This window comes from Antechinus flavipes, chromosome 4, assembly GCF_016432865.1.
Source record: "Antechinus flavipes isolate AdamAnt ecotype Samford, QLD, Australia chromosome 4, AdamAnt_v2, whole genome shotgun sequence".
NCBI lineage: Eukaryota > Metazoa > Chordata > Mammalia > Dasyuromorphia > Dasyuridae > Antechinus > Antechinus flavipes.
This window is the reverse complement of record NC_067401.1, coordinates 424,022,931-424,095,019: the sequence shown is the minus strand read 5'-3', so window position 1 is coordinate 424,095,019 and position 72,089 is coordinate 424,022,931. Positions and strand designations below refer to the sequence as shown.

The 72,089-nt window shown below is 38.9% G+C and overlaps 3 protein-coding genes and 1 long non-coding RNA gene across 7 annotated transcripts in view; 3 read left to right on the top strand and 1 right to left on the bottom strand.

The window, feature by feature from the left end:
- The window catches only part of DNM3 (dynamin 3), a 581,691-nt gene extending 569,047 nt beyond the window's left edge, over positions 1-12,644 (top strand). For 2 of the 3 annotated variants that reach the window (XM_051998948.1, XM_051998947.1), the window contains one exon: positions 936-4,386. In XM_051998948.1, the coding sequence (XP_051854908.1) occupies positions 936-1,005 (70 nt within the window). In that variant the 3' untranslated portion in view covers positions 1,006-4,386. Of the gene's footprint in view, positions 1-935; positions 4,387-12,033 lie in introns of those variants that run through there. The other variant, XM_051998949.1, reaches the window with a different exon arrangement.
- Positions 12,645-14,770: 2,126 nt separating this feature from the next.
- LOC127562902 (uncharacterized) lies at positions 14,771-24,286 on the top strand. The gene is made up of 3 exons (XR_007953839.1): positions 14,771-14,974; positions 21,422-21,559; positions 24,208-24,286. It is a non-coding gene; the product is annotated as an uncharacterized LOC127562902 (long non-coding RNA).
- A 2,982-nt stretch (positions 24,287-27,268) lies between these two features.
- PIGC (phosphatidylinositol glycan anchor biosynthesis class C) lies at positions 27,269-33,124 on the bottom strand. The gene is made up of 2 exons (XM_051998950.1): positions 33,026-33,124; positions 27,269-29,423 (listed from the first exon to the last, which is right to left on the bottom strand). The coding sequence occupies exon 2, from the start codon at positions 29,296-29,298 to the stop codon at positions 28,420-28,422; it is 879 nt and encodes a 292-aa protein (XP_051854910.1). The 5' UTR covers positions 29,299-29,423; positions 33,026-33,124; the 3' UTR covers positions 27,269-28,419.
- Positions 33,125-42,381: 9,257 nt separating this feature from the next.
- LOC127562899 (uncharacterized) lies at positions 42,382-71,120 on the top strand. Of its 2 annotated transcripts, XM_051998944.1 has the most exons (8): positions 42,382-42,508; positions 49,967-50,078; positions 52,992-53,079; positions 55,163-55,270; positions 60,227-60,346; positions 61,536-61,648; positions 66,029-66,087; positions 70,727-71,120. In XM_051998944.1, exons 2-8 carry the CDS (start codon positions 50,059-50,061, stop codon positions 70,915-70,917), a joined length of 699 nt encoding a protein of 232 aa, XP_051854904.1. In that variant the 5' UTR covers positions 42,382-42,508; positions 49,967-50,058; the 3' UTR covers positions 70,918-71,120. The 2 variants fall into 2 exon arrangements, with proteins under 2 accessions (XP_051854904.1, XP_051854906.1); XM_051998946.1 differs by lacking the exon at positions 55,163-55,270.
- Positions 71,121-72,089: the final 969 nt, after the last annotated feature.

The following is a 72,089-nucleotide window of genomic DNA, read 5'->3' as shown; positions in this document are numbered from 1 at the left end:
AAGTGGCAGTTCTTATTAAAACTAAAATTAACATATAATTTGTTAAATTTGTGTCAGTTACAAAATATCAATAGTGGTCTAGATAACATGCACATAATAAAGAGTAAGCTTAAACCCATTTCCAGTAAAGATGAAAGGGAAGGGGAAGGGAATGAGAATTTGTCTGCTATATGCCAGGCAATGTTCACAGTATTTGTACAAATATTATAATTGAGAATGTCCTGTTTTAAAAAATGATTCATGGGACCAGGGAAGGCATTATCACAATAGTCTGGAATAGCCAATCATGTTGAACTTCTTAGGTTTAGTAACACCCCAAAATATGCACCTCACTGATCTAATAGCCTCTTCTATTGGAAACTCTGCTAAAAACAAAGAATATCCAAGATAAAGGGCAAAGACTCCATGTACTTTATCCACAGGAGAAATTCTTAGGTCTTCACTCCAAGACCATTTGTTTCTTACTTTAGGTTATTCTAAAAAAAAAAAAAAAAAAAAAAAAACCTTGGTTATTTAGTTTTCCATCCCAGCTAGAAGAACCAACTTAAAAGGAGTAAGAAAGTAGAGCTGACAATTAAGGAGGAAACAAATAAAACCAAGATTTTTTTTTAATATACTCTAGGAAGGAAGTATAATGTACCAAAGAGAGATAATTATCAAAAAAAATTAAAAGCATGTCCATTGTGATGGGAAAAAGTGTAAAGTTTCAGTTATATTTTGGAAGATGCCTGCATGTGAAAGTTCTCATTCCTTTCAAGTGCTGGATAAATGAGATGCTGATATATTTTACATATAATGAACTGAAACTTTTCCCACGTAGCATTTATGAAAATATGCATGCTTATGTTTTCACTTTCTCATTGTTCCAGAAAAATTACAATTTCATGCTAGATGTTTCTACTTGTCTCTTTACCTTTGTTTTTCTCTCTTTGTAGCCGGAGACCACCTCCATCACCAACTCGTCCCACTATAATTCGTCCATTAGAATCTTCCCTCTTAGACTAAGTGAAATTTCTGGCATGGCAACTAATTGCTAATGAATTATATGAAACCAACTAACTTGATAACTGTTGCAATAAATCATGAGTAGTCGCATGTGTGGACATCTGTAGGCAAGTAACCAGTTTTACTAATACTTTCATCATTCATTCTCCATTGCCTGTGGCATTTCCAATCTTTGGGGAAGGTCCATAATGCTTCAACCCATGAAAATGACTGACCTTATAGAATCTTCACATGGGCAGGGTTTGGGGTGCATTCCTATATAAAGAAACAAGAACTTTGAGAATATATATTTTACCTGCTTATGACTGAACTTGATCTTTCCAAATTTAAGACCAACTTGCTTTAATGATGTTTTTCCATTAAGGAACATTCCTGTGTAATAAAGAATAGTAATATTATGCAACACATACTTCTTTCCATAAATTCTAATTAGGGTGAGAGGAATTCAGTTGTCTGTTATTAAAGCTGCTGCCTGCTCTGTAATTACATACTCAGATTCCTTTACCCTCTCCTTCCTTTCACAGTCCTGCTGAGAAGTGGTTTCATTATGATTTCTTAGGAGTCAAAGCTTTCAAAATTTATAAGGTGCTTTGCTAAAGAAAACTCACTGCATTGCATAATATAAAGACCTTTTCCTTCTACTGATTTGTTTTGCTTCATGTACAACTGTGAATCAAAGCTTGTTCTTCATTAATCAGTCAGTGGGCATAGAGGATTAATTTCAGAATTTAAAAGTGAAGCAAAACACCACATCTGTCATAGTGTCTGAGAAACAGTCTTTCTTCTTTCACATAAGTATTAATATCCACATACCAGTGATGGCTGCCATGATTTGAAGTAAGGCAGGAATGAAACTAATACAAAATGAATCTGAATCCTTGAGATCAAGTCCTCTTGCTGCTGTGAAATGAGTGGACTGACCAACTGCATACTTTAAAGACAGTTTTGTGATGTCAATTCATTCCCATTGACTCCATTTTCTGATTATTATCTTGAATGTTTTGGTGGAAGCAAGCATTCCCCATTAATTTGTAATTCCCTTAATTAAGCATTTGCTTTATCCATTTTCCCTAGTGGAGTGTTAATTTTTGGTTTTTTATTCATACCATTCTTAATAAAGTTTGGAGCTTATTAAAGGTAGCCACCTGTTAAAGGATGGGTTATGCAACTGAGAACCTGTCAACATAGGTGTGCAGTGGTGTGAAGAAGAAACTAACACTTTTAAAATCACCTAGCTCCTAGACCCAATTTAAGGTCACTCAGTACCCTGAGGCTTCAGAAGAAAGATTCAGAACATTCAGATATGAAACAAAAGTTAGTCTTAAAGAACAGGGGACAATCTTTTTTTCCCTTTCTAAGGTACTTGGCAATTTGTTTTTTTCAAGGGCAGATAAGCCGATCAATTAATAGTTCAATCCTTAGCACTGAGTGTTGTGCTGCTGAGGACTATGTGAAGTGATATGAGAAAAACCTCTACAAACTAAAGTGAATTTCATCAACTATTCTCAGACAACAGACCAAATATTCATATAATAATTGTGTCACATAATGCTATCTCATAGTATACATAAGTAAATCAGATTTTTTCCTACTAAAATCCTTTGCTTTGACAGCAGTTCATATGATTTGTTTGTTAGTTTAACTTTAATTTCCTGTCGTTTATACCCAAAGCAGGCAGCTGTAGAGTATAAGATTAAAAAAAATTAATCAATGGGTAACCATTTCAAAAAGAGGATTTACTAAGTTCAGTGACTGAATAAGGTGTTTTCCTTATTAAACTTTATAAATGTTCAACATTAATTTGGACAAATAAATATTATAGGTAGTAATCAACGAATGAAGTTGCATTTGGTAACAAGGACATGTCATCTTTATAGTTTCCAAATATTTAGGTTTGGTTTATAGGTCAAAGTAGGGGGAAAAAAAACCTATTCCTTAGCTATACTATTCTCCCATTTCTTGTTTTCTCATTGTTGAAAAAAAAAAGTCTCCCTTTGTAAATGGAATAGATGTTCAGTGTCCATATTCTCTTTTTAAAAAAATATGTCTTAGGAAAGTGGAAACTATTAAATAACTTATCAGAGTTAGGGGATACAAGAAGACATTTTCATATGAATCTCCATTTTAGGATTTCCTTTTGTCCTTCACTTTCATTATCTTAAACAGGCAAAAAGGCAACCAGCTGTCTAATACTCTTCCCACTTCAGGGGTTTGGCTTAGTACAAAATGTGGTTTTACATTTTGCTGTATTTAAAAAAAAATTTCCTTCAAGTTAAAGGAAAATATTGTGGATAACCACTGGTGCATTTTAAAATTGTCTCAAACCATGTCAAAGAAAATTGCATATTTTTTTCAAGTTTCTTTCCACTGATCTTATGCAGTCATAAACAATACATTTGTCATCTTTGGCTTTCACTCCCAGATTATACCCCCGCAGTTAAACTTTTGGCTATAACTGCCCCCCTTTTGGGGGTACTGTTTTTTGTGTTTTCCCCACTTCTAAGATGTTTCTAATAGACTCTAGCCACCCTGAGGACTTGGACAGTCATGTGTGCTATATGAATTGTTTTTTAGTATTGTTCCCATTTCCCAAAGAGCTCATGTTTTCCAAAAGAGAGAAGCTGATGTAAGGGAAATCTGAACTTCTGAAGAATTTTTGCTTTGGGGCACACCCTGCACATATGGCCTTAAGAAAGGAGTATACCTGAATGTGTGGTACAAATGTTTACCATGCTGGCTCTAGCCTCCTATGGAACTTTCTTTTAAGCTAGCTGCTCAACCTCTGTAACTCCTACAACCACAGCTCTATCATATCTGGCACAGGAGAGCAAGCATACATGTAGACACGATGGCTTGAAGTAGTTTTATTTCCACAAACAAGATAAATACTGCATGTATACTGACATGTTTCAATAACAGCTAAATAAGATGTGGACAGAATGTTGAAATAGACTTCACTTTCAACAAGTATATTTCACTTCCAAAAACCGGTAGCAAACATTTAACTCCTCAACATTGCTTTGAGCCATGCTTCATTAGGTAGATGGGCAGCAGGATCTGCTTATTAGCCAATTTCCTATTTGTTGGGATGGAAACTAAGTCTAACCCAAACCTTAGAATGAACAGTTTCCTGAGCTATTTAGGTAGATTAAGCCTTCTAAACTTAAAGAATAAAAATAGTCAAGTAGACTTCTGTGTAGACTGTAGCCATAACTCTCAAATATGAAAAAGGGACCTAATACCAGTATGTTATAAATGTTGATGTTTGATGTGTACAAACCTATTTTTATGCATGTGTCACTCTGTATACAGTAAATAATGAATCATGTTTATGTAAGTACATGTGTTTTGTGGAAGTTCATAAAACATTTGATAAAATGTTTCAAGCATGGTTATGATTTATAGATGTATAGTGTGCATATATGTGTGTGTGTGTGTGTGTGTACATGTATGGATGACCATATCTATATGTCCAACATAGGTGTTCATAAAAATATTGAAAAAAAAACCCTTTGTTAATGTAAAAGATAGCTATGAAGGACCTATGGAAACATATGGCAATTATCTAACAGAAAACCATCTCTCATACAATATTTGAGTCTTGATCCAAATTGTATTCATTTGAGAAGAGACACACAAACTCCGAGAATGACCTTGGTATTCTGTGCCCAAATGAGTTAGCATAACATTCACAAACATTTAATCTAGAATTCAGAGTTGTGCTATCTGGACATTTTTTTATTCAAACAGATGGACATGATGTGCAAGATTTGGAAACTCACATTTTAAAGTTTCTTATCAGGAATCCAGGCTGCTCTCTGGGTCACTGAAACTGATCCTAAAAAGTTGATGGACATACTTGTTTTCTCTATGCCATATGTTTCCAAGAATAAAATGGAGAAAGGTGACAAAATAAAGAAAATTCAGGCTTTTCAAAATAAATTTGATGGAAACCTGAAGGAAAAAATCCTTTTCAAATTTATTAACCAACTATTATTACATTTGGCATTTAATATTAATTGTTTGAAAATCATCCAAAAATTTCCTTAGTGTTGTGCAAAGTGTCCAAGCACCACATTTTGAAATAATAGAACTCAGTAGAAGAAAATAATTTAAGATCCCCCTATGAAGTTAGAGCAGAAGAAGCATCCCTGCTATGAGTAGTATTTTAAATGATCCTAGAGAAAAGAATACTAGCTCATTCAACCATAGAGAATCTAACTTTTTACCCACAAATAAGCCTTTCTTGTTATATGGCTACTAAATCAATTTTGTCACCCTGGCTGGTTAATTTGTTGTAAAGTATGTGGTGCTCTATATGCAAACCTTTAACATTATTTTGGTGTATATCTTGTATTGTGTAATTATATATTTGTATATATGTAAGTGTATGTGTAGAAAGAGAGAGGAAAGAGAGAGAGAGAGAGAGAGGGAGAGAGAGAGAGAGAGAGAGAGAGAGAGAGAGAGAGAGAGAGAGAGAAACAGACAGAGAAATGGAAGAAGTGAAGTGAAAGATTTTTTTGTTTGTCTTATTATCTTCATACTGGTGTATTGGTGAGACTTCTCACCTCTCTGGTCTAGTGTTTTACATAAGGCTCAACTGTTTGATTATTATTGTTATTATTATTGATTTGTTATTGGTTTAAAAGTTAAGTTTAGGAATACTTACATCTTGCTCTCTGTGTAATATAATAGGATAGACTCTTGTCATAAATGAATATTATTCTGCCTGTCTTTCCTCTTACTTTGTCTGCAGGCGATCTGATAAGAATGGCTCCTCCCATCCAGAAAGTCTACCACTGTTACTTGATTTTTGACTTACTGTTAACAGCCTGTGTTTTATTTGTGTTGTCTCTGTTTCTTTTCTCTCTCCTTTTCAGAACCATCTAAACATTTTTTATAAAGAACAGTGTTCAGATATTAGCAAAATTTGGTTTTCTCTGTTGATTCTCTAATTATTAATCTGAGCCAGAATAGGTCCCACTGACCTGCCAGGAAGGTTAGTGATTTCCTAGCATTGATACCCGAACCTGGAAATGGACGGGTTATTTGCAGCAAGTTCCTAAAGCCTGTTGTGTCATTTTTTGAAGGTCATATGCACTTGTGAAAATTGTGAAGTTGTATTTCTGAACCTGAAATAAATTACAACATTTGAAGGACTGCTCTTCTTCATTCTTTTCTTAATGCCATGGTAAATTGTGTCTTTGCATTTTGATGAAAGCCAAAGATTCCTAGGAATGTTTTTTTTTTCCTTTTTTCTTTTTGTTCAAAGAACCCAGGCTCCAGCTAAATCAGCCAAAAAAAAAGTCAAAGGGGTTAACACCAAAATGTTATAGCATAATCACAGATTTTGGCACAGATTCTAAAGGAGCTAGGTAAAATGAATCAGAGGTAAGAAACTGAGAAAGATTGCTCCATTGCTTTAGGAGTTTTTTTAAATTGCTGCTCTATGCTAAATATATATATATGTGTATATTTAGAATATATATATGCAGGTATCTATGTGCATATATATATGTGTTTGTGTGTGTGTGTAAATATATATATGTATGTGTGTGTGTGTAGACACATAACTAGAGACTCTAATGCAATATCTATCAAGAAATAAGATAAAATAAAAAAGGATATTTTATCCTTATATGTCTTGGAAACAAACAAAAAAGATTCACAAGAAACAATATTAGTAGGTGAAAGTATGTGTTCCAATTGGACCAAAAAAAAATATGTTTCGCATAGAAAATCACTGAGCTTCTCACCTAAGAGACGGCCTCAATATATTTATGTATGTGGATTCTCTACAATCTCTATGTGGTAAAATACTTCTATTTTGTTCCAACAACATTCAAGGAATAAATGAGATGGAATGCTCACACTCCACCTCTAGGAATTCTTCAGTCTAATGGAAGGATCCACACAGCTTTTTATATCAAGGTCATAGTTTTAAAAGTTGGAAGAGTCTTTAGAGATCACCAACAACTCATTTCAGTATTTCAGGAAACAGAGTCCCAGAGACTTTAAGTGATGCAACTGTGATTGTAAAGATATTAAGCAGCAAATCTAGGTTACTATGTCCCCCTGATTCTCTATTTAGAATTGTTTCCTTTGACTGCACTGCCTCTTCTACAACTCATTTTTCTGTCCTGAAAAGCATTAAGTGTCAAATGTAGTTTGTTCTTAGGATTCTTAGCCTAAGTTTACTTCTTCCATTCTTATGTTGGGCATGCAAAAATAGACTATAAGGAGCTAGAAGAATATTCTTCTACAGAATTTCCTAGTGATGGAGTTGGGGGAGACGAGGATCAGGTAGATTATTGTGTTAATTCCTCATGCATTCATATAAACGCTGAACTTTATGTGAACATAGAGATGTTAATGCCACATGAGGAGGTATTTATAGAGAGATTCATCCTAAATATCTCACCTTTTTGTACTCTTTAAATGAATTTTATTGGTGTGCTCAAGAGAGCTTCCACTGTAGTAAACTACATTAAATCAAGTTATAGTTGCCATTTAGGAAGTTTATCTCTTTGTATTTGGAAAATTATTTTATCTGAAAATGGTTGGCATGGGAACACCTGTTTCATTTTAATCATCCAAGGTTTGTTTTTCTCCTTTAGTGGACATTTAAAGCCCATCTATTTTGAGAAATTGACCTCACATGCTATATTTAAAAGGGATGCTTGATCTCTTTCCCAGCACCACAACATGTTTCTTGTCTTATAACTCTTAAGGCCATTTCAGAGAATTCCTTCACAGTATCACCCAAATAGTTCAAGATATGCACAGAGAGCTCAGCCACAGATAATGACTATTTCACTGGTTCATGGAAAAATACATAAGAGCTCAAGGCCAATCTTTAATGGAATTCTGGATTGGATGTGAACAAGATATAGTCAGATAATAAAATCTCATACTTCAAAGGGAACTTGAGATCAACTTTCTAGTCTAACCTCCATCTCCTGATGGTCACTGGGTTCTTGCTTAAAGATCAGTGAATGGAGAAACTACTATCTCCCAAGGTATTCCATTATACTTTTAAATTATGAAGAATTTAAATTATGAAAAATTATTAGGAACTTTTTTCTTTCCCTAAATTCATCTCTTTGCATTGTTTTTCCATTTCTTCCAGTTCTGCCCACTCGGGTCAAATAGAACAAGTAAAACCCCTCCTTCATGTTATAATCCTCCATATCTTTGAAGAGGGATGGCAGCTTCCTAGCAAATCTTCTCCAGATTAATCCTCTAACCATTAATCTACATTTATATTCAGTCCTTTTCCACTTACAGATAGGCATAATCATTGGCATAATCAGGTTCCTGGAAAATTTGGATGAAGAAATATGGAGATGCAGAGAACTGTCCATCAAAGTCAGGTGGCAACATATTCATGCAGGAAAACCATTGACAAGATGTACCATTTGGGACTGGTGGCAACTCTGATGGGCAGATATACTGGACAATGAATAGTATATGGAGGAATGAGACATGAAAAGATAGTTCATCCCTACTGAATACACTCTGGCCTGGCAACCTCTAGGGAGCAAAATGGGGAAGGCAGAAGACACAAGGAAGGAATAAAGGAGAAATATAATGTAATCTTTCCCGATTGGATCCATTCAACTGGGCAATTCCCGAAAGATGAAGTTGAAGGCAGAGGCATGGAGAGGATGCTGCCAGTTAAAAGTGAAGAGGGGCAGGTATTTTAGTAGCACTAGGCAACCTCCAAATGTGCAGTCCTACTGGACAATCCAAGAGAGGAGATAGGGATATAGGAATTAGGCTTGATAGTGAGACAGTGGGATGGAAGATGGTCCCCAAGAAAAAAGAACTTTCATGATATAGTTACATTTGACATTAGGGGAATCTACAAGATCAGGATGCATTGAAGAACCCCATAGGGAAATGGAAGGTAGCGACATGGTAATTAAAACAGAAACAGAACCAGAGCTCTCTTAGTCCAAGGAAGAAACGTACCTGCAGTTTTGTTTTTTTATCTTGTGGGAAAATCCCAGTTATCCCACCCTAGTTTTTGGTTTTCAGCATCCAAAAACAACTAAACACATTGAAGATTCTGGGAAATGAATGGCAAAACAAACAAACAAACAAAACTGAAGGGAGCCGTGACAACTCTATCAACACCATAGTGTTTTCTTTGGTAATCAGAGAGGATGGCAAGAAATCAAAATGCAGAAAAAGTAAGGAGTCATTAGGAAATCCTTACTCAAAATGAATCTTTCCTCAAAATCAATTTTCATTTGATGCTTTACACACACACATTCTTGCCTCTCCATCATTGACATCTAAAGCTTCTAGTTCTGTTTATAGGTTAATTTATTCGACCAATCCCAAGCATTATAGTGCTTTGGTATGTGCTAGCAAATGTTCCTTTGACATAACAGCCCTGTTGCTCAATATAATGCTTCACCTCTCCACCATACTGAGACAATTGATTTGTTCACCAGACCCATTAAAACTCAAAAATAGTTTCTACTTCCTGTTTTGGTAATAAATCTGGCTGATTCCAAGATGAATTTAATTATACATCCTTCATCAAAACACCAGGGATACCCATTACAGGAATCTCTGAAACTAAAGACTAACAGATCCCTTATAATAGAAAGGCTTTTACTTTCTATTGTAACAATATCAAGCTTTTGATCTTGTAAATAAGTAGGAGGGTTCCTAAATGCTTGGTCTTTCACTACTTAATATGTTATTAATGACTAGAATAAAGGTGTGGATGCTATACTTAACAAATCTGAAGATGATACAAAACTGGGAGGAATGGTCAACATGCTAGCTTAAACTATATAAAGAAAGGCATAGTGTCCAGATCTAAGGAGGTCAAACAACATTTGTTCAATGCTGGATCCAACATTTTAGGGAATATATAGATAAATTCATATCTAGAGAAGTATTTTCAGGCTAATGAAGAGCTTGGAAATCATATCATAAGAAGATAAGTTGAAGGAACTGGGAATGTTTAGCCTGAAGGAAAAAAGGCTTTGGTGAAATATCATCATCATCATCCTCGCCACCTCCATGATACCTGTCTTCAAGTATCTGAAGGTTTGTCCCATACTTGTTTTTCTTGTGCCCAGAAACCAGAACTAGAAGCAATGAGTTGATGTTGCAAACTCTCTAGGAAGACATCAGAGAATAGTGGTTTCTTCTCTCAAGTAAGAGAGTGTTATGTTATAGAAAGTACTTTTGTTATATATATACAGAGAGAGAGAGAGTTCATAAATGATCTAATTATTGAGCTTTACCTATGAGCCTCTCACAGAAGAAAGTTAGTCCCTTCCCTGAAGTGTTTGTGCAAAAGTAAGCTGAACAAACCAAAAGTGAATGGGTACCCAAGCTGGCATCAAAAAGAAGACCTACAATACATATTATATTGAAGAACTACAGGATCACAGAAAAGGTGTAAGTAGGAATTTTGCTTTTGATGGAATGTTAGGTTTTTAGATTCAAGGAAAACACTATGATATATCCCAGCCCTTCATATATGTAAACCATGCATCTTGTTTATGAAATCCAATGAGAAATTCATTGCCAGTAAGCCAGAATGAGAAAATAGATGAAAATTTAGAAATTCTTTAGTCAAACAACAGAAAGAGTTCTTTGGCCATTTAATCTATCTATCAAAGGAAGGCTTATACTAGATTATCTAGATTAAGCAATATATCTTCAGATATGCCTAGAAAATATCAGAGGCAAGAGCTAGAATGAGTGACTCTTGACCTTTACCCAATGCATATCAAGATTCCAGATCTCTGTGGAGAGACAAAAAGAACCTTTTTTTTTAATCACAGCAGATTAAAAACTTCAGCTGAAGCCCCAGATCTGACCTAGACTCCCCAGGAACCAAATTCAAACCTTTCCAAGTCATCCTTATCCCAGAAGGAATCACAAAAGTTCCCATTTTCCCAACATTCTACCTTGAGATAGATCAATCATAAAGATTTTTCTCAACCTTTTTAGGATCTTCCAATTCAATTTTTGTTCATTTCTTCTAGCAGAATCACGAAACACTGGAACTGGAAAAATCCTTAGAAACTTTTTACTCCAACCTCCTCATTAAACAAATGAGGAGTCCCAGAAGCCAACATCATACATTTAATAAGTAATGACTCTTATTTGAATCCAGCTTTTCAGAATCTAAGTCTATAATGCTTCCTACTACACCAAATATAATACCAAAACTCCATCCCCACCTTCCCCTCTGTTTCATCCAAAGAATAATTGAATATATTCTATAGCATTAGGGTTTTTTTCCCCTTTATTTTATGAGTAGTCACTGCATTTTTAAGACCCCTGGAAATATCCCAGGGACCCCATGATCTAATCATAAAGATTTCTAGTGCTATCTAGAATTCCTCTGAAATGTGATTATGGGTTTCATTCTCTCACTCTTTGATACCCCCATGAAAATTCTCACTGTAGTGATTTCCATGGTATGAAAGTAATCCTAGACTTTTAAAAGCTCTCTTAGCAAGAGACAAACTTAAGAAGCTGGAGAGGCTTTGACTCTGGGCTAGATGGAGGATAATCTAAAGACCAGTCAAGCTAAGTGTACAGAGGCTCAACATTACCAAGAAGGCCACCAGATAAAAGATATCTGGGGCCAAATCAACTCATGTGATCATCTATTAAGATGTAAAAGAATTGTGATCTTTGCACTAGTGGGACTATGCATACATGTAAAATTTCAGGTTTCTTTGAAGTTGAAATATGGATGTGGATTACTGAACCTCTGTATAATGTAGGTTCTACATAGCTAGTCCAGCTGATGGCCAACAAAACCTACGTTGAAACCATTATTAACTCTTGCCATGCCTTATTATTCCTTTTCCCACCCCCACCTCCATTCCCACTCCTGTTTGTGCCTGGCTTGAATGTGACTAACTTTGTGGGATATTTTTTTTTGCATGTTACCATTCAAATATTTTAGTATTTAAACCCTGTTTTCTCCCTCCTCGTCTGTGTTTTTCTTTTTTTCTTGTCATTTTGTTTATTTTCCTTCAGGCGGCCCCCTCCTGCAGTTCCAGGACGACCATCCTAACACACTCACCATTCATCTCCTTTTATATCCAACAGCATTTATATCATGGTATTGAAAACAGCTTTCATTGGCATTGTATGCTGCATGTACAGAAAAAAAAATTTATTTTTGATCACTGTCTACAATAAAACACCAAAAGTTTATTCTATATAAAGAAATTAAATGTGTCTTTTGTTTCCTTTGCTAAGTGGAGAAGTTTAAATGGAAAGTATGATTTATTGAAATGCTAACTAATTAAGAGGAAGAATGAACAGAAATGATCTGAATAAGTTTAATAAGTGTGGGGATATAAAAGGGAATACAGAACATGATTGATGAACTAAAGTGTGCTGATGTAAGACATTCTGGCAGGGGGAAAAGATCTCTTAAAGTGAGATCCAGTAAAAAACAAAAAGATTAAATAAAAATTGTCGAGAAGAATCACAACAGTCTGGATTATTTTAATCAGGCCTCTGGAAATCCCATAAATAAGAACTATTATGTCTACCTTTTCCTAAACTCTCACAGTAGGAGATAAAATATATGAGATCATGAAAGAAACAGGAAGTGTGAATCACAAAGTCTTCCAAACTCCAATTTGCAATTGCAAAACAAAGAAATGTTATCCAGAGTCTAAGCTAGAACAAACTAAGGGATACTGTCACTTTGAGAAAAGACATGATCTTTGTTGAGTGACAATAATATTTTAGAAAAAAGAGAATTTAGGACATAGATTTCAAAAGAGAGAAAATAATTTTGAATTTTTTTCTTAACTTTTAAAAAAATAACTATTTGGAAAACTGAATTGGAAATGATGTCACTCTTAATGGAATATAGGAGATCATACCATATATAAGATGAATTTTCCATGATTCACAATGGTTTGATATAATTTACAGCTTTGTTTTGTGAAACTTTATAAGATCTAAATTAGAATCAAAGAAACTACCCTTTATCTGCAGGACTGAGCACCTTCATTGAAGGGTCCCAACTTTAAAAATCGCTCTGATCATATTCATCCTACAGATGCCGCTCCATGAGGAAGGCTTTAATATACTAGCTATGAAATCAAAAAGTTCTCAATCCCTGAATAACTCTGGGTAAGTGGAGCATACAAACTTTAATACTGTAGCCCTAGAAGCATCAGCATGATAAAATAGATTGGAAGTCAGAGGGTGTTGATCCAAATCCTAGCCTAACTTTGCTACCTGTGACTCTGGGCAAGACACTTGAACCTCCTGGATGTCAGTTTCTTCATTTGCAAATTATGGAATTGCTTATTTAGGTCTTTGTGGCCCTTCCAGTCTAAATCTATGATCCTATGATCTTACAAGACAAACATGTGAAGCTTACTCTTAGATGTACAAGTATTTTGTTGTTGTTGAAGTAGCATCTGATTGTGATCTCATTTAGAGTTATCTTGACAAAGATACTAAAGTTCTTGGCTGTTTCCTTTTCTAGCTCATTTCACAGATAAGGAAACTGAGGTAAATCAAGGTTAAGTGATTTGCCCAGGGTCACACAGTTTGTAAGTATTTGAATACAGATTTGAACTCTGGTCTACATGCTTCAGGGCCTGGTGTTCTATCTACCATACCACCTAGCTTCCAGTTATATTTTCTTTTCCTACGTAAAACTATCTTTGAATGTACTCCAATCAGAAGCTGCAAAGCCTTTTTTTTTCCCCTTTATAGCTAGAAATTCTATATGAAATATTAGAATAATTCCCTCTTTCTATTGATAAAAATTATTTTCTAATACTTCATATTTTTTTGATTACTAGGAAAAGTAGAAGCACAAGAAAAGGAAGGTCAGTCCAAACTTATTCTAACCTGGAGATGACTAAATTGATGCAACATCTAGGACAGATTATACTCCTGCCCTTCCCTTCGCCCTGAATCCAACTTCTTAAAAGTTATATCTGCTTGTTATATCTATAAGCAATATTATTATATGCCATTCCCATATCATCATGTCATTCCTAAGTTAGTTACATCCCTTCCATTAAAATATAAAAACATAAATGTGAATTTCTTCTGGTCTGTTCTTTTCAAAAATATTCATTTGGAAATCACCCCAAATGTTTTAAACACATTTTTTCCTATTCTGCTCAACCCAGAACTATGAAGGTAAAACATTCAGGATTATTTTAAAGTTACTGGCCTGATGAGCAATACGATAGGAGCATCCAGAGCATAAGAGATGCCTCTGCCCTGCTGCAGCCTTCAGTCTTCTTGTATGAAGGAATGGTCCCCTTAATATTTCTGAAAAGAAAGAGGTAAGAAGTAATGGAGAGGAAGGAGTGAGGAGAGAAAGCTGCTAATAATATAAACCACAGCAAGGTGGCAAGCATTATATTTTAATGCTGTTTCTCTGTTTTATTGTATTCTCCCAAAAAAAGATGGAACACAAAGCTCTACAGGATCTGAGGAAGCTGAAGTGCCTTCCAGGTAATCATGGTCCATGGTGATCAGAGAAATTCAACTACTCTTTCTCTTCTAAAAATTCATGATAATAATTCTAGGATCGTTTCAAGAAAAACTATTACAAAAAGCTACAACAGATGCTTGAATTCTAGAATAGTATCAACCAGTTAAATCACATATAATAGTACAATCCACTATTCCAGAACTCAGTAGTTTTAACATGTAAGAAAGAAAGGAATAGAATTTATTTTTCAACCAATCAGAAGCCCATATTATTCTTTTCCCAATAGAAGAATGATGCATGGTCCCAAATACTCCAAAGACTAAATTAGAATTTTGATCCTGTCATTGGGTACTATAGCAAAACTACTTCTAATTTGAAAGCTATTCTACAATGTCCTAAAATATTGTAGTAAAGAAAAAAAAATGCACCTAGTAATTTCCAAAACCAGGTAACCAAGGATCATCAATATAAGAGATGGGCAACAAAAATCCAAAGGTAAGATAATCTTTCCATTGACCATCTTCCTCGTGCCAGATTTAGTAACAGAAGAAAGTGTTTATGCTTTCTGAATCATATTTGCATTGATAGATCTTTCACCTGATATCTTGGAAACCCACAGGAAAATATAAGTAATACTGGTAGGAAGAGCCTAAGTTACCCCATCCTCCTATTCCCTTTTTGGACATCCAGGACACTTTTAAGCAGATCTGGCTTCATGAGTGCTTAACTGCCTAGCTAGAAATCATAGTATGTATTATTTGTAGCAGTTCTCACTTATCTTTTAAGGTTTACAGAGCCTGAATTTTCTCCTAATAATTCTCTGAAGCTCTTTATATTGTCCTTATTTCAAGGATGAGGACACTGAGACTCAGAGAAATTAAGTGATAAACCCAGGATCACACAGCTTTATTTATATACTGGATCTTATTCTCTTTTTTCCTTCACAACTGGGGAAACTTGATACTTGCTAGCCTCCCTGTTTTCACTTTGGTCAACATGAAATACCATACAAATCCTCAAGAAATATGTACTTGGTGGTGGGTTTGACTTGGTTGTTGTTTTTTAATTGTAATTGCCCAACTGTTCAGATGGATCCCATTTTCTGTGCTTCTGAAATAAACCTTTTCCAAAGGTGAATCCAGTTTGAAGTCCTAGGCAAGGACTCCATCCATCCTTCTATATTTGCATCAGCATCCACATACAGCATCTAATGTGGAACGCCAGGATGCCTAAGTCCCTCTCTTTTCATTTGCAGCATTACAATTCACTCCTGCATTGCTCTACTTGTCAGTATGCTGAAAGGGCAGGCCAAGGAGCTAGCTTATAGGGACAGAGTCAGCACTCTGAGCTGCCACCAGGATAACCACATTTGTGTCAAATAGAGCTCTTCAACAAATATTATCAGTCCTTGTGTCCTCCTTTTGCATTTGCAAGGAACTACCATCTATTAACCACACATCCTCAAAACACAAAATTAGATGAACTTCTAGAGAAATTATGACAGAGGCCCCACCCACTCAAAAGGTTAACTTATTGAACAATAGCTACTTATTAGACACCTCTAAGGCTCAGAGGTGGTTTATGGAGCCTCTCAATTTACTGCCAATTTGTCACAGTATATAGAAGCATCTAGTAGATAGATAGGCCAGGAGTCATGAAGACTAGAGTTCAAATCTAGCCTTGGATTAGCTGTGTGACCCTAAGCAAGTCACTTAAACTCTGTTTGCTTCAGTTTCCTCAAAAGTAAAATGAAAGTAATAATGGCACCTATCTCCCAGAATTGTGGAGATGATCAAATTAGAGAATATGTGTGTAGCACAATTTAGCCTAGCACATAGTAGGCAATTAATGTTTTTTCTTTCCTTCCTTGAGGATCAGTTTGTACCCTCATAGCTCCGCTCTAAGTAGATAAAATTTAAATGGCAATGGAGAAAGTATAAATAGATTAAGGAGAAATCACTTGCCAATTTCCTCTTTCCCCCACTCTTTGCCAAAGAGCCTTCTGCTGCATAGACAACTGTCAGCCTTGTATTGCACAAAGTTTACAAAAGAGCAAAGGATCCTTTGTGAATAGTTTGCTTAGAAGCCTCAAATTCTAAGTTATATCACTAACTCATTCACAGCAAAACTTTTGTCACAGAAGAGTCAGAGCTAGAAGATGACTTAGCAGTTCTCTCAGTTCAGAGGTACCAGACACACTGCCCTTTGCATTATGGCCTACAATACTGAGTGGGGCTGAACTAGATTTAAAATGTAATTGGGAAATATTTAACAAAATAAATAAAAATATAATATAATATAGATGATATTAGTATGTGTCAATATGAACTTCCCAGAAACTCTTATTTCTATCTGAGTTTTCAATCACCACTAAGAATCCAAATCTGTTCTGCAGCTCCCACCCTCCTACATGCTCCTTCTAAATTAGCAGAGGCTCAGAGTTGATCTCCCTTCTGATGCCATCTTCAGTCCTCTTTCCACTAAAACTACATGATCTGTTTTTTTGTGTATGGCATGAAGATAAAATAGAGGAAAGGTTCTAGGGGCCCATTCAGTCTGAATATTGCTTAAGCGGGGGAAAGAGGGACAGAGCCCAAAATGAGAAGTCATCCTCTGAAGCTCCCCTCTAGGAGCCAATCAAATAGAACAAAAGTAACACATCTGTATTCAATTTGTAGGTGGCCTATCGCTTTATCTTCCCCTATGATTTACTCCTTTCAAACCAATTTTTCATCCTCACCATGACCACCATCCACCCCAGCTTTCCACACCCTTTCAGACCATCATCTCTGGCTACATTGTCCTGCCTTCCCAAACTACACTATTCCCAACTTTCAAATATCTTGCTCCTTTTTCCTATTGACAGTTTTCCTGCCAAACTCCAGAACTGGATTACTCCTCTATCATTTATCTCTCCCATTCCTACTCATGTCCAGCTGAAGGGTGCTGGAGGAAGTCACAAGACCCTACTGACTGCATCTACTACAAATCTATATTACCTAATCCTAACTGAGACCTCTCAGCAGCAAGGGAATCTTTTTATTCCTCCCAAGTGGATTTATTCTCCAAATGATACAATAGCTGTTCCAAATTTCTTTCTTCAAATCCCTTGCTCATACAAACAAAGGACTTTACCTCAGACTTTACAGAGAATCAAGGCCATCTACCATGAGTGCTCTCTTCAGCACTTCTTTTCTTGCAGTTCTTAGATGTTTCCTACCCTCCTTTTTTCTTCTTTTCTTTTTTTCCAGTCCCCTTCTTGTCTTGTTCACGTCTTCTCCCCATTTTCTCTAGCAAACTGTTCCAACAATCCCTCCTCCTCTTTCTAATCTTTACTCTCAATCGACATGCTCCTTCCGCCATGCTGACAAACATGCCCAAATTGCCCCATCATTAAAAAAAAAAAAAAAAAAAAGCCTTCACTTGGTCCTATATTTCTCTTTCCTTTTTGAGTGAAAATCTTTGAGGAAACTATTCACTCATTCTCTCCATACCTTTCTTCACATTCATCTAAACCCTTGGCATTCTGGTTTCTGACCTCATTACTTTTCTGAAACAACTCTCTCCAAAGTTACCAGTGGTATCTTAATTGCCAAATCAAACGGTCTTTTCTAAAACTCACTAGTTTTTACTTCTCTGAAGCTTTTTACGCTACTGACAGCTCTCTCCTTCTGGAAGCTGTCTACTTTCCAGTTTCATGACACTCCTTTTAGTACCCTTCACCCCCACCTGCCTGATGACTACTCCTCAGTTTCCTTTGCTGAATGAACACACTAACTAGAGATGTGCTCCAAGGCTGTTTACTGATCTCTGATTGCTTTTCTTTCTATATCCTCTCTCTCATTAGTTGAGATCAATTCCCACGGATTCGATGACCTCTTTGCAGATTAATCTCAGACCTATATAGCTAGCCTGAGTCTTTCTCTTGAGCTCTAGCCTCACATTACTATCTGCTTACTGGACATTTCAAATTGGGAATCTCAACATGTCCAAAACAAAATTATTTTCCTCCAAAAATTTTCCCTCTTCTAACCTTCCCTATTCCCCCCAAGTCAGTACCATAGTTGCTGACTTGAAATAAAAGATTCCAGACTCTAAGGTCATCCCTAACAGTTCATTCTCTCCCCTCCCACACATATAATCAGACGTTTGTCATTTCTATTTCTATAACTTTTCTATATTCTTCCTTTAATCACTCTCCCACTGCTGTCCCTACTCAACACACAGCAACAGCAATAGTCTAGTTGTATTGCATTAATTAATCTACTTTTCTCTGGTCTCTACCCACTCTGATCCATCCTCCAAAAACTGCCAAACTATTTTTTCCAAGACACAGGTCTGACTGTATTGCCCTGGTCTTGTTTCCCATTTAGTAAATTCCAGTGTCTCCATACTGTTATTACCATGAGGGCCATATATCAATGCTGGTTTGGGGCATTTAATGTTGTTTACAACCTGATCCCATCTCACCTTTCCAACCTTTGTCATTCCTTTCCTTATATCTTATGGTCCAGCTATACTAGCTTTCTTGCCATTCCTTGTAAATTACTCTATTTCCCATATCTATATTTGTACTGAATGACTCCCATGCTTAGAATGTCCTCCTTTCTTGCATTTCTTTGAATTTCTTTTCTTCAAGACTCAGCTCAGATACTCCTTAAATCTCACAATGAGTGCTTTCCTTTTTCTAAACTTCAGCTATCTTCCCATCCAAGAGTACCTTTCTCTGCTTTGTATGTATTTTGTATCTATCTATCTATCATCTCTCTATCTATCCAACTATTTATCTACATGCTCTCTCTCCTAGAATATAAGCATCTTGAAGGCATGGACTGTTTCACTTTTGTCTCTGCATCCCCAGAATCTAGAACAATACTTGGCACATAGTAGGGATTTGATAAATAATTATTATTTATTTGTTTGATTGATTAGATGTTGGAGCAATGCTATCCTTTCCTGTCCCACCTCCTCATAATGTTGTCCAAATGTTATTATTCTCTAAACCAGTATTGTGGGCCAAGAATCATAGGGCCATTCTGTCCAGAAATGGAGAAAGACTTAGGCTAGTCTGTCTCATTTGGGATGAGGGTTAGCAACTTCCAAGTCTTGTCTTAAGCTTCCTCCCTTAGGCATTTCCCAAAGGCCAGTGAGAATTCATTGGTACCAGGATATTTTGAGGAATTATCTTCCCCCCACAAGTCTGTAATTTCTGAAATTCCTGATGGAATTAGAAAAAAACATGAGTTGAGGATCCCTATGGCTAGCCTGGCCCAGGGCACCAAGAGTGGGTTAGACAGCTGAGTAGTTGGTACTCACTGGCAATTTTTCTAAAACCATGCTGCTTCTAATTTCATGTCTCAGGAATACTATAAAATTGTCTTTATTCAGCTTTAGAAAGCACTTAGACAATCAAAGCATTTTTTGAGCACCTGTACGTGTTAAGCACTATCCTAAGGGCCAGGGTTAAAAGACAAGACCCATAGGGAAAGTAGTCTTGAGAACAGAAACTTTTAATACTGCCACAATTGGGGGAATCATTTGGGTAATAATTTAGCAAAAGGTTCTGAAAAGGAATGGTCAGATAGGAAGGAGAAGAATTGAGAAGAGCAGTGTTACACACAAACACACATACACACACACACACACACACACAAGAGACAGAGAGACAGAGACAGAGAGACACAGAGAGAGAGAGAGACAAAGACAGAGAGAGAGAGAGAAAGGGGGGAGGAAGAGGGAGAGACAGAGAGAGAAAGAGAGGGGGGAAGAAGAAGGGAGAGGGAGACAAAAACAGAGGTGGGGGGAGAAAGAGACAGAGACAGACAGATATTTAGATTGAGATTTCAGGAGGAAAAGGCACTGTGGTGAGTGAGATAGCAAATCAATTTGTTGTTCAATCATCTCTTCGTGTCCAACTATTTGTGACCACATGGACCATACAATCCATGTGGTTTTCTTGACAAAGATACTGAAGTGCTTTGCCATTTTTTATCCAGTGGATTAAGACAAACAGGTTAAGTAACTTACCCAGGGTCACACAGCTAGTATTTCAGGCTGCATCTGAACTTGATTCTTCCTGAGTCCAGACCTGGTGCTCTATCCACAGAGACACCTACCTGGCTCCTCTCTGATTAGGGAAATGTACAAATTGCTTTGCTCTAGGTGAGGGCCCAGTTGAAATTTTACAAATAAGAACTTATAAGAGACCCAGTCATCATAGTTTCATGACTTCACCCAGCTTAGATCAATACCACTTGAATAAGAATAAAGGCAGTAAATGGTGGGTTTAATCCTAGGCTAAGGTTTTAAAAGGGCAGATCATTGAGGGGACAAAGAGATAAGTGTCTTGGGAGAAGGGAACAGTGTAAAGTTGAACTGGTTCTCCAAGAAGTCAAAATGGGGAAGGGAAGAAAGTCTGTCCTCTACAGGGTCATCCCTAGCTTTGGAAATAGCTGAGGTTTGGTAAGATTGAAGGTCAAGAAAGGCTAAGTATGAGGGAGAGATGGGATGACAAGAGACTAGGATAAGATAATGGAATTTCAGAGTTACTGAATATGAATGTTGAACTCGTGTGGATGATGACAAGAAAGGATGCGATCACCTCTGGGTGTATCTGTGGTGGCATGGAGAAATAATTCATAGGAAATTAATAAATTGAACAACTGGGAGGTTAGGATTTTTGAAGGAATATTAATCTAGATGTTGAAGTCCTCTAGTTTGAGGAGAGAAAGGGGAGAGAAAGACTTTGATGAGGCATTGAACTCACTGAAGAATGAAGAAGAACATCCTAGAGGTCTGTAGACAACCACCACCAGGATTTCAATTAACTGATAAGAGGTGGATTGCAAAGGAGGTTACTGAGGCTACTGAGTGATGGGGATAAGGAGAGAACCTAGAAGTGCCAATGGAGAATTAAGAGACTCTAACCTCTTTCTTCACCAGTGAACCAAGAGAAATGAGTGAAAGTTCAGCCAGTGCTACAAAGGGTGGCCAGGCAGGATGGCCATTTATCAAGAGAGTCAGATCTTACTATGAGCCAGAAAATGGAAGGAGTGACAAAGGAAAAGATTTAAGATGAAAGTAAGTTTTTTGCTTATGAAACAGACATTCCAGAGGGCACAGTGGAAGGAGTGGGTAGTTTTGAGTTGGGATTTTAGGGGAGAGAATGAGGGAGATAAATATAAATAATCAGTCAGGGCAGTATGGAAAATGGGGTTTGAACAATGGCAAATAGAGGTTCAGAATCACTATCATGGGGTGACTATGGTGAAATGGAAGTACATTCATAACTGAAGAATGAGTTACCAAAAATTAGCATTTGTCACATTCTTAAGATGGAATTGCCCCAGGCATCAAACATCTGTGAGTGTGTGTGTGTGTGTGTGTGTGTGTGCGCGTGTGTGTGTGTGTGTGTGTATGTGTGTGTGTAGAAAATGGGATGAGGAAGAGAACTGCATGGATGGAAAGGCAGGTCCTGTGGAGCTGCTAGTGGCTGCAGATAGAAGGACCTAATCAAGCAGGCCCTGAGGAAGTGTTCAAAAGCTTTGAGGCTGCTCTTCTAACTTCTTTCCAACTGTCACAATAGTCAAGCTGGCCGTAGTTAGATCCTAGTCCCTCCTATCCCCTTTTAGCTGTGAGATGTCACCATTTTGCCTTCACTCTGGTTAAAGCAATAATGATGGATATTATTTAAATAGGTATCTTCCCTATTTAAGGTCAAATTTTGAGCCTCAAATCTGAGTGTTTAGCTGCTTCAGCTTAAATTAAAGCTCAGGAAGTGGTTTCTAATCAGACAGCTATCTCCTCAATTTCCTATCTAAGAGGATCATATCTAAAACTAGACATACACACAAAAAAAAAGATGCTTTAAGGGATAACAAAAAAAAAAAAAACAACCTGCTTAGAAATCTTCCCAGCATCCTCATATATGAAATCCCCATTGTTTTTACTACTAAAAATATTATATCTCCAGAAAAGGCCTGTTAAAATGCATCTGTTACCAGAAGGTAACACATTATCCTATTACCACAGTACCTATTACGTATGACTTAAAAAGAAAGTGGTATGGTCATAATAAGGGGAAGAGGTAACAAATAGACCAAGAGGTGGACTAGTATCCATTATCTATTAAAATAATGAGAGGTAAGCCTCACAAGGAATTTATGGGACACAGATTAGAATCAGGACAAAAAGTCTGAGAAGTGCTGCTGTCAAAATGACTTTCCTAAGTGCAGATCTGACCATGGAACCCTTTCCCCTAGCTGCCAACCCAAACTCCATAGGCCCTGTATCACCCCAGGATCAAATATAAAATCCTCTTTGGGGCATTCAAAGCCCTCCACAACCAGGGCCTTCCTTCTTACACTTCATTCTACACTATTACTTGACAATCTCATAACACTGACTTCCTTGCTACTCCCTGCATGCAATGACTAGACATCTTCCATGGCTGCCCTTCATGCCTGTAGAGCTCTTCCTCTTCATTTCTCTCCCCTGGCTTCCCCAACTAAAATCAGTCCTTCTACAAGAAGCCTTTCCTGGTCCTCTGATGTCATCTCCAATTTATCCTGCATACATCTTGCAAATACCTAATTTTCTTGTTGTCTCCCCAATAGACTATGAGCATATTTGAGAACCTTTCTTTGTATCCTAGACCTTAACACAATATCTGACATATAGTGATTAAAAATTAATTATTGAGGTGGTACTCACACCATTAAGATCCAAAACAGAGTGAATCTTATAAAGATAGTAACTTCCACTTTTCTCACTCAGATTTACAACAACCCAGTAAAATAGCTACAACTAGTATTTGAATGTTCATTGTAAAGATGAGAATCCTGAGGTTCAAATAGATTGACTTTGGAAATAGTTGGTAGTACAATGTCCAGAAGTCCAGAGTCCAGAAGATCTGAATTCAAAGTCCACTTCAAACATTTACTACATGACTCTGGCCAACTCATTTAACCTGTTTACCTTAACTTCCTCAACTGTAAGATGGGGATCATAATAGCATCTATTTCACAGAATTGTGAAGGTCAAATGAAATATTTCTATAAAGCACTTAGCACAGTGCCTGGCACCTAGTAGGAAGCTATACAAACGGTTTATTCTCTTCCCCTTTCCTCTGGCCTTACAGTGTTAAGAGTATGAACTCAGGTCTCTCCTATTCCAAGTTACTTTTCATATAAAATAATGCTCTGAGGAAGTAGGATACAAGATAGCAATGAATTGTTGACACAGAAGAATTAGGGAACGGAATCACCAGTTTGAGAGAAGCAGTGGAGGGGCTGTGTGGCTAAGGGGCTAACTACAAACTAGGGATACTTTATCATGTATATAAGGGAGGGGAGGTGTTACTGAAAGGTGGGAAAATAAAACTGTCAACCAGTAAACATTTATTAAGCATCTACTATATGCCAGATACTGTGTTAAGCACTAGAGATAAAAAAAAAAAAAGGCAAAAGGAGCTCATGATACTTCAAACCAATTTAATAATTCGTCTGTTTCCTGATCACAGACATAGTCATACCTGCATTAGCATAAAAGGAAGACCCTGTCATGGAAGGAGATCATTTCTATAAAAGCCCAGTGAATCAGCTATTTCTGCTACTGAGTTATAAAGGATTCACTGGCAATATTAGATTTTTAACTGATTGAAACTTAGAAAACAGGTGAAAGTCTTTCGGGAGGAAAGTAGTTAGATATTATATACTCTCTCAAAAAAGGAAAGAGAGGAATGAAGGAAGAGAAAAGAAGAATGGAAAGAAGGAAGGAAGGAAGGAAGGAAGGAAGGAAGGAAGGAAGGAAGGAGGGAGGGAGGGAAAGAGAAAAGAAGAAAGAGAAAAGAAGAAAGAAAAAAGAAAAAAGAAAAAAAAAAAAGAAAGAGAAAAGAAACAAATGTTCTTCAAGATGTCCACAAGATGGCACTGCTGCTTGGACCTGCATCAACATTTACTGAGCTAGACATTTAATATAAATAAATATGACTAGCCCCCTCTGCTGGCAAAAAGTGGAATCTTTTGTCTGAATTCTTTGCTCAGGTATGCTATGGGTCTTTAATACTTTTCATTAGCTTAAATAGTGTACTTAATCACTCAATTAAAAAGCTAGGGTAGCCCTACACATTTCCAGAAAGACAACTTCACTTGAATACAAATAAGAAGTCAAGGACAATAAGGTTGCTACATAGTGACCTTTTTTATAAGGTTACTGAGCATTTCAGTTAATGTTGAAAGAAGCATTATTGATCTAAAGTTAACCTAAATATTCTTGGCTTCTTCCTTGCATTCATTCTAAATATCTGAGCTGTTAAACCAGATCTCTTTTCTTACTTCAGTGTTACTCATATACTTGGGTCTCCTGGTCTCAAGTCTCTGCTATTACCAGACCATCCTCTGCTCAGCTGCCAAAGAGATGTTCCTAAAGTGCAAGTCTGACCGCGTCACATTTTTCCCTCAATAAGCTCAAGGAGCTCCCTTTTATCTCCAAGACCAAATGCAAACTCCTTTGCTAGGTATTAAAGTCTGGCCCCTTTCTAACCTTCCAAGCAGACTTACATTTTACCCCTCTTTGGGTACTGACACTGGCTTTCCTGTTGTTCCTCCCATAATATACTCCCCCATTCTCTGCCTTTTCACTGACTATCCCCCATGCTTGGAATATTCTCCATCCTGGCTTCCCTAGCTTTCTTCAAGAATTGACACAAATTCTACCTTCTACAAGATGTTTTCCTAGTCCTCTTACAACACTATCCTCTCTGAGGTTCTGACTTTAGTAGCCATAAAAGTGTTATTCATAAATTTGCCTCATTTGTAATTTATTTGTATTTATTATTTATTGTATTTCTCGTGGAATAATAAATCTATATTCTCATTTCCTATGGTTTAAAGGACAAACTGCTTGGATTTCCCACTCAAGCTGCAAAGGTGCACCTTTATTGTACTACTTCAAGATTGCTAATCTTGCTAGTCAAGTTCTAAGACCATTTAAACCTTATTCATACCGATTACAATTTTTAAATTTTTTAACTATATTCCTTTTTAGCTCTCACCTTAGATAAATGGATAGATTAAAACTACACAAATATATATGTGTGTATATGTATACATATATATTTAAATTTACTTTAAACGCCTATGGAATTTCCTATTTTCTCCATCCATTTGATCATCCTAATAGACATTGATTATTCTTAGTCAAGTGTAAGAATCAAAGCTACATAAAATAGTTCAAATGTGGCTGCATCAGAGTTTATACTGGTATTTATTACATACTTTCTAGAAAGTTGCCAGTTGTGTTTCCCAAACCTTTCCTCATTATAGCTCATACTGTTTTGTGTACTTTGGATTCAGGAATACAAGAAGGCACTTTCCTTATGGACAAAATCAGTAATGACTTGGGTATACTTCCTCTTGATCAGGGCTAATAGATCAGAATATTTCATTTTATACTCTCAAATTAATCTTTTTTTTTTTCCTTTTTATTTGCTACCTGAAGCCCAGGGCCACTTAGCTTAAAAGGTTATTTTCCACAAAACAAAATTATCTGGATGGATCATAGAGTATATATGAAATACTATGAGGCTAGCAACATAGATTGAAGACTATATTACACAAACCTTCAAATGTCAGAGTAAAGGGTTTGGAATTGTCTGCATTGACAAAAAGAATTTGAAGGCTTTTTTCAGTAGAGGATAGATACAAAGCTTTGCTTTCTTATGTGGCCCATGGCGGGGGGAAGATTTGTTCAATTATTCTACAGTACTTTCTTAGATAGTAAAAACTCTATGTGTTCTAACCATCAAAGTACCATCGAAGTACTCATTTGTCTGAGATAAAAAATTTAAAAGAACGCCAAGGGACTAAATGGCTTAAGACACTGGTCCAACATCCTAATCAAAAACACTTTATCTGAAACGTCTTTCCAAAGAAAAGTAACCCAGGCTCCACAAAGCAATGGAATTTCATTCATCCTATATGAACACCAACTTCAAATGAAAATCCTCCCTTGTCCCCTTCTACTGATGTTATTTGAACATGAATATCTATAAAGTCTGTGCAATAAGTTGGTGCTAAGTTACCCCAATTTTAAAAGACTTCATAGGTTGAGATTTAAGTAATCTAATTCTATGACCTTGTTGAAGCTCTAAACAGGTAAATAATATCATAGTATTATTGACCTGTTTAGAACTTCAATAAGGTCATAGAATGATAATTTTTAAAAAAACTAATATAATCTTCAGCTGCCTTCAAAGACAAAGGAGACAATGCCATCAGTCTTGGTCAGAGCATGATTTGGATACTGTGTTCTGGGCACCCATTTTTAATACTGAAGAGTATTCAGAAGAGAATGAACAGGGTAGTAGCAGGCCAAAAGAGCATGTTATAAGGAATTGTCTTTCTAATATTTAAACAGCTGCCACATGGAAGAGTAGACTTATTCTACTTGAACAGAAGTGGATCAAAATGAGGAGAGATGAATGTTGTAAAGAGGCAAATTCAAGTGTAAGGTCAGAGAAAATTTAAAAGTTGAAAGGATTGCCTTGTAAAATAGCAATGTGTTCCTGCTCATTGGAAATCTTTAGACAATGATTAACCTCGTGCACAAGAATATTTTAGGGGTAATTCCTTTTTTAACTATAAACTGCACTAGATATCCTCTGAGATCCCTTTCAACCCTGAGATTCTAAAATTTTATAAGGACAGAAATTAACTTTAAAAGATTTCAGTGAATGATATCCCCAGAAAATTACAGGAACACAGGCCCAGAGTTAATGAAAACCTGGTGTATTTTTACTAGTCATCTTTTTCTTTTTTATTTATTCATTGCTTTAATGAACATCGATTCCTCTCCCAAGTGCAAAGCTCAGTAGTAGTTGCTGAGAGAGATACAAAGTTTAGAAAAGATCCGATCCTTGCCCCCATAGAGCCCCCATAGCCTGGTAGGGGGCTATCTAACCATACTATGCACTAGTGTACCATCAATGCTACTCTTAAGTACTCCTAGGAAGAAGGTTATTAGCAAAGGCAGACATCAGAGAAGTCTTCATGGAATAAACACATAGTATTGGGGTTGGAGATCATGCAATGGGGTAGGATCCATTCATCAGAGGAAGAGAGTAGCTTTCCAAGCAGAGGGTACCTCTAGCAATGGAGATGGAGAACAGAGAAGGGGAAGCTATAGAACTCTCCTATCTACTTCCAGGGGCAGTTTCTTGAGTAGTCCAGTTTAGCACAAAACAGATCAAAGGAGTATGAGTTATAACTGTAAAGATAGAATGTGAAAGGAGGTGAAGGAATTTGAACTTTATTCAACAGGCAATCATGACCCATGCTAAAAAGTCTGGATGAGTAAGCCTTGTCCATATTCTATGTCCTTGTAGCTAGATGGAGCCATTAGAGCACTGGGAGTCAATAAGATCCAGGTTCAAATCCAACTCTTGACAGTTACTGTGTGACCCCATGCAAGGTATTTAACTGCTGCCTACCTCAGTTTCCTTAAGAGCATCCACCTCCCAGGGTTGTTGTGATGATCAAATGACTTAATTATAAAGAGCTTAGCACATGTATGGCACTAGGAAGCACTTATAAATGCTTATTCCCTTGCTCCCTCTTAGAAGAAAGTCAAATGAAAGAACTCAGACTTTAAGCTTCAGTTTTTATATAAGACTACACTACGCCATTGGCCATAGCAAATCTCAAATCCAGTGTCAGTATCATTGCCAGACCTCTGAAGATCATAGTCCATTCTGTAAGATGGAGAAGTATAAATCATCAGCAACTACCATTACTTCATTCTTCTAATGCTGTTCTTTCAGACATCTCCCAACCTGCTGCTTTTGAGAGACCTTCTTCCCCTTGTGGCTGCTTTTTTGAGGGGTGGGGTCTGGTCTTTCAGTCTTTAGTACCAGAATGTGGGAACTCTCCACCTGCCCCAAGCTAGGTGAGGAACCTGGACAGGTCTTCCTTGATTTCAGCTTCATCCCAAGGTCCATGAATGTTCTCTTTGAAAAGCTGCAAGCGGATGAGATAATAAGGACAGAGACAAGAAATGGAAACTAGTAGCAGGGCAAAGAGTATGGCCCCCACACTACTAATGGTCAACAGCCCCGCCAGGGCAGAGAAAGCAAAGAGCAGCGTGACCCCCACATAGCTGCATGGGGTACAGGCCTTCAGTTTCTTCTGTAGCATTGGCCACAGGGCAAAGATCTGGATGGCGAATGTCACCATGATGAAGGCATGGAGGGATCGAGGCAGGCGGGAGGCCAGGCAGACAGAGGCAAAGATGGCCATGTTGAGGGAGAGGGTGCTAGACACAATCGCAGCATTGGCCCCGTAGTCAAAGAAGATAAGGTGACCCAAGAGCATGAAAACAGACATAGCATAGATGGTGTCAGTGCTGACGGATTCTGTCAGCGTCTTCAACACTGGGGAGAAGCCATAGGTGAATGTGATAAAGAGCAGGGCACTCTTCAGGTCAGCCCACCGCGTGCGCCCGCTCTTCTTCCGCCCAGCCCCGCCATCAATGAGGTCAAACAACACGTAGCCAATCAGGGAGGAAGCCAAGCCGGTTCCAAAGAGCCATTGGGGCGCTAAAAGACCCTCATCCATATACCACCAGATGACCACAAAGACACAGACACTGCACAGCTGCTGGATCACCACCCCGGACTCAAAGACCACGGACCAGTACTGGTATTTCCGGGTGGAGATGTTTTTGCGCAGCTCTTCCAGGAACCGCCGGTCCACGTAGTTATCAGGGAAAGGCTGCCGCTCATACAGCACCTTCTGCCACCCCACGACTCTGGTGTTGGCCATTGGTTGTGAACACAGCCTCTTATCATCCGAGCACAGACTGGATTTAACTCTCACCCATAAGCCCTGGTGGGGCTGGCTCTTCAGGAGGATGGAAGATGGGCCCTCTCTGGATTTTCCATACTCTTCTGCACCAGATGATTTTCCCATCGATTGATCCATTAGATGAACAAGGTTGACCAAATTCCAGGAGGGAGAGGGAATAGAAAGGAGGCAGGGAGGGAGGAGGAGAAGGATGGAGATGGAGAGAGGGAAAGAGAAAGAGAGACAGAGAAAGGAGAGAGAGAGATGACAAAGAGGGAGAGAGAAGAGAAGGGAAGTTGGAGGGAGAAAATGGAGGAAGGGAGAAAGACAGAGGGAATGGAGGGGAAGAAAGAGAGAGAGAATATCAATTAATCTTTGGAAATGAATTCCTTGTAGGTCAACCAAAAAGAATTAAACATCCCCATTCAAATCTACTTAGACCATAAATATTAAAATGAGGTAGGTGTGATGACAACTTCAAAAACTTCACAAATACATGTCTTTTTTCTAACTACAGTATTTTGAATGGCAAGATGTCTGTCTCTAAGGATAATAGAATGATGTTGGTACAATGAGGAGAAAGTGGGAGGGAACATTTATTAAGTGCCTACCCTGTGCCAGTCACTGGGCCAAGCTTTTTACAAATATTGTTTCCTGTGACTTGGAATCACTGGACCTGAATGTAACTCCCATCTCAGCCCCCTAAGATCTGTGTGACTTGAGGCATGTGATTTCATTGCTTTGATATTGTTCGTATGAGGAGATTGGACTGGTTGACCTCTGAAATCCTTTCCAGCTCTAAATCTATGATCCTAATATACAAGACCTACAGAGTCAAACTGCTCTGCACCAAAACTCTAGCTCAGGGCCCACTCAAGCTGCCAAACTTCCCAACCAGATTAAAATGGAATTAGGAAATGTTTAACAAAATAAATAAAACACCATACAATAATGTTAATTTGTGGTTTTCTAAGTCAGTAGAGGTTTCTATTTGGGTTTGACACTATGCTCTAAGCCACATGGAACATTATAGGACCCCAAATAAGTGTGACAAACACTAGGAAACTGCAGGAATACAAACCATAGCTAAAAAAAAAAAAAAATCCTTGCTAAATAAAGTACCATTATTGTTTTTCCCTAGGTCCTTTTCCTTTTAAACTAATATTAACTCCTCCTCACCTACTGTATGTTAGGTGCTAGGAAAGAAACCAAATTTTGATAAGGATTATGAAACATGCAGAGTTAAGACATTTTGCTTAGAACAGTCAAATATTCTATCAACTGAGCCCCTTTTATCCCCCCTTTTCTGTTTAAACAGCTATGACCTTTTTATATCTGCAAACTCCTCTAAAGATGCATTAGTCCTATTTAACAGACGGAGACACTAAGGATCTAAAATTTGCCCAGTTTCTTATCCAAATTGGAATGATATCTTAAAATTGCTAACTGCTCATAACCTGGGAAATATGTATCCCCTCTGTTGAGGCAGAATCTTTGATATCGTTGATGGCAGCAGAGACCTGCAGGCAGATTTCTTTATGCTGTAGCAGGGGCTCAGGACTACCATACAATGGAAGAGAAGGGGGCATCATTACCCAGTGTTCCATACTTAGTCAGCACTGCTATATACCACTATAGCAGAACTGCCCTAATTAGGACAATTAAGTTGGCTTGAAAATGAGGTCTTGGTTCTGGTCTCACCTCTGCTTATAACTAGGTATAATAACCTTTCAGGTTGCATTGAGGTATCTAGTAACCATTCAGTTTCTTCTTCTATATGATAGACTAATTAAGCTGAGTGACTTCCAAGCTCTATTGGATTTCTAAGATCCTATGACCTCATGAATTTATCATTTGACCTCAGCTGAAGTCTTCATTGTTCTGGTAGATTCTGCTCCCTAGATTAAGAAGGTAAATGTCACCAGAACCTGCTCTCCCCCTGGGAACTACATACCACTCTCATTTGAACAATTTAGTAAGGAGGTTATTTAGGGCTGAAAACAAAACCTTAGCCTTTAGAGTCAGAGACCTGGATATGAATCCAGCTTTGTCATATATGTGAATATGGACAAGTTTTCTCATCTATAAAATGCCAACTACAGGACTTCAAAGAAAGCATGGAGCCGACTCACTCAGGCCTGGGAGAGCTGATTGCTACACTTTTAGCACAGCTTGGAAACTTGGAAACACTACAAATCATAATTTGATTTGTTTTATACTTAGATTAGATTTTAGAAAATGATGGCGATAAGATTAATAATGCAGATTAAATTTAAAAGTATGCGATGCAGATTTTTTATTTTTTGAGAGTCAGTTATTAAACATTAACCAGTATATCCCTAGTTGTAAAATAATTTCCTGTTCTAAATCTACAATCCCCAAAACCTGAAGGTAGTAACAAGATTAGGAGATTACAAAAATAAACTTTAACATTAAGGAGGGTATTCGGAGTTATTTGTTACTTAGTTGTGTCCAACTTGACACCACTTGGGTTTTTCTTGGCAGCGATGCTAGTGTGGTCTGTCATTTCCTTCTGCAGCTCATTTTACAGACGAGGAAACTGAGGCAAACAGTTACGTGATTTGCCCGGCCCACGCAGTTGGTCAGTGTCTGAGATTAGAAAGCATTCTACATATTGCCAAAAACTTCAGGACTGACCACAAGAGGAAGCTTAGTGTAATAAACAATCCCACCAACCCTGCCCTACCTAAAGCACAGAACTTTGGTCTGTGAATCTACAAGGAAGAAAATTAAAAAAAAAAAAAAAAAAAATTGAGACAAATCAAATAACTGCTGCCGTGGTTCTCAGAGAGGAGCAAGTCACGGGGAGAGAGAGGGAGGCCAGGACCCGCGTGAGCATGGGGCTGAAGCGCCTGCTCGAGGACCCGGCCTCCTTTTCCCACACGGAGCCCTTTGGGGCCAGGCTGGCTGGAGATGGCGCTGGAACCCACGGGAGACCCTTGAACAGGAGACAGGATAGAAGCATTTTAAAATCCAGCAATCCAAGGCGAGGGGGGCACTCAGAGATGCGTCTTCGGGGCGCCACAGCTCCCCACCCTGGCGAATGCTCTAGCAAAATAAGGAAGCCCCCAGCCTGCTCACTCGCCAGCACGCCAGTCTCTGCACACGCCGTAAGCAATCATACAGACCCGGGAATCCTCCTCAGCCAAAAGGAGACAGGGACACAGTACTGATATGTAAGCCCCCAAGTGAGAGTGTGAAGGGGGGAGGGGAAGGCAGTGCGACTGCGAGGAAATGACTCCAGGGGGCAGTGTGGCGCAGGGCACCCGGGCAAAAGAGCCCCGCCCAGCCAACAAGCAGAACTGGAGGGGTCCATGGCGTCACTGGAAAGAGGAAGAGTCCTCCTGCTCATTGGAGCGGAGTCTCGGAAGAACATAGGCTCTTTAAGATGTCATGGGTTCAAATCCCGCTTCAGTAAGGGTACCCCAAGACTCAATTTCCTAGACACTAAAAAGGAAACAGATTAGACTAAACGGCCTAGAGGAAGAAAGCTTGGGTCTCCGGCCTCAGCCCAGCCCTCATGTCACCACCCTGGGGAGGAGGAAGGACTGAGCTCGTCCTTCCCTTTCCCCACACACACTTTCACGCCTTCCGAAATATCAGACTCCCACCCGCCCAGCCGCCCGATCCCCTCCTCGGACTCGGAAGGAAAGGGGCTTGCAGGGACACCCACCCCACCCCCTACCTGTGGGCTCGGCAGAGGCTCCTCCCCTTGGTCACCGCCAGAGCCACATCCTCCCTACTCCTTCCCGGAACGGCCTGAGCGCTGACTGCGCAGCCGCAGACCGGGCCTCCTCTCGCTCCGCGGCGGCGAAGATGCTGCCTTTTGGAGCCATCTAGTGGAAGAAGCGAAGAAGGCAGGCCCGACTGCGTGCGGATCCCCGGGCCAAGGTGCGCGACCCGAACCCATGCCTTGGGGAGCTCACGTTCTAACCGGAAAACGCCACGCAGTCTCAACAACCCATGCGCATGTACGGGCTGCCCCAGCCTTCTCAGTGGAGCTTTAAGCCTTGCCGATTAAATAAGCTTGTGGCTGTATGTTTATATGAAAGTGTAAATGCATGCATATTCATGAGCTTTAATTCCTTAAAACGGGACCGAGAAGTGGGAACAGAATACACAGACAGGACGTGTGGGCGTGTGGACTCGGTGTGTGCAGATACAGCATCCGTCCGCACACGTCTGTGGTACCCATGACGCGCACAAGTGGTGCAGACACGACCTAGTTGGTGTAGACGCCACATCCCTATGGTATTGATGCGGGAAAGCTTCCTTTCTAGATTCCCACCCTCTCCTAGTTAATAATGTAAATTGCCCTTTAACTCACAAATCCCGGTCCCTTTGAATTCCAATAGAAGATCTGACCTGTTCCCAGCCCCACCCGGATATGAGCCAACTTTGGGGCTACACCCGGAAGCCCCTCGAGCTAAGTCTCCTATTATAAAAAGGCCACGCTGGGAACCCCTCTTTGCAGAGATTCCAAACATGGCTACCATGTGAGGACCCTCTGTCCAGTGCCCTCCTTATCTCTACCTTCGCCTATACTTTAACTTTGCTTATCTAATAATAAACCTCTTTTATCAATCTAGCTCTCCGGGCCAATAAATGCTTTTATTGGAAACTCGCGCCGCTACTAGACCCCCTTATGTCGAATCTGTACCCCAAACCTTCCACTAGACCTTAACCCTAATTTCATTTAGGTACCCCAAAGCTAGACCTCAACATTTGGTTCCCTGACCGGGAACACCGGAAGCTAGATAATTTAGGGATCAAACTGGACCCCGACCTTTTCGGGGCACTCAGAACCAATCCGGGTTTTGAGCTGTTCAGGCAGTATTCTTCCTGGAAGAATCTGCGTTCTTTCTTTGGTCTCACTCTATCTCTAAAGGTAGTGGGGAGAATATCTGTGTTCCGTCTCACTCAACTTCCATTTCAGGTGAAAAGGCTTCTGTTTTGATCTAGACACTCCCCTGCCTCTAAAGTCTTTCCTGGAGCAGATGCTTTGCTTGAAGAAACTCCCACTGACCAAATCCTTTGGAGAGAGAAAGGCCCTTCCTTTGCATCTCAATGCATTTCTAATCTTTTTTCCCCGTCACCAGATAGTCCTGCTCTCCAGCAGGAACTGCTGAGACACGAGAGGAAGTGTCTCTTTAACACCATCAGGTGGCTGTTCTGGGGACCCCACCCCTCTCGGGGGTCCCAGGCCAGCGCTCTCTTTGCTCTGTTCTGGGGAGATAGCCGGAGAAACATAAGAGGAGCTGTGTTTGAGCCCTTCTCCCACGCCACTGTTAAGTGCAATGGAGTCTCTAATGGTCAGGCTGTAGCCATGAGGAGAAAGGTCACTGAATTGGGGTGAGTTTAGAGAATGTCTCTGCCCACGGCAGCTACTCCCTGGACAGGGGTAAGTGGTCTTCCCTTCAGGTTTTGCTCTCCCAGCAAGATTTGGGGGCTTAGATGAGCTGCCCTGCCTTCAAGTTCCAGCGTGGAATCGCTAGAGGAGCCCTCGCCATTCAAGACGCACTGCGCTGGGTAAGATGGCATCTCCTCCTCCCCCACCCTCGTTCTGGCCTTTCCTCCCCCTTCCATGGAGTGGGGAGTGTAGAACTCGGGGCCTGGTTCGGACCTCTCCCATGTGGCTTGGCAACCTGCCGTTTAAATGCTCCTATTCTGTCCCCTCCTTGGGATTACTGTACAGTGAGGAGATTGGGGACTCAATTTAAATCTTCTCAAATCTCCGGAAAGGTTGTCACCAACTTTTAAAATAGAAGTTTGCTAGCAATTTGGACAAGTGGGCCGCGCCCCTTCCATACCTTTACCTGGCTCTTAAAGCCGCAGCTTCCAGCCCTCAGGAAGTGTGCTCGTCCTATACATTTATACGGGACTCAGTTTCCCTGATTTGGTCATCCTGCGTCTGTAGAAGCCTCAGAATTACGCTTTCGCATGCTCACAAGGCTGTCTACAAAGACGGGATTTTAAACTGCTCTCGGTTTTTTTCTTAGCCTCAGGGCACTACTTAAAACTTTCTTAGCTGCTTGTGGAGAGATAACCTAGGTAAGCCAGGCTAGGTCTGTCTCACACTTTCCTACCTTACCCTACAGGTGGGAACTCGTTTGCTCCTAATTTTCTTAGTCCTAAAACCTTTTGCTCTTAGTACACTCGGTTCTGGTTCTATTCTTTTCTGGATTGGCGTTCTATGTCCCTGCCAACAAAGGGTTTTTTCCTGGGCTCCAACCCTGGCCAGGTTGCAGCTTCAAGAAAGACCTTTGGAATGATGGCTGGGGAATAAAATTTTAGGTCAAGGCAAATTAAATTCTTTAAAAGATGGCTTTTTATTTCTTTTCTCCCCTCATTCCTTGACTGCAGCAAGAAATGAGTTAATGGGAGAAACTGAAGCCATTTAAGAATTTGGTGAATACCTTTAGGAAAGAAGTCTGTCTTTCCCTTGTGCTTTTCTATGTTCTCTAGACTTGTTCCCTGTTTTCCCTCCCCATTCTTTGAGATGCTGAGGGACTAAGATGGGACAGTTTACCTTCCTACTTAGATGGTGTGTTTTCTAGAGGTATTGGGTAATTTGTAACTGAGTTATGCCTTAAAATTTGTCATCTCTGTTGGGCAATTATAAGTTATATGAAATTTGGTTCAGTTACTTGTGAACTTCAAGATCTGTGTAATGTTAAGAAAGATAGCTGTATAAGTTGTAAACCCTTTACTGTGATTCTTGAGAACTAGATTCATCTGAAGTCCTTGATTAATGATAAATGTAGAAGATAAAATCCTTTGGGACTGCAGCTAATATTTGCTGGGAGTTTTGAGTTCAGGTGTGACTGCATAGACCAGAAGTAAAACTGCCTTAAGTAGCTATTGTAATTTGTGGCCACACTATGGCTGCTGCTAAGCTTTTTACTTCCTGAGGCTAGAGTTCCTTTATCTAAAGGTTTACTTCGCCCAAGTACTTGGGGCTGCTCCCACCTTGCCTTTTGAGAAAGCTGGGAATCACATCGCCCTGAATAGGCTTAGGCCTAGAGCCTTTTACACTGTGTGTTGATGGAAGGCAGGGCTAGGCCCCTGACTTGCTGCTCCAGGAGCCCAGGGCTATAGAATATGCAGACTGTCTAGTGTTAAGAGAGGAGCTGTTGAAAGGAGAACACGCCCACCCCTACCACATCTCTCCTTCTACCTTGCCCTCAATGTTGGTGGCCCTCTTAGGAGGTTTCCACTGAGGCAAACCCACCATGTCATGCTTCTATAACGGGGGCGGCTCAAATGCCCGGGCTAATTTGAGCTCGCTGGGAGACTCTTGCAGTCTTGGGGGGATTTGTCGCTCATAGGATGCTGTGAGGTCGAAATCCTGGGGGTTTTTTTGGCAAACGGTCCTCTGGGAGGGCCCTTTGTGACACCTTCTAGAGACGTCTAGGAAGGTTACGTTATAGAATGCGAAAGTTTTCGGGTTTTGCCATGAATTAGCTTTCTTAACTCTGGACAAGGTAAAAGACTTTTTTTCTTTCCTTATCTTGCAGTGGACACCCAAAGGCCTCGGATCGGGCTTGGGTCGTCGTTGGGAGCTCTAAGCTCTGGCACAATTCTTTAGGAATTGCTGCAGATTGACAAAAGGCCTTCTTTTGTCGGCTCTATCTCTAAGATACGAGGGAGGCTGCAAGGATTTGGAAGAATAAAAGTTTTTACCTGTCCACACCCCATCCCTATGGAGATTTTAAGCTGCCTCTTAATGCAGAGACAAACACTGGGCTTGAGAAAAATGCCTCATTCTCAACACCTGAACTCTGAATAGATTAGCTGAATTCCCAATCTCTCTGGACACGTCCATCCTTTAAGTTTTTTTCTTTCTAATCCTGGGACTGATTATGCCCTCAGGCAAAAGCGTCGAGCCAAAACACACCCAGCACGGTTGTCTCTTTAAAAGCTGAAAGACTCAACCTAGTGAAACCTAGGACCCACCCACCATCTCAACTTTTTCGGGGTCCAAACCTCAATGTTTCTTCCACTCTGCTGCTAACACCTGTTGGTTTCCCTTTAACTCTAAACCTGAGACACTGAGCTCTTTTCTCAGGGCAACTTCTGTCTCCTGAAAAAACATTTGGAGCGGAAGCGCCGTTTAATACAAATCTCTCCCAGACTTAGGCCCGAAGGTGCCCTGGAAACTGTCCGAGGAGACCCCAGTCTCTGTCCTGAGTTCGAGCAGGAGGAACAATGGAGAAACTGCGTCACACCACAGGGGCTGAATTGGCCTCCAGTCCTGCTCCCCGGTAGGGAATTGGGGTTGGCCCTGTTTCCCTTTTTATCCCAGGACAGTCCCAATACCTCAGGGGCCCCGTAAGCTGGGTTGGCAGTGCTGAGATACTTTGCACTCCCTCTGACCCCTTCCACCCCTCCCCCATAAGAGTGGGGAAAGTGGGGGGAAGGCTTAGGATCTTTTCTTATTGAGGAACCAACTCTTTTTAAAGAAAGGCAGCACAGTTAAAAGACTTCTAAGAGCTTAAATTGCATTCTTATCTTAATTAGACATATAGTCCTCCAGTTTTCCCCTGACTTCTTAGTCTACACCCTGGACCAACACCAGGAGAAATTAGCTTATTTCCTGGAAATTAAGAGTGAAAGGGCTAAATTCGAGGCTACTTAACACTTTTTACTATAGACAAATAATCTTTTGCTCCCAGCATTTTCTCCTACTTCTCCTTGTTAGATGGGCCATCAGTATTTTACAGGCAGCCCACAGAAGGGACCTGATGCATCTCCTGCTGTCGTCATCTCCACCCTGGATGATACCCCAGTTTTAACCTGCTCCCGAGATCTGGGCTTCAACCTTTGGACTCTCAACCGCCCTTCAGCCTGGAGAACATGGGACAACTGACTGGGAATAACTGACCGGGATACACATCCCTTAGATGCCCTACTGCCATCCCCAAACCCCACACCTCATGCCTCACCTCCTGGCATGAAACCCCAAATCTCTACGACCCTTTCCAGCTCGAAGCAGTTAAGAGGAGATCGGCGCCCCTTTTCCCACATGCCTTTGGAGGTGACTGCTTGAGGGGGGGGATGAAGAGGGGACCCCTGAACTTGGAAAATCCTGGAAGGAGAAAATCTTCAATTCTATCTCAATATGAGACTTTGCCCTATTTCTTTTTCCTTAAATGAATTTAAGTTCCAATTGCTTGAGGGGGGAATGATGCGGGAAAGCTTGCTTTCTAGATTCCCATCCTCTCCTAGTTAATAATGTAAATTGCCCTTTAACTCACAAATCCTGGTCCCTTTGAATTCCAATAGAAGATCTGATCTGTTCCCAGCCCCACCCGGATATGAGCCAACTTTGGGGCTACACCCGAAAGCCCCTCAAGCTAAGTCTCCTATTATAAAAAGGCCATGCTGGGAACCCCTCTTTGCAGAGATTCCAAACATGGCTACCATGTGAGGACCCTCTGTCCAGTGCCCTCCTTATCTTTACCTTCGCCTATACTTTAACTTTGCTTATCTAATAATAAACCTCTTTTATCAGTCTAGCTCTCTGGGCCAATAAATGCTTTTATTGGGAACTCCCGCCGCTACTAGACCCCCTTGCGTCGAATCTGTACCCCAAACCTGCCACTAGACCTTAACCCTAATTTCATTTAGGTACCCCAAATCTAGACCTCAACAGTATGGGCACCATACCCTACCAAGTACACGCATATTATCAATGAAAAGTGACGTCAGAGGAAAGACGCGAGCGCTAAAAAGCAGACAGGGAAAGGTTTTCTGTGGATCTGGGGGTTCAGCGGAGCCTAGAAGGCAGGAATCAGGTGAGGAGGGAGTTTTTGCTTAAGATTTGCCATGGACCTCTCTTCGGGGGTCTCTGTTGAGAATGTTTTTAAGTATTTAAAAGTCATGATTAACCAAAACAAAACATTCATACTGTTGTTAAATAATGAAAATGAAAAGAAAATCAAGTTTTAAGGTCCCCTCTTGTAGCAAGCAATGGACTCATTTGCACCCTGGTCCGCAGCCTTCCCCTGTACCAAACTTCCATCCCATATGGACAATAATGGATTCTAGACCTACTTCTTACTAAATGAGGAAGGGCATCCGAAACCAGGCACTGAGATTGGAGTAGTGCTAGTAATAATTTATCAAGGTATGGATGAAGTTATGAGGTTGGCAAAGCATTTTCCATGAATTTTGACATTTGATCCTTGATAATATATTGTGAAGACTGTGTACATGGTCAAATATTAAGCCTGGGAGGGACTTTAGAAATGGAGCTATACTCCAATTAATAAATAATCCCAGGGATCTACAAATGGGCAGTTTTCAGAAGTAGAAATCTAAGCTCTCAATCAATAGCCACATGAAAAAAATACTGTCACTAATAGGAAAAAAGCAAATTAAGCAATCAAATTGTCTAGTTGGCCCCAAATAAAAGGAAACGGTAAACGTTGATGGGCTGTGGGAAAACATATACTAATGGACGGTTGGTGCAGCTGTGAATTAGTCTAGTTTTTCTGGAAAGTAGTTTGGAATTGTGCCCCCAAAGCTACTAAACTGTGCATGCCTTTTGATCCAGTGATAGTGCTACTAGATCCATATACCCAATAAATGCAAGAAAAAGGAATATAGATATAAAACTATATATTCTATTTGTATGAAAATATAGTGGCCAAGAATTGGAAACTAAGGGCAAATAGGTATCTTACATGTCATATAGTCTAACTTTGCCCTTTTACAGGTAAGGAACCTGAGACCAGAGGTGGTAAATGACTTATTTGAAGTCAAGACCACTTTTTTTGGTGATTACAATGTAATAAAGTTACCTTGATGAGAGTTATGATTTTAATCTAATATTAGACTAGTGAGTTTGTTGGCAAATCAGCAAACTTTTACAAAGCACCTTCTAAGTGCCAGGCAGCATACTAAGTCCTAAGAATAAAAAAAGAGGCAAAAGGAGATCATCATTAGATTATGATAAGCAAACAAATATGTACAAACATGGACATGCATGATGAAAAAAAACTTAACAGAGAAGGTACTCGAATTAAGAGGGGCTGGGAGGGCCTTCTTAAGGAGTATGAGAGTTTAGTTGGGACTTTTAAGGAAGCAATGAAAGTCAAAAGAAGAGATGAAGAAGGAGAGGGCATGGAGGGCCCGGAACAGCCAGGAGTCCAGTGTCACTGAGTACCAATGAGGAGTAAGGTGTAAGAAAGGGAGTGGGTAGGGTTGGGAGGGCTGATTATGAAGCCTTTGAACATGAAACAGAGGGTTTGGATCAAATCCAAACCTGGGGACACAGGGGTTTAATAGAGTTTATTGAGTAATGGGAAGAGAAAGACCAGTGACACAGAACACTTGTGTTGGAGGTCAGAGGGGTCTGAGATCCATTTTCAGCCTTTTTAGGAAATGGCCCTACCACTCAGTCTCTCCTAGGCTCGGTTTCTCATCTTTCATTACCTACCTCACAAAATGGCTGGGAAGGAATCACTTTGTAAGCTTCAAAAGAAATCAGGAGTAGGAGCTATTGTTATTATTCAGTATAACAAATTCTGACTGACTTCTTCCTCTCCAGGTCTCTTTTAAAGTTCCCATCATAAAGTATGACAATTCTAACAAGGAAATCATTCCCAGTTTGGTGGGAAAAGAAACTCTTTTTCATCACTCTTCAAAAAAGGTAACAAACTTAACCACTAAAAGGTTGAAATTTTAAGGTCATCCAAGGAAACTTCCAAGGCTGTAATGATCAAGAGATGACCAAGCTAGCCTCCTCAGCTCTTATTTAGCCCAGTGTGAAAAAAAATGGATAGAAATAACTAGTAGATTAATGATGCCCACACTCTCTTGGAGGGCTCTAATATTCTGCTGATCATAAATAATAATTCAGTAAGAACTTCTTTAATGCTAATATTCTAAAATATGAAATAACTTTTTAAATATTAAAATTGAAATATAAAATTTTATTAAATGATATATTCATTTTAAATATGAAAATGTATATTATAAAAATTATTTATTATACTTTTCATCATAGAAGTAAGCTTAATTTCCTCTATTTTACTCCCCAAATTCCTTGGTCTACCTTGTTCCCAGTTTAAGCCATTTCTTGGGCCAGACTTTATGGATTCCGTGATTAAATTTCAAAACCCTAAATGTTTTCATCACCAAATTAGCTTGGAAAGCACTTCAGAAAATTGTTGAAAGTTTTGGAGCCTGAGAATCTGGAATTTTTATCTTGGGGGCCAGAATGCCTTGATCTCAGTTCTAAAATCCCATTTACTATTCTGTGCTGGAAATGTTGCTCTGTCCAGCATAAATGGACTAGGTTTCTAGATCCTCAGGCCTAGAATCTTTGGCCCCTGATTCTCTAAAAATATGCTCAAGGAGTAAAGCTAAGATGCACTTGAGTGGTTCTTTGCTCTAGGAACACAAACTGATTGACCAGGATTTTCAGACAAGAGGCAGGAATAGTGACAGATCTCCATATGAGGATGAATTGGAGAAGCTGAAACTCAGCTGACCTCCCCTTCTATCTTTATCACTCACATGTCCCCAAAAGCAAATTTCTCTCTCCAACACATTTCATCATGATCTTCCTGGTTAGTTCATTGTAAGCTTTCCATTACAAAAAGTCTTGAAACATGATTTCCAAATTTATTAGATTTTTACATGCTTGATTTTATGACTCTGTCTCTCTCTCTTCTCTTGCTCTCTTCTTTCCTCTCTCTCTTCCTCTTTCCTTTCCTCCCTTCTTCTCTCCTTCTCTTCTTCCTCCCTTCCTCTTTTCCCCCCATTCTTTTTCTCCCCACCCCATCTCCAAGTCTCACAATATACAAACTTCTTTGTGAATTAAAGAAAACATCTCCTTTTTGATTGGAAGATTTAGGAAGAATTTTACAATATCCCTCAAAATATTTGGAAGCCCCTAAAGTGTTAGGAAACTATCCCTCCCTTAAGGAATTCTTTCCCCATCATATCATGGCACTTTATGGTATTGTGACAATATCACTGGTGTCATAGAATCCCAGGAAACGGAATTCTAGTATTGAAAGAGAACTTAACTTCACAAACCCCCAGGGAGATGCATTAATCCCTTCTAAAATATCGCTAGTAAATGATTGTCTAGCCTCTGATCGCCTCCAGAGACTGGGAACTCACTCCATACTGAGCCAGCCTTAGCCATACTGAGGTAGGAAGCCCAAACATTCCATTGTCAGGTTGCTTTTACTGTTACTTTCTTTATATCAAGCAAAAATCTTCCTCCTTGAAGTAGCTGTCTATTAATTTGAATTTCTCCCTCTAGACCCTCATAGAATCAATCTAATCACATTACAATCTAATTACACACAATATCTCTTCGAATATTTGAGAATAACTATCATATCCCACCCACTCTTTTTCCAATCTTTCTCTTCTTAAAGGTTAAGTATCCCAGGTCCCTCATTTACCATGTTGGTTGTCTTTATCTGAATATATTCTAGTTTGTCAATATTCCTCTTAAAACATAATGATTGTTACTAAGGAGCCTTAAGGTTTGCAGCACACTTTCCATATATTATTTTATTTAATCTTGTCTTATGAGATAGGTGTTATTATTATCATAAATTATATAAGAGGAAATTTGAGACTAATAGAGGTCAAGTCAATTGACAGGGTCACACAACTAGTACCAGTATCTGAAGCCATATTTGAATGCAGGTATGCTTCTGACTCCAAATGCAACCTTCTTTCCACTACAGCTCCTACTTGCTATTAAAGTACCTGGAACAGAACCCATACCCTAAAAGTGTAGAGTAATTAATAACCATCCTTCATTTGAGCATTATGTTTCTATTAATATAATTCAAAATTACATTAAGTTTTTTGTTTGTAATTTGTTTGGTATATTTTGGCCACTATATCACACTATTGACTTATATTGACTCTTCAGCCAATTAAAATCCCCAGATCTTTTTTTCATGTAACACTTTCTTATTTAGCCTCTGCTATTTTATATTTATAGAGATGTTTTTATTTGCTTATATTTTTAAGACAAGTAAAATAATTCAAAATTTTGATCCATATCTGTGATTTAATTGGCATAGAGAATGCTAACCAAGGAAATTTCCTCTGTGTATACAGAACAAGAACTTTCTGAGAATTATCGAGAATTAGAGAATTATCTAGAATATTTGGAAGTGAAGTGAGCTAATATGTGTTAGAGGTGGAGTTTGAACCTTGGTCTTCCTAATTGTGACTATGGCCCTCTAGTCACTAAGCCCTATTAACTCACATTCTTATTTATGTTTGTTAAATTTTGTTTTTTTTTTTTTTTTCAACTTGGACCATTATTCTAGCTAGTTTGTTGAGGAATCCTGATTGTCTCATTGAATAAGTTAACTTTCCCACTTTCTTGTCTTTAGAAAAAAATCAAATATTCATTTCTTCTGTATCTTTGTCTAGTTTATTTGGATCATTTGTGATTATAATATCTCTTTCTTGATATTTTTCCTTTCCTCTTGAACTCTTTTCTCTTAGAGAGTATCTAGCCATATGCCAGTCTTTCTCTAGACACTTTTTAGTTCTGCCTTCCTAAAATCTAGAATTTGGCCAGATTCATCTTTCATTTTTGTGTCATTCATTCCTTTATTCATTCCAGTAAACTTATTAAATTCTGCTTTGTGCAATACAATGTACACGGAACTGGGAATAATAGAAAGATAAATAAAACATAGACCTTCATTCAAGGAGTTTTGCAATCTAGTACAGGTGATAATGTGAGATACTGTGCATTATTTATCAATAATGGTTTTTATAGGCTGATAGAAATGCTAAGAAAGAATCAACATTGATTTCTCTCAGTGGTTCACCTGAATAATTGTAACAGCAAAATTTGGTTTTAATACCATGAAATCAAGCAATAATGTAGGATCCCTGTCAAGGGTCACCAGAAGCACATACATATATTCTATTTACAATTTAATTGTATAAATGTCCTTTGGAAAAGAAAGATAAATGCTACTAAAAAAAGACAGATTTGTAGAGGAAATTACAGGCAGTCACCTAGGACATCTCAATGAGACTGAAGCATCATAGATTTCTAGGATTCAATGGGGTAGGCACAAGAAGCAGCACCATACTAATAAGCAGACACATTACAGAAAGGAGCCACAAAAGTTCTTTCAGCTCTTTACAGAGATCCGGGAACCAAAAGTAAACTAGGAATAGCAGCATCTCTACCTCCTTGGAAGAGTGGGTGAGATGGGTTCAGTGCCCTTCTGGATTATAAAGTGCCCTTTAACCTTTTGTCTTGTGGAACTGAGTAAAGCCCTTTGAATAGAGTATATGAAGGACAGTCATATTTGATTGCCTAAAAATAATAATAGTAAAAATGTTAAATTCAGAAAGGAATATGAATTCAATTCAGAGAGAAGTCACTATTGGCTGGGAGCAATCTAGAAAGATTTGATAGGGATAATGGGAAGGTGTGTGGTATTTGCCCATGAAGGGCAAATTGAATTTCAGCCATTGCTGAGTCAAGTGGAAGACATACTAAATGTTGAGAATGTCACAATCAAAGTGGCAGAATTCAGAGCACTCAGCATAATCAAGGAACAGCTAATTAGCTATTTTAGCTATAGAGTACTGTGTTTGTCCTTCTTTCTCAAGGAGAATCGTTGACATCAGGAAGATGATGTCTTGACTTGCAAGTGAACTGGATTTAAGTGAGACAGAGTTACAGGTGAACTGGATTTAAGTGAGATGGGGCTGTGTAAAGTCATCAGCCCCAGTCTTTCCTGCAGTCATTGGAGTTCAGTGGTAAGACATAGGTCAGGATGACTACAGATGGCCCAGGATACAGTAATAGACCTTAGCTTTTTTAAAGTTAAGTCTTTTTCCAGATCTTAGTTTGTCTACCTATTCAGTGATTAAAGATTAGGTAAGAATTGAGGCAAAAGACTTCCTAGTTTGCCTTCACAAAAAAATCAGTCTGGGAGGAAAAGACCATCAGAGTTTTTGGACAGAAACAATTGCCTAAACAATGTACAAGTGAGGCTTAGCATTTTAGCGGAAACAATATGCTATATCAGATTAAAATTACAGATTGAAATTTGGTGGTCCTGGATGCCAGAGTAAGTAATTTGAACTTTTTCAGTAGTCAAGAAGAAGCACAAAATGCCTTTGAACAGTGGAGTTATGTAGAGTCAAACAACAATAATATGTAATTAGGAGCATTAGAAAGATCATCATAAAACCTAGGATAATATATATGTTCACTTTCTCTCAGTGTTCCTCTCTTAATCACTCCATCAACCAATCCTCTCCCACTCTGTTAATTCTAATTAAATCCATAGCAGTCCCATTATCATTTCTTCTACCTTCTGAAAGATTATATTGTCCAAAAGGCAAGTCAAGAATTCATCAAGGACCTATTTGTTTTATTTTTAATAGTATTTTATTTTTCCTAATACATGCAAAGATAATTTTCAACCTTGTGCTCCAAATTTTTCTCCTTCCCTCTCCAATCCCCCCTCAAGACATCAAACAATCTGATATAGATTAAACATGTCAGTCCTTCTAAACATATTTCAATATTTTGTCTTGCTGTGCAAGTAAAATCAGATCAAAAGAGAAAATTTTTAATTATGAGAAAGGGAAAAAAAGCAAATGACAAAAACAACAAAAAGGAGAAAATACTATGCTTTGATCTACATTCAGTTTCCATAGTTTTCTCTCTGGATGGAGATGACACTTTCCATCCCAAGACTATTTGAATTGCTTTGCATCATCGCATTGTTGAAAGAGCCAAGTCCATCACAGTTGATGTTGTTATTTAATCTTAATCTTGTTGTTACTCTATACAATGATCTCTTAGTTCTCCAAACTTCACTCAGCATCAATTCATGCAAGTTTTTCTAGGCTTTTCTAAAACCATCTCACTTATCATTTGCAAAATAACATGAGCAGAACCAAGAGAACATTGTACTCACTGACAACAATATTGTAATGATAATCAACTGTGAATGACTTAGCTATTCTGATCAATACAATGATCCAAAATAATTTCAATCACATGATAAAAAATACTATATCACCAGAGAGAGAACTGTTGAGCTCTGAGTACAGATTAAAACTTTTTTAAAACTTTTATTTTTCTTAGTTATTTTTTGCTTATGTTTTCTTTTGCAATATGACTAATATGAAAATCTGTTTAGGGTGATACATGCATAATTGATATATTGCTTACCTTTTCAAGGGGTGAGAAGAGATGAAAAGGAAAGTGAGAATTTGAAACTCAAATTTTTTAAATAATTTTTTAAAAATTTATATGAAATTGGAAAATATTTAACAAAACTTATTTAGGTAGTATATATGCTTGCATATATAATATATATATACACATACATACATACATAAGAAAATATATACATATATGTATATATACACATAAGTTTTTTTAAAGAATTTATCACTTGCTCTGCTTTTAGCAAATGGGATTTCCTCCATTGTAAAGGGCTGAAACTCTGAATAGGTGTATTGTAATCAGACAACCAAGCACTTAAGGCTAATTACCTATCGGACAATAACTCTATTAGCATAGGCTTGGAAAAATGGCCCTTCTCAGTATTCCATGCTGGCTCGATCTTTTGGTGTATATAGATAATCTTAGGAGGGATTAGCGGATGAAGTGAGATAAGCCAGAATCATTTTGGAGGAGAAGGGAGGCTGGTGGAGAGCTTATGGCAATTTTGCCCATTGCCTTCACTTCTCCCACTAAAGACCAAGGACTTTTGCTTATCCTAACTCTGGCTGATTCTGAGGTCTCCAGGGAGCTAGCCCAGAACTTCATATTCTATCACCTGCAATCTGTGTCTGGAAATGAATAGACATTGGCTTATGTCTGGCTGAAAGTTCAATGTAATTTTCTTATAATAGAATCACTTCTATTCTCTCTCCTTTTATCCTCACTCAAAAGTTCTGCATGTTTCTATACTTATGGTTTTCTATATGTGTAATTTTTCTTGACTCAAAATGTGATTTCACTATTTCTTTTCTCAAATATGTGGTTCTATAGTTATAGCCTTCCTTTATCATATTCTAGTTCATCCTTCCCAGTCTTTTGTGATTCCTATGATGCTGAATTTCCCTCCTTGACTTAATATTTCAGGTTTCTTTTGTTACCCATACTCTGCACATCAAGCATCTCAGGTCATAGGTATTGATCTTGACAATTTTCAATACTTTTTCATGTATTAATGACCATGTTCTTCGCTATTATTCTTTTATTGTCAGATTTTATTTCCTCTACAGTGTCTAGATTCACAGTTTTATCTGGACATTTTTCTTCTCCCTCCTTTTATATTTTTTACCTTAAAGTTCTTTTGATCAGATCATCAAATGAGTCCTTCCCATTCCAGGTATAATATATTTCATAAAATACTGACATCTCTCTAGAATGTTCAAGTCTGCCCTGCACAAGAGGAGTGTTCAATGTTTAGGATCTTCATCTTTCCTTCTCCCTCCACGTTAAATCCTTTCATAGATAACCTATTTGCCAATACTTGATTTCTCTCTTAACTCCCCCAAATTTTTTATTGGGATCATAGAATCTAGTTTGAGAGCCTTAGAGATCATTAGTCTAACATCCAGATTTTGCAGATGAGGAACCCTAAGAGAAGATATCTTTTGTCCCAGGTACTGAGCAGCAATTAGGATGAAAATCCAGATGCTCTGACTATAAATCCAATATCTTGTCACCACATTAATGGGTTCATAATAAGTTTGTAGCTTAAAACATTCTTCATTTTTCAGTTTATTCTTCTTAGTTATCAGAGGTGACCAGAAAACTACAATAAGAGTAATAATAATAAAAGGAAACATTCACATATTTCATCTTTATGACTTACAAAGAACTTTGCATACATCATCTCATTTAATAATAACATATTAAGGTTTACAAACTTCTTTCCTTACAATTTCCTGTTCTATGGACAGGGAAGGTAAAGCTAAAAAAACTGATTTATCAAGGTTCCATAGCTCTTGGACAGCTAGGTGGGGCAGGGGAGAGAGTGCTGGGTCTGAAGTCAGGAAAATCTTCAGGAGTTCAAATTTGACCTCAGATGTACCAGCTGTATGACTCTGGACACTAGTCACTTCACCCTGTTTGCCTCAGTTCCTCACCTAAGAAATGAATGGAGAAGGAAATGGCAATCCACTCTAATATCTTTGCTAAGAAAACCCAAATGGGATCATAAAAAAATCAGACATGATACAGTAACAACAATAAAAAAACATACAGAAAGGAGAAAAACAACATTTAAGCCCAAGCCTTTCTACCATGTATCCATTTTCCCCATCTAAAAATGTGTTGACACATTGGCTAGTTTTGGACTAGCTTCTAAGTGGTTATTGGCCCTCGGTATATTTGATACTAGGGATATTAGACAAATTGGATCATTTCCAAGGCCTTGTTTACTTTTAGTATGGAAAGGTCATCCTCACTTTCAAGCAAGGAGATCCACTTGCAAGAAACATGTTATCTGGAGTGCAACATCAGTAACTTGGACTTCCTTCCCCACACTTGACCATTTTTGAAGAAGAGAGAGACAGCCACAGACTCACAGAGACAGAGAGAGACAGTGTCTGTGTGTGTGTGTGTGTGTGTGTGTGAGAGAGAGAGAGAGAGACAGACAGACAGACAGATAAACAGAGACAGAGAGAGATTGTGTGTATGAGAGAGAGACAGAGACAGACAGACAGACAGAGACAGACACTGTGTGTGTGTGTGTGAGAGAGAGAGAGACAGAGAGAAACTGTATGTGTCAGAGACAGAGACAGACAGACAGACAGCGACAGACACTGTGTGTGTGTGAGAGAGAGAGAGAGACAGAGAGAAACTGTGCGTGTGAGAGAGAGACAGAGACAGACAGAAAGAGACAGAGAGTGTATGTGTATGTGAGAGACAGGCACACAGAGAGAGACAGACAAACAGTGTCTCTGTGTGTGTGCATGTGTCAGAGAGAGAGGGGAAGAGAGAGAGGGAGAGAAAGAGAAAGAGAGAGAGAATGACAATGAAACTGCAGGGATGAGGTAATAATGGCTAAATTAGTAGATGCCTGAATGGCTACACATGGGGCAACTTCCAAAATATTCCAGACTTAAGGAAGTTTGGAATCAGACTCCGTTGCCTAATTTATCAAAAAAAAAAAAAAAATTGATTAAATGATCTAACAACCCTTCCAGCTCTAATTTTCCATTGTTCTCTATCTCCTAAGATTTAAAAGGGGAAAAGGCCTTTATTTTGGCAATTTAATGGTATTACTTATTGAACCAAAAAAAAAAAATTTAGGGATTGTTAAACATTATTAGGAGAGTTGTTAGATAATTTTTTTAAAAAATTATTTTATTAAATGTATTTCATATAATACTGATATCTCTGTAGAATGCCAATTCTACCCTGAACAAGAAGATTAGAATTTTTAAAATTCATAATTAAAAAAAATAAAGTAGGGGTCAAACAAGAACAAGGACAATATGTAGTTCTTTAGTGTACTATACCTCCTAATAAAACCAACAATCTATTTGGCTTAAAAAAAAAAAACTATCAGTTTCAAACCACCAGATTATAAAACCTTTCACACTACCCCTCCCTCCCCCATCACAACAGGATTGAGAAGTGTCAGGGCTAGTGGTGCAGGAGCCACCAGCTCTGGGAGAACGACTTATTCCTGGAGTCCTGAACAAACTGTACTTAAGGAGATGTCAAAGGGAGATGGAAGGTGAGGCCCCTCGTCTTTCCCCGATAGGGAAGGTATATGGATAGCCCAGTGCCAAGGGGAGGAAAAGGTTGCTTAAGAATTCCCGGAAAACCATTAGCTGTTCAAACCAGTAAAATGTTTCGAGCTTCCAGGAGATGAAAGCAATTTCAGTCAGTCAGTCAATAAGCATTTATTAAGTACCCATCATGTGGTCAGCTGCTTTTTAAACACTGGGCATACAAAAAGAAGCAAAAGCCAGTTCCTGCTCTCAAGGAGCTTACAATCTAATGGTGGGAGACCAGTAAATAAATAGTTACAAACTATATGCAAGATAAATTAGAAATAATTAACAGCACTAAAATTGAGAAGAGGGGGAGAAAAACTGTGTAGAAGACAGGATTTTATTTGAGACTTGAGGGAAGCCAAGGAAGCCAGCAGGTGGAGATGAAGTGTCTCCTTCATGGAACAGAAAGGAGACCAGTGTTATTGAACTGAAAAATACTGGTAGGGTATAAGGTTGGGGCTAGATTATGAAGGGCTTTGAATGACAAACAGAAGGTTGTATCCAATCCTGGAGGTGACAGGGAGCCCCTGGAGTTTGTTAAGGGGGGATAGGAGTGACACATATTAGATTTGCAGTTGTTGCAGTTTTGGCTGATCCAAGATAGCTATTGGTGGCAAATCATCTTCTGAATCGGAAACTTTTGTAAAGGGACATTTTTTGTCAGTAAAGGAGAAACCACCTACATTTGGTCAAATATACTTACTTGAAAACTCAAGATTTGGAAAAGTAGCTTGAGATCACATTTTGAAAGTAATATGTTGAATTATTATGTACTATTTTTAAAAAGTAAATGATATGAAATGGAAAGTTATGGTTTTCTAAGAGAATTCTTTTTTGTTGTTCTGTGCTCTATGCATAGAAATGTTCGCTCTCTCTTTGTCTCTTTCTCTTTCTCCCCTACCTCTCCTTCTCCCTCTCCCTCTCCATCTCTCTTTATCTCTATTGTTACTTAACTTTAAAATAAAGAAAAATGGCTTTAGAGCTAGGCAGAGGAAAAACATAACCTATTTGTATGTGTCCGGAACTGAGCCCACCTATGACCTCTCACATCTGTACCTCCAGTGCACTTTCCTGTTAGAATGATTCTCTATGGTTGGCCAAAGACTGGCAGAGTACATACTGAAAGGCCTTACTTTGTTCACTCTGAAGCCCTGTTGATTCAAGTATGGTGTTTATTCTACTGAAGGAATCTTGGACTAGCTTAATTAGGCCTGGATGGAAGTTTACAACTTCCAGAAATCAGATCATTGAGTCAAAGTTCCAGCCTGTTCCTATGCAGAAAGTAAAGGCAGTTAGACTGGGATGATGAGCAGTGTTCTTGCATCTCCCTGCCCTTCCTCCTCCTCCCCCCCTCCACCCTTTGGAGGAGAGGGGGAGGACAAATACTGTGTGGATGCTAAGACATTCTCCCTTTACATGCCTTTGTTTTAAATGAACAATGGACAATGAAGCCTTACTCCACTTAAAGGGAAAAATGTTCCTGGCAAAGCTATTATTATTCCTGTTCATATTTTCCACTTATTTGATGCCAGGATCAAATTAAATAATGAGCACAAAGACAGTTTATAATTACTCGTTTGTCAGCTCACTACTAGCATGATATAGATAAGTAAGAAGATAAATAGATAGATAGATGGATGGATAGGTGAATAGATATAGATAGATGTGATATATTAGATACATTATATATATATGTATATATTAAATATATGTTAGATACACACGCATATATCAGAATGGCAAAAGGAGACAGTGAACAGATAGTCCAAACAGAGAAGAACATTGGTACTATTGACCTTCTGCCTCTATCCTCTATAATAAGTAGTTGTTATTCAGAGGACCAAGGAGAAGAAAACTTGGTAGAGAGCAATGGGCAACTTGTTTTGGTGTACAGGGCTCAACATTTAGAAATTATAGAGGACACAAGCAATCATAAGGGGAGAATAAGAAAAGGGAAGTGGATCTAGTTAAAATTTAAAAGTCATACTATGCCTGACATGGGAGCTCCCTCCAAGATGGATGCAACCTCTCTGTACTGCAAACTGCTTCAGGAGTTGCTCTGGCCCCAAACTCATCAATAATAATGAAACAATAGTAATAGTAGTAATAATAATTTTATAGTACTTTAATATTTTACAAAGTGCTTTACGAATGTGGCCTCACTAGATCCTCCAGCAATCTGGGAGGTAGGTGGTATTATTATTCTCATTTTGCAGATAAGGAAACTGGCCAAGGTTCTGATAAGAAGCTTTCCCCACCTTTTTCCTATACACAACTTGTCCTGAGAATTATCTGAATTCCTTTTGGGAAAACAAACACATGAATGGTAGGCTTTGTTGCTATGAAAAGAGTATTTGGCTTCAGAAAAACTGGTTGAGAATCCTAGCTCTGCTACCAGTCATCTCTCTGATCCTAGAAAAATCATCTTCTTTGGATCTTAGGATCCTCATCTGCAAAATGAGGGGATTACACTAGATGCAATCGTAGGTCCTTTTCCAGCTCAAAGTCCCATTGGAAAGCCAACATTTCACACATCTTAATCATCTGCTTTTACGAAAGTTTGTTCCTAATTTATATATAAGAGGGAAAAAAGCCTACTGATAATATTATCTTCAAGATTGTATTCCCGATTCATAGAAAGCTTTCTTCTACTTGAGAGAAAGGGGACAGAAGAGATTGGGGTAATGTGGGAGGAACATAACTGTTCTCATTCTCTTCCTTTCCATCTGAGAGTAACAAGGAAGGTGAAAACCCCGCTCTGTGTCTGACCTCCCTGTAAAGCAGAGAAGAAGGGACTGGCTTCCCAAGCCCCAGAAGGTGGGTGGGTGGGAGGGAGGGGGTGTTAACTTTCTCTGCTCTTGATTACTCAGGTCTCAGACCTCACCCCCTGCTGCTGTTGACACCAAGAAGGATTTGACTCTGCCCAGCTTGTTTAAAGTACCAGAAGCCTCCCATCAGGTACTCAAGTTTTCCAGTGACATGATCCCAAATGGCAATCCCTAGAGTCCCCAGGGTGCAGTTTGGTGCTTGCCTTCTGTCATCCACACTCTCCCCGGCTCCAAACCTTGCTTCTTGGTGAATTGGGTGGGGGTGGAGGAAACTCATCCAATGGGGGTTCGGTTGGGTGGCTTCCACTCAGTAGGCAGGGCAAATTCCCATGATGTCAGAGTCAGAGGAGACTCCCAAAGCTCCCTTCCTGCTCCCTTTCTACCCCCTTCCCCAACTTCTCCCAAAGAAAATACTTGCCTGGATGGCTTCCTCTGTGCCTGCCCTCCAGGGACGGAGTCACCTGGATATTCTCAGCTTGGCCAAATGAGAGAGAACTGGTGGCAAGGGGCTAGCCAGCACAGGACAGTAGTGTCAGTGAGAGAGAGAAGCAGTGGCTCTCATCTCTCTCTCCAGTTACTGATGTTACACACATCAGTAGTGTGTAGTCTGAAATACCTAGGCTTGTTGCTCTAATGCCTTTTCATTAGTTCTATAAAACTCCATTGTTTTCACTTGGTAGATTGGTTTTATTTCATGTAATCCTTAAAAAAAAAAAAAAAAAAAACCCCTGAGTGAGGCAGAGCAGAGAGTATTCCTATTTCACAGATGGGAAAACTGAGGCTCAGTAAGCAAGTGGACTTATTGCCTGGCTCAGGAAGATTTGAGTTCAAATTCAGCCTCATACTTACTGGACACTTAACTCTGTTTGCCACAGTGTCCTCATCTGTAAAATGAATTGGAGAAGGAAAAAGCAAACCACTTCAGTTTCTCTGACAGGAAAATCCCAAATGGGGCCACAAAGAGTCAGACAGAATTGAAACAAGTGAATAACAATAACATATTGCTTCCCCCAAAAAGAAATAGAATGTAAGCTCTCTGAGAGCAGGGGCTGTTTTGGTTTTGCTTCATAAGTGCTTAATGAATTGAACTGGATCATATAATGAATGATTGGTGGAACAGAGTTTTGATCCCTTAAACTCATATATAAGAGAAGGACAGTAATAACCACTCTGGCCTACTCTCATAGTGTTGCCGTGAAGATTAAATCAGATAAAATGTCTGAAAATGCTCTGTCCACTGTGACATGACATATAAATGGAGAGTCATGTTGCTTTTATGCAGTTTTTTTATTCACCTTTCTGAGGAAAAGAGAAAGAAAAAAATCTTGGTAATATATAAACACCCAGAAAATGTTGGAATGATGTTATCTCATTAATCTTCCCAGCACTTACATGAGATAAGAAGGTATTCCTGGCCATGTCTTACATGTAGGGACTAAGGAATAGAGCAGTGAAAGGATTTGTCTGACAATTTCATAGTAGAGTCAGGATTAAATCCTGGTCCATGCCACACAATCACCAATTTGTCCCAAGTAATCTTTTTTTTAGGGCTAACTCCATCCCCATAGTGACTTTTTCATCCCATTCCAGGTTTGGCCCATGTCTGTCTGTCTACTCAATTAAACTGACCAAGCTCTGACCTCCATCAGTTCTCCAGATCATTGATTGGAAGTGAAGGGGAAAGTGGGGAAAAGGAGGGAGTGACTTTGAGCAAAAACGTTAGCAACTTGATTCCCCCATTTATAGACACAAGATCAGATAGCTCTGCCCTTCCACATCCCACACTACAGCACCTCTGCCTCTGACATATGGGGAAACATCTCTAAAGTGTCCCCAGATCCATGCAGGTCTCTTGGGCAGAGGTTTGAGTGATAACAAATGATGTATATATAGCATTTTGCAAGTTGTCACCCTGGCCATATGCTGAACAGCCCTGATGACTTCCTAACTTCTCTCTGGGCCCTGTAAAGTAAAATCTCTTCTTAGAAAGTTAAGGATTTGGGGCGATAACTTTTTTTTTTTTTTTAAACACTGGACCTCCTGTCTTTTTTAAAAGTCTAGACTGAAAGTGCAGGTCTACTCATATCCCCATCACAATACTGATCTGAATACAAGCTGCTCCATTTCTGAACTGGGCCAATTTATTCCTCCTTAGGCAGCCTAGTAGCCCTCTCCTTCTGGAGTTCAACATATTGATTACAGATTTATTATAGATTCCCGATCAGCATGGCATGGCGCACCACAGCTCGGATTTCCAAGCTCGAGATTTTGCCAGCCTTAGCCTCCCTGGTGGTTGGGATTACAGACATCACACCTCACCGGTAATAAATGTGAAAATTATCCTGCCCACTGGCTCTGATAACTTGAAAGGGGTACACAATGAACAAAGAATAAAAGGATATCTAAGAAGCTGTTCTGTGGCAAAACCGTGTGTGGCAACAGAAAATCAGCAGGGGAAGAAATATTTTAAGGATGGTTGGCTGGCTGGAAGCTAGATAACTCGTGGTCTAGTGGAAAGAATATTGGGTTGAGGTAAATGGATCTGGGTTCAAATGCTGGTTCTACCATTCACACCTGGGTGATTTTGGGACAAGCTGCTTTCCCCCAAATGAAATAGGACATACCTAGACCAGATACCACAGAGAAGTTCTTCGGCTCTGAGCCTGAGAGCATTCCTCTGGGTCTTGGTGTTTTCTTCTGTGTGTTGGCCATCAGGCTCTGGGGGCTTATCTGATCACCCTTTTGGTTTACGAGCATTCCTAAAGCCACAGGTCCATTATTGTTCATAAAAGGAGCATGTTCCTCTGCTTCCCTTCACAGTGGGTGCATCTCTTAGATCTGTGTTCTGTTGAGTGGAAGCTGTGAATCCTACCTCCAGAGTATTTGTGAAGGGGAAACTAAGCTAAATTGGGCTTTCGGGGTGTTGGGTTGTTGGCAGGAGAAAGTCCAGGAGGACCTACAGGAAGGAGAAGTCTAGGCGATGGGGTTTCCCATGAGCCAGAACTCTCAACCAGTGTCTGATTAGAGGTGGGAGCCAAGCAAATTCTTTGTTGATTTTTCTTTAAGGAAAGATGATGCGGTTTGTGTCAGCTGATGCCCTCTGACTGGTTGGTTTTGGTGTTGAATTGGGGTGTTTTTGAATTGTTTTTGTGCTTCCTCTCTTCCCACCTCATTCCCAACTCACTAGGGCTGGCCAAGGCAGCTGCTAGCATTACCACAATAAAATGGAAACTCAGCCTAGGAGTGTGGGCTAAGGGTCTGAGGCAAAGGCCCTGCCACCAGCGTAGTGCCTGGCATGTAGTGAGCACTTACTAAGTGCTTGTCATCTGACTAGCAGAATGACCTGGCTCCCTTTGGCATCCCAGACCAGCTGGCAGAATTACTGGGAGTCACATTACAAGGCTCACATCTGCCTTGCTAGGTGAGGATGGAAGCTCTTCTCTTGGAACACTTTTTCTGGTGGGTAGGGTAGGACCCAGCTGATCAAGGATAACCTGTTAGAAAACAAGACAGAAGGATACCATGGAGGATGGAGCAGGTCAAGAAAAGGCTGTGCAATGGATAAATATTAAAATCAACCAACAAACATTATTCCTATGTTGTACAATCTATCTGCTACACCATATTTCTGCAAATCCATGCCATGGAAAACTTTTGCTCTCATTGGGTTGTGTTGAAGATCAATTGAAATAATATATTCAAAACATTGTCTTTTTTCTTTTAAAAAATACTTTGTTTTCATGGATGTCTCTCAGAGAGGGAAAAAGGAGGAATACTCAGGGAAATCTAAACTAAGTGAAAACAAAATCAATAAAAATTATTTTTAAAAAATATATAAAGTGCTTTGGAAAGCCTAACCTACATAATTGTTGGGTGTTAGATATCTCTTTTCACTGGTAAATAACATGTATAGATCTGTGGCTCTTTCAATGATCATAAATAAGTGAGACTCATAGAGATCACTCAGTGACATAATCAGACCAGTACAGGTCATAGAAATCAATTCATGAGTCCTAATTTCAACCCCCAGATTTGTGTGCAATAATTTCTGAGAAATCATTAAAAAGAAGACAGAAATGTATATCTACATGAGGATAAAAGAGCAAACTTGCTTCTCAAAGGCTGGTCAAGCCAAACAGAATCTTTGGCAGGCCTGACCACACTGGAGAGTATTCACATACAGGCCCAAGGATGGATTCTGGGGTTTTTTTGTTCTAGAACATGTCTTCCCAGGCTTGAAGAGGATCTTTACTGGAATTGATTGCAGGGTTATAAATTTTTCAGCCACAGAAGATTATTTATGAAGTGCTATTTTATGTGTGGTAGGGAAGTGGGACTATTTGGTGCCCCCCAAATAGAAGCAAGCATGTCTTCACTTTATGTTGTCTGTAGTTTCAGCTTCTGTTATACAAACAGGTGTGAGTATGCTCTCAGAGGATCATGAAGTTAAAGCTGGACCCCAGAAGCTATCTCATCATCTTGTTTAAATTTCTCATTTTACAGATGAGGAACCTGAGGCTGGGTGATTTGCCCAAAGACATAAATATCATGGAATGGAATTTTAACTCTAGTACAAGTGTCCCTCTCACTATTTGTTAACACTGCTATTCCAGGTTGTGAGATTTTGGGTATGGAAACATGACAAGAAGTTTCTGTCTATGGAACCTGAAGAACAGGCTATTGATTCTCTGATTTAATCAGTGATGTGGAACATGTCTAAGGGACAGACAAGCAGGTTCTCCTCTCTCTTACTGCTGCTTCTTGAAGAGTAAGGTTTCTATCCACTCTTGGCTATGACTCTTTGATTCAAAAGAACAAGATCCTGGACCTCTAATCATTACAACAGTTTATTGGTCCAGATCTGCAAGCAGTTGCTGATTCAACATTAAAAGAAAAGACCCTGAGATGACAAGAAAAAAGCTCTTTATTCCAGGGAAAAGAAGAGCATCCCAGACAGGAGGCAAGGTCTTGTCCAGATGGATTCCCAACCTATTTGCATCAACAATGGGAGAGACTGATTGCAAGAGTGAGCTTGCACAGAGCATATGAAACGGGCCAACCACTGGGTGACTCACAGCTACCTCACAGAACATGCAAAAAGCCCATTCCTCTGTCTGCCTACCGCACAAATCAGTCCAAGTCTGTTGTTCTTTGAGGAAAGATTTCAGGTGGACAATAAGTGTGGGGAGACAGACAGAGACAAAGAGAACTTCTTTATTAAAATGTTTTGTCTAGTATCACTGGGTCAAAGGGTATTAACTAAAGAGATCAAAGATTGTGGAAAGTGTCATTTGTGTACAAAAATATAGCATCTCTTTTTGGGATGAAAATGAAGGGGGTGCCCAACTGTGGGGAAATGGCAAGGTGAATTATGATATATAAATGAACAGGATCTTATTGTCCTATAAGAGATGAAGAGATGCTTTCAGAGATATCTGGGAATTTTTACAGAGTGAAGTGAATAAAATCAGAACCATCCCTACAATAATTATCAATATGGAAAAAAATTCTGAAAAACTCAAAGGTTAGACTTGAGAGGTATTTAGGGTTAGGGTTAGGGTTAGGGTTAGGGTTAGGATTAGGGTTAGGAGGCACATTTTTAAGAGTCAGGAGGTATTCATTTAGAGTTAGAATCATGATTCCAGAGGACTAGTAATGAAGCACACTTACCCTTCTCACCTCTGGCCTTCCAGAAGTATCCGAAAAGCTTGATCTCCCTTGTTTTAGTAAGAGAGGAGTCCTTCAGGAACAAACCCACCAAAGAGAAAGGTCAATCAAGGCAAGAATAGTGCTATGATTACAGAGAGTGGGTTTCAAGCTGCCTCATCATTTCAGTCCTATAATAATTATTCCATCTGCAATAGGCCGCATTCTGATACAGTGAAAAAAATGGCAGGATTTGGGTTAAAGAATTCATGATTCTAGTTGTTACCCTCATATCCTATGTAACTTGAGGGAAACTATGGGATCTCTCTTGATCTAGATGGTGTCCGAGACCCTTTTCAGCTTTATATCTGTGATCCATCCCAACTAAATAATCCACTCTTTAGTCTGAATGGAAGAAATAATGAGGTGAATAAATGCAATTTAAAGTCAACAAGCATTTAATATCTAGAATTTAGTGCCAAGCACTTTATTAAGCACTGAGTATACAAAAAAGTCAGTTCCCCCCACACACACACACCCAAATTTGGCCCTTGTCTCCAAAGAGCTTACATTCTAATGCAAGAAAAAATATAAAAAGAACTATGTACAAACAAAACATACACAGGATATATTAAAAATAACGAACAGGGAAGGGACTTTTCAGATCTTTTTAACCAATTTTGCCTGTTTTCTCAACCAAACTCTGAGCCAAAGTTGTTGACTTTAAAAAACAATCAAAATACTTGTCCTAACCCTTTTTTCCTCAAATTTAAGTTTTCTCAACCTAGGAAAATATCTTGTGTTTAATGTGACTACAGGAAAGCACAGAAAACATCCTGCTGCCATGTTCCCTGAAAGAGAAAACTAATCTAGAGCTTTGTACCCTTTCCCATTGCACCTCTGCTCTAACACCTTAGTAGCAAGAACAATAGATTTAATCTGAAAGCATGAGACAGAAGGAATCCACCTTTGTGATCTTGAGCAATCACTTTTCCTTTCTCTAGGTCTCTATTTTCTTATTTCTAAATCAAGTGGATTAAATAAAATTCTGAGACTTCCTCATTATAGTTTTAAACCTTATGATGTTTAGGGTAATCCTAACAGAGAATTATCAAGGTGGTCCTTTTGATTTGGTCCTGATGAAAAGGGAAGGGATCAGGGTTAACGTATGAGGGAAGGGTTGGAGTGATGAAGAGTTACAAGAAGATCTACTTATATAATAATTCAGTAACCTTTAGGAGTCACTTTAATCTGCTATTGATCTCCATTATTTATTGTTCATTTATTTGTTTATATATTATCAATATTCTACCTTGGAGGTAAACTGAGAGCCAAAAGGTCCATATCTGCTAGAATGATGGGTAATGGGTGGTGACAATGACCTAGTGTGTTCCAATGAAGCTAGGAATCCCAAGTTCAAATCCCATCCATGGTGCTCCCCAGCTCTGGGACCATGGATAAGTCACAATCCCTCTGGCTTTCAGTTACCACTATAAATGAGAGGGTTAACCCAAGTGCTTTCTAAGACCTCTTCCAACTCTAGATCTAGAATTGTCCTTTCCTATTAATCTCCCCACCCACTTACCTTCTTCCTACCTCTTTCCCGATTGCTGGTCTCTTTCTCCTTGTAGGTAGCACAATCATATCCAAATGAAACCATGTCTGATCTTGACCTTCCTGTCATTGATCAATATGTCCTCTGTCCAGACTGCTTGAGAATGAAGGCAGAAAGATGGGGACTTAACGGGAAGGTAAGGGATAAAAAGCAAGATGCATTCACCATCTATACACCTGCCCATCTATGGACGCAGAGAAAAGGGGAGGCAGAGTAGCTTTGCAAAATGTTATATGAGGTCTTGGAATTTTAAATGAAGCCACCAATAAAAGGCCATGTTCCTGTGGTATGATGATGTAGAGCCTGTGTCAAAGCCGGCACGTCTTGCCCCTGATACACAGTAACTATGCAGTTGTGGGCAAACAATTTTCAAAGACTATAAATTTCCAAGAAAGTACCAACCTGAATTGATAAAAAGAATTTCCCATATGTGGGTATTCCCTATGCCAATCTCTCTCCTATTATATATTTACCCTTAGAAATATATGGAGTCTGTGTGATATTAAAATTCAGATTTCTTCTGGACATTTCCCTTACATGGTTTGTTTTTGCTTTCAGTACATACTCCCCTGAAATCCAGCCTTGGAACACAAGCAGATGTTTCTCAAGATTTCCTCTCCTGCCTCTTGAAAGTACCCATGCTTGATCAGAAGAGACCCCACTGATCTGTTACTTAAAATAGTCTCTTCTAATTCAGCTCAAGTCCCATTTCCCCTTCTTAAATTGATCCAAAAGGAAGAGATACAGTCATTTTAAAAATCCTTCCTAGCATAAAACCAGAATGCCTTCAGAGCCTTGGAGAATTTAGGGAATAGAAAGACCTGACATACTAATCTTGTGCTTTTCATCCTGACATAATGATGTCCAGCCCTTCAGTCATAAATAGCCCTTCAAGGACTTTTTTTTTAGCAGTTCTAGTGGATGGAGGAATAACCTTTCCCGACAGTTTTCTAAAGGTTACTTTCCAGCTATTGGAACAGCTTTCTTGGTCTTCACTGATTGGGATGTATGAGTGTGTGCAAGCACATGCCCATTAGTCAGTACACATCCCATCCATCACCCCTAATTCCAGCTAAATCCAGATACCTGGGTTTCAAGCCTGGGTTCTACCAATAACTCAGAACAAATCATTTAACCTTTCATGGCCTTTCAAAACCTGATCAGATGAAGAACAGGCCCCTGTGATTCTACAGATTAAGAATGTCTTAAAGATTTCTAGGTGATTCTGGTGTATTCAGACCACATGTGGCAGTGACTAAAGTGGAAGGCACAGCTTAAGTTTGCTATATTGGTTCTTTACCTAATATTATAATTGCTTCCAACAGCAGGAAACAAGATATCAAGGCCTTCCCCATTTCATACAACCAACCAAAAAAATGATAATTCTGGATGCCCCAAAGCATCTACGATTTCCCATCATGGATTTTATGAGTGACAGGTAAATTGAAGACTTATAATGGGACAATTAGTTCTGGTAGCATTGTGGGGGGAAAGAATAATCAGGGATCTATAAGATTGGGAACTGGAATAAAATCTGGATGAACCAAAATACTTAGAGAAGGCATTTTGTCATAGCAGATAGAATCTCACTTAAGAATCTTAAAGGACCTGAGTTCAGTTACCTCCTTTGATACATATGACTTCTTTGATTTAATTTCTCAGTACCCACCATCACTGTTTCCCAACCAGACAATTCTCTTACTAAAAAACAATGTTTTTCAGATACACTAATCCCCCATGAGCAATTGTAAAATCCCCTCAAGATAGCTGTATAACCAAGCAAAACAAATTCCCGTATCAACCCATTTCTAAAAGTGGATGTTAATTTCATTTCTTTTTATTTTTTCTTTGTTAGCCCACGAGTAGCCTGTTTCATCTTCATTCTTTAAGTTTCAGCTTATCATTGCAATGATCAGAGTTCTAAAGTCTTTTCAATTTGTTTTTCTCTATAATGTTGTGACTGTGATATTGTTTTCACAGTTCTGTTCACTTTGCCTGATATCAGACCAAGCAATTCTGCAAATCAATACTTTGAAAATAACATATTGATGAGAGGGTTGGGAGAGTTTCTTAGACGCCAGATTCTTAAACTGTGGGTCATGACCCCATATGGGATCTTGTAATGAATGTGGTGGTCATGAAATTCTGATTTTTATCATGTTTGATTTGTATACCTATTATATGTGTGTTTATACATATATACATATGTATATATCTGGGGGTCACACTGTCTTAAACCAATGAAATCAATTTTACCCAAGGATTAGAGAAGGTGTAGTCTGCTCATTTAACCAAAAATGTACCTGTCACAATTCTTTCTTATTTCATCCCTATAGCTAAAACAAGTTGAGTCCACTTTCAATCGATTGACAAGAATTTAAGTGCTTCTAATTAGGCACCAATAGGTCCTAGGCCAAGCCCCATTTAGTTGCTGTTTGGGTCCTGATTGATTCAGATTGAATATAAATAGCAGTTATTTCTGCTTTGACTGAGAGTCTTCTTTTCCCAGAGTAATTTATTTATTTAGATTTTTTTGGACTGGGTGAAAGAGGCCATTCTTTGCCTCAGTTGCTACCCAGCCTTAATCACTGAATGGATGCAGCCTCAGTCAAAATGAGACCTGTTGACTTTTGCTTCAAAGGGGCCAGATCTCCCCTACATCCAGGTCATCTTCAGTCATCCTAATTTCTATCTGACCACTGGATCCAGATGGCTCTGGAGGGGAAAGCGAAGCAGGGGCCCTCGCCTGGCCCTCCCTCACTGAAATCCAACTCACTGGAGGGTCAAGGCATCTCTTCCCTGATGTCGTGGTGCTCTTGGGGAACAAAGGACAAGCAACAAGTGCTTAGTAGTTACCAGGCATTGAACTAAGCACTGGGCATTCAAGGAAAGGGGGTGGAAAGGCTGAGAGAACCTTCATGAACCTCAAATTCTGACAGGGAAAAGAACATGTGTATGTTTGAGCTGATTCTTGAAGGAAGCCAGGAGACACCTGCCTCCACTGATACTAGCTGTGTGGGGCAAGTAAGTTCCCTTCTGGGAGACTCAGTCAAGTAGAGGTGATTGTAATAATTTCAATCTCTACCTTACTAGGATGTTATGAGGAAAGTGATTTGTAAACCTTAAGATAATATAGAAATATGAGGCAAATTAATTATAATTTTTATATGGTTATCTTTTCCCTTTATATTTTCTGTGAGAAGTATAAGAAGTAAGCTTCATGAGGCCAGGGAAGATATTTAATCTTTATATCACCATGAACTAGAATTGTACTATTCATACAGTAGTTATTTAATGAATATCTATTGAATTTAATACAATAAAAATTCCCAAGTAATAGAGTTATAGTGAGTTTGAGTTTGAGTTCATCAAAGCTTTACTGTGTTTCACTATCAGGCTTCAGTGTAGGATCTGTTATGTCCTACATATAAATATAAACATATATATATATATATATATATATATATATATATATATATATATATATATATATATATATACATATATATATATATATATATATGTATCCATTTTATTTTACCTATGCTTCCTAATGCATCCTCCCTCTTTTCCCCAACTGCTCCCAAAGACTGATCCTTTATATTAAAGAACAAAAAACAAAAAACAAAAAAAACCAGTCCAGCAAAACAAAAATTTTCCAAATAAGCCTGAAAATCACAAGCAACATTTCATACCCAGTCTCCCATATCTATAAAGAGGGTGTTGGAAAAGGGGATACTCTCTCAAATTTTCCCCTCTCTTTCTCTCCCCCTTTTCCTCCCTCCCTCCCTCCACTCTTTTATTTTTTGAGGCAATTGAGGTTAAATGACTTCCTCTGGGTCACACCCAGTTAGCAAATATTAAGTGTCTGAGAATTTGGGGAAGGAGACAGAGATAGACACGGAGAGAGAGAGGAGAGAAAAGATAGAGAAAGAGAAGAGAGAGAGAGAGAGAGAAGGAGAGAGAGAGGGTAAGGGAGAGGGAGAGGGACAGAGGGGAAGGAAGGGGAGGAGGAGGGGTAAGGGGAAAAAGAGGGAGAGGGAGAGGGAGAAGGAGAGAGAGGGAAAGGGAGAGAGAGTTGCTATGTTTTATTGTATACTTTAAACAACAATAACCCACTTAGTTTCCCCAAGAAAGACCCAAAGATAAATAGACTTGGCCCAAAGGTGAAAGAGAATTTCCCTCAAAGAGAGCCAAACAAAAGCCCAATTCACACCATAAGAAAAAAAAAGACACTAAAAATTTTACCATATTTTCTTTTCATAAACAATATTATGTAAGAAGTTAAACTGGCCTTTATCCCTCTTTTCTACTGTAACAGAGCAAAGAGGCATTCTGATTCCTTTGATAACTTAGAAGTAACTGAAGTATATATTTGGCATCACAGTGGTTAGAACAACTGGACCAGGAGTCAGAAAAACCTGAATTCATATTCCTCCTCCAGAGGGAAGAATTTGCTGGCTGTGTGACCCTGGACAGATCACTTAACTTCTCCCTGCCTCAGTTTCCCCAACTATGAAATGAGAATAATAGAATTTTCCTGCCAGGATTGTTGTGAGGATCAAATGAGATAATACTTATAAAACAATCAGTACGTCTGGCACATAGTTGGTACTGAATAAATGTTTGGGTTTTTTTCCCATTTCCATCCCCTTTCAAAGTTGTTTTCATGGAGATAATGTGACCAATTTAAAAAATCTACAGCTACAAACTTGCAACATGAGTAGAGTTCTGGATTTGGAGAATTAGAAGACCTGATTCAAATTCCAGCCCTATTGCTTACTTCCTGGATTACCTTGGATATATCAGGATCCTCCTCCGTAAAATGAGGGAATTGGACCAAAGCTTTACATATATCTTCTCATTTGAAAACCATAACATCTCTATGAGATAGCATGGTGCCTGGCATAGAGTGGGTACTTAATAAATGCTTACATCTAGGTCATATACAGTTAGATTAGTTGGTTTACTAAATTACTCTGGCACTGGGGGAATGTTTCCATTGGCTAAGATGTTAGCACTTGACAGATTGTCCCACGATTGAATCTTAACTGATTCTTACTAGCTATGTGACTGTAGGAAAAATCATTTAATATCTCCAAGGCTTTGCTTTTTCATTTGTAAAATTGGGGCAATAATCACACTTACCTTCCAGAATTGTTGTGAGAATCAATTAAGAGCTTATATATGAAATCAACTAGGTGATGCAGTGGACTAAATGCTGAATTCAAATTCTGTCTCAAATATTTACTAGCAGTGTAACTCTAAGCAGGTCATTTATCAGTTTCCTCATCCATGTAATGAGGATAATAACACCCACCTTATAAAGTTTTGGTGAGAATCATATTTGTAAAGAACTTTGCAAATCTATATAAGGTCATATATAAGACTCCAGATCCAGAGTAAATATTAGAACCAGAATTTGAACATGTAAGCTCTTGAATCCAGCTCCCTCGCTCCAGGGATCAAATTTTCTGAGCCAATGGAAATGGGCCATCATTAACACAATATTTGGGAAATGCTAGCATAGACATGTTCAAATTTTCATCCTGGAACTAATACCTTGCCCAGTGAGCCAAGTGAAATATTAAGTTTTCAGAGTGTTCAACTGAAAAAAATCTAGATGAGCTGTGAAATTTGCTGTGGCAAGATTGATTTGAAGGTTATGTTTGTGGAAAGAAAAACCAGGACGTTGTTAGAACTCTCGGGTGATTTGTGTCATTAAGCAAGTGATGACAGCCACTGAGCTGTTTTTTGCCTTTGCTTTTTCCACGGCTAAGAAACCTAACTAATGTAATCCATTGCCTCTTCCAATCAGGATGATAAGATCAAAATACAAGCCTACAGAAACCAGTGTCAATCAGGACATCGAAGCAGGTTGGATATCTTTTGGAACCCTCCTGGCGTAAGAAACACCCCCCACAACCTAAATTGGGAATTCCCACCCATGTCTTTTTAATTTTTTTGATAGGATTCTCCTATCATTACCAGCCCTCATTCTCAACAAAATAGTCATCCCTCTCTCATCACTATAACATTTACATAGTTCTTTAAGGTTTGTGAAACAATTTACATATATCACCTCATTTTATTTTTACAACAACCCTCCTTCTCATTTCCCCCATAAAAATCAGCATTTTCCCTTCTCTGAGCAGTCAGTTCATTGTAGAGAACACTAGGATCATAGAGTAGCCTAGAACTTCTGCCTGGGGTGAAGTTCCCTTCGGGGAGAACCGAAACAGCAGACCCTCCAGAGTTGCTGCATGGACTGTGAAAAGTACCAGGCTTAGTACCCTTGGGACCTAGTTAACACAGTATTTAGGGCTGAAAAGGACCTGAGATGATAGTACAACCGTAGATCAGGAAACTGAGACTCAGAAAATTGAAGTGAGTTGCCTAAAGTTGTGTAGCCAGTAGGCAGCCCCTGCCCCAGTGAACATCCCCTTCTCTGCCCTCTGCTAGTACATTCCCAGATATTTGTTTGTTCTGACTGGTATTGGTTTTGGAAAAGTGAGATTTGCCTTAGAGCATCCAGACATCATTTTACTCTTGGCCAGATCATTTGGGAAAAGTCAGGTTCTTATGCAAAATAATTTTAAAAGGTGGTGAAATAATGCCAGCTGACCTTTAGTATGTCAGCTTTTTCTGGAGTTGGGGTTCTTTTTTTGGTGAGGGCTTTCTTTTAATTTCAACCTGTGATTTTCCATTCGTATAAAGAAATTCTAGCATGAAAACTCCTTCCACCTACATAGATAATCAACTCATTTGTAGTCATCTTGGGGAACTGTCTGAAGGAACTAGGAAATTAAATTACTTGACTAGGCCCACACAGCTAGTATGTAACACAGCTAATTCTGATTCCAAGAGTGACCTTCTATCCATTATGCAGTTCTGTCCCTCAATAAAGTTCTGTCCCTCCAAAATTTGTAAAATGCCTGTCATAGATTGCCTAATTTGAACTCCACAATATCCCTGTGAGGTAGGTACTATAGGTATTTTTCTTATCCCCATTTTGTAGATGAACAAGCCAAAACTCCAAGGGATTAGTGGGTTGTGTCCATGATGATCCAGTAGTAAAGATCAGACTCTCAATTTGAGTATGTGACATCCTGAATCCAGCTGTACTCTCTATACCCGGAAGAAGGGACAGTACTTTGCATAGGGGAAATCAAGTGTTTGGAACTTCCCAGGCTGACAAACAATTCAAATTTAGTTTGAGCCTTTAAATCGCATTATTTGTCCTCATGATGACCATTAACTTACCTGTACACAGGAAGAACCCCATTTCTAAGTTACATGCAGATGTATCTGGTCTAAAGAAAATGTGCTTAAAGCTAGATCCTACTTTAGTGAAAGGACATGATTGAGGATGTTTTAAGAGCAAAGACTTAAGAATAGACTGAAGCTAAGTCTAACTGGAACCATTCCTGGAGTGTCCCATAAATATCCCTTAAGCATTCAGAATAGCCTGAATTTAAAACAAGAAAAAAGAAAATGTAGGAGAAGCTTAGAAAAGAATCAAAACAAAAGTGGAGAAAAGTCTATAGGTTAGATAGGAAAGGTAGTGTTGGTCAATGACAATGTCATAAAAAAGATTTCAATTTCAAAAGAAATCAGTTGATTAGCCTCTGAAACATGTTCTTGAGTTACCAGTGCTAGGGCTGAACAAAGGTGTACACAGCCTCAGACCCCTGCATTTTGGCTTGGAGGAAAGAGCAGTGTGGTGCAACAAGAGAAGCCCTGAATTTGAAGATCTTTGAAAAGATGTGAGTTCAAATCCTACCTTTGTCACTACCTGCCTGTATAACCTCCAGAATCCTTGTTTGAAATTTGGCATACGTTCTTATAGCATTGAAATGAACTCTCTGTCCCTGAAAGTGGTCACCCAAACTCTTCTTGAGCTCTACCAGCATTAAGGAAGCACTCAGAATCCAGTTCATTTTGAGACTCTTGATTGAATAGAATTTCTTCCTTCTATTAAACTAATGTCTACCACACTATAACTTCTGCCTACTGATTCTGATTCTCCCCTCTGAAATTTAATTCACCTTCCATAGTACAGCCCTTCAGATATTGAAGATAATAATTATACCCCTGCAATATATTTCTTCTCCAGATGAAACATCCCTAATGGTTTCAATAGATATTTATATCCCATTATTGTAATCCTCTAATCTTCCTAACTGGCTTTTCCTCTGGACCATTTCAACTCATTACACACCCAAAACTGAGCACAGTACTACAGATATGGCCTAATTAAGTACTGTTCTGGAAATGATATTTCCTTAATGTGCTGGTTGCATTAACATGTCCCATAGAATTCAGGCATCCAAATCCATTAGAAGTTTGAGCATATGCCATGTTTGAAATATTAGTTTCCCAGAACTTCAGAATTGTAAAGGACCTCAGAAGTCATTCAATTCAACACATATCTGATCAGGAATCCCTTCAACCAAATTCTTTTATTATTATTATTATTATTATAGCTGCACACAAAAAATCTGATCTAGAAAGAAAAAAAAAAAACCTGAGAAGGAAAACATAAATGCAAACAAACAATAACAGAAAGAGTGGAAATGCTATATTGTGGTCCACATTCAGTTCCCACAGGCCTCTCTCTGGGTGTAGATAGCTCTCTTCATTACTGAACAATTGGAAGTAGTTTGAATCATCTCCATTGTTTCCTTCAACTAAATTCTTAAGAAGCGGTCATCCAGCCCCTGCTTGAAGTCCCATGATAATGGTGAACTCACTATTTTAAACCTTTATGGAATAAAAAGCTTCTGTCATCCTTTGGTAAACTTTTATTTTCCTTTTCCTCCTCCTCCTCTTCCTCTACCTCCCTATCTCCCCGAGCCAGAAGGTTCAGCAGCCATTGATAAACCCAAATCCTTTGTTGATCTTTATGGGTGCTTTGACTGCCCCATTTCTGATTTATACCAGTTTGCCCACACTCAGGCAGCCAGGTAGCTTTTTGCTTCCAGGACATCACCATATCATTGCCAGAGTTAATGAAGATACATGATCAGTCTTAGACCTACTAAAAGTCAGAAATCATAAGCTCAAGTAACCCATCAGCCTCAGCTTTCCCAGAAGTGAGGATCACAGAAGTACAACCCGTAGCTGGAATCATATTTCAAATGCACAAGGCTAGTTTTCTGAAGGCCACTAAAATGAATCATTCTGAAAGGGAAGAATCCTCTCTAATGCCCATAATTTTCTTCACTTTCTCTCTTTTGAAACATTAACTCATCATCTCTAGAATTTTCTTTCTTATGGAAAAGTGCAACTGGACTTATGGCCCCCCCTAAAAAAAATCATCCAGGAAAATGAATTCTAGTATCCCTTTGATTTATTATTCAATGTCTGAACTATTTTAATCTGCATTTCTCATCTGTCTTCAATCAGCAATGGCTCCTACTACTTCAGTTTCTGGTTTATCAGTTATATCTTTTTCCTATGTTTAATCATCCACTGTGCACACAATCTTTCTGTCAAGCAAGTGAAATCATTAGAGCTATAAATGCTCAAGAGTTGAAGGTAGGGGAATTTTGCCCAGAATCAAGAATTCTCTTTAGAAAGTGGAACTGAAATGTCAATAATCCCCAACATTTGCTCTACCTTTTCCTCCCACAAACCTTTCAAACCATCCCTTGTTTATCTGTTTTTGTTATTTAGGGTATCAGTCAGAGTGCATTCAATCAGTTTGATATTATGAGGCATGGATAAAGAAATTCACAGCTCATTATGTAAAAAGGAGAGAACTGATCCCACAACCAACTTTATGAGATTACAAAGTATGGATTATTTTTAGTCCTTTAACAAACTTGAAGATTCCCCAATAAAATGTATGAGGTTACTGGACATGACAGTCAGAAAACTTCATGCTAGGCCTTAGGATTTTAGCTTTATTCCCCACCATCATTTTCCTCAGAGCAAATACCAGAATAAACTTAAGAATCTATTCATTCCTCTTTAACCCATGGGTGGAAGCCCTATGGGGCAGTTAGGTGACACAGTGGAGAGAGTACTGGGCTTGGAATGAGGATTCATCTTCATCAATCTGGCCTCAAACACTTGTTGGCTGTGTGACCCCCGGGCAAGTCACTGAACAGTGTTTGTCTCAGTTCCTCATCTGTAAAATGATCTGTAAAATGAGCAAACCTCTCCAGTATCTTTGCCAAGAAAACCTAGATGGGATTCACAAAGAATTGAATGTGACAAACAAAAATGGAAGACCTAATAAGCAGTAAATACACCAAATAGTAGGGAAAACAAGATGAAGCCTGAATAATCAAAAATTAACTTGACTGGACTTAAATGTAGGGAGGGGAGAAAGCATTTTTTGAATACTCAAAGTGCTAGGAATCATGCTAAATGCTTTACAAACATCTTTCCCTAACTCCTGCTTCCAAACATTGCATAAAGTAGCCATGTATACTGTATATTGAAGTAAATTTATGATTCAGAGAAACCTGGACATAGGTTGATTCATTTCTTCTTTTCCCTCCTTTAGAAAATGTTCAATACAGACTGCCAATGCGGGCCATCTGGGGTGCCAAGAAGCCTTTACAGACAATATACACTGATCTTTTAACATCCTGCCAGAGTTCACGGCCTTCTAAAAAAGAGTGTTCTCCAGAGGAAAAGAATATGTGGGCAGAATTCAATATTAGCAAAAGCCCCAAGCATAGTAAATTCCACTGATTTTCTATCAACTGCTGCCCTCTTCTCATGTCTTCCTGCCCTCCTCCCATGCCCAGTCTTGGCCAAGAAAGGAGGCTCTTTTGCATTCCTTCCTGATGAAGATCTTTTACTCCTACTTATATGCCCACCACCTATATCCTAATAATATAGTAGCTTAATTTATAGGATTATAAATACAATTGGTTAACATAGAACATTGAAAATGCTTCTCGTGTATCTTTAATCTCCAATTAACAAAAGGATTTCCAGTTTTAGGTAATGAGTTGTCCAGGGATATTTTCTCCCTCATTATTAGAGAGTCTAGAAATCCCATCTGATGCTCAGCTCAAAAAATGAGGGGGAGAAATAAAGGCCACCTGTAGCTCACCTTTGCTTCCTCCTGGAAAATGGGTGCCAAACAGGAGACAGCATTGGATTTGGAATCAGGAAGACCTGAATTCAATTCCATCTCATACATTTACTAGGTATGAGATCTTGGGCATGTCATTTAGCTTCTTTTAAACCTTTATTTTCTCATCTGTAAAATGAGGATCATAATAGCACCTGCTTCAGAGTTGTCCTAAGGATTAAATGAATATGTATATAGCACTTTGCAAACTTTAAAGGAAGCATTATATAAATATGAGCTATTATTATGTGTTGACTTTGACCCAACGTACTATTATTCAAATGACTGGCAAATGTCAAGTGAGTGATTACTATAATTCAAGTTTATTTTATTGTTATGCCACAGTTCTCTTTAACTGTCCTGACTCAGTTTCCTTGTACAAGTTTCCCTTGTCTCAGTCTTCCTAATTACTCCCCTAAGCTGTAAATCTCCCTCTGGTCCATGAAGGCTGAGGACCAATTAGTCTTAAGGTTATAAATTATTAGCCCAAGCAAGATAAACAAGAGAGTAGACTTCCTGATTATCTTCTGTCCTTGAGAATTTACAACATCCCTCTAAAATATTCCAAGATATTTCACTAACATCTTTATCTCTGGGTATTCAGACATCCTGTCTCTGGGTTCCTTTTTGATTCATAGCCTTTTCCAACTGGGCTTTCCCGCTCTTTCCTACTCTTTCCCTCTTCTTTGTCTCTAAAAGGTATATAAAGGTTAGAGATTCTCCATTCATTGCTGGAGTATGGCGGCTGGCAGTGGATGCTGGATACTGGATTCTTTGGGATGAC

Excerpts from the sequence above, each read along its gene's own strand:
- PIGC (XM_051998950.1), bottom strand. The coding sequence starts at position 29,298 with ATGGCCAACACCAGAGTCGTGGGGTGGCAGAAGGTGCTGTATGAGCGG.
- LOC127562899 (XM_051998944.1), top strand. The coding sequence starts at position 50,059 with ATGTCAAAGGGAGATGGAAG. Across the intron at positions 50,079-52,991 it reads ATGTCAAAGGGAGATGGAAG|GTCTCAGACCTCACCCCCTG; the intron begins GTGAGGCCCCTC and ends TTGATTACTCAG. Across the intron at positions 53,080-55,162 it reads TACCAGAAGCCTCCCATCAG|ATTCCCGATCAGCATGGCAT; the intron begins GTACTCAAGTTT and ends GATTTATTATAG.